This window comes from Vitis vinifera, chromosome 9 (genome assembly GCF_030704535.1).
Source record: "Vitis vinifera cultivar Pinot Noir 40024 chromosome 9, ASM3070453v1".
NCBI classification, from domain to species: Eukaryota; Viridiplantae; Streptophyta; class Magnoliopsida; order Vitales; family Vitaceae; genus Vitis; species Vitis vinifera.
Window position 1 is genome coordinate 8,034,258 of NC_081813.1, and position 72,089 is coordinate 8,106,346.

Sequence of the window (72,089 nt, forward strand, 5' to 3'; positions counted from 1 at the left end):
AGACCAAGTCTTCCCTATAATTTGTATCTATCACAATTTCTTTCCTAATGAATAGCCTTTTTGAATAGAATATAGACTTTAGCATGCATGGTGGGGCCTAGCTATCAAACTACTAGTCAAAACAACTCATGGGCAAGAATGATGTACCAACTAGATTAAGTATTCTCCATCTATTTGCATATCAAGAGTAATTTAGTAGTATCTTTCTTGTGTACCTCATTTCTAGACTTTCAATGGAGAGTTTTTTATCTTAAAATTTGACGTGGGTTTTCATACTAGTCTTGGTTCAGATATGTGAATGCAAAGGTTGCATCAAAGAAGAGAAGTAGGCTAAGTCATCTTACAAATTTTCAAGTTCAAATTAGATGCATCGAACATGTGCAACATATTTGATATAACTAATATTTTACCAAGCAACTAAATACTTTATATATATATATAAATTTATTGATGATCAATGAATACCTACATGTATGGTATTGACACAGTTTGATAAATCTTTTAAAATAGTATTAGAATAACTTTGCTAAAAAAAGTAAAAATAAAATAAAATAAAATATATATATATATATATATATAAATAAACAAAATAAAAAATTTAAAAAGAATATATATATTAGTGGTCCCACAACTCATTAGCTACTCATAAGCTTTATATCATTTTCTTAAAGTCAAGTCATTTACAATTATTTCTATATAGCCTTCTCCATTGCGACAACTGTACAATATATTAATTGATTGAAAAAATCATCATGTCTTTTTTGATAGGATAGTTTTTTTTTTATTCAAAGAACTTTCAAATTCTTTATGTCTAGTGGTCCTACAATTCCCTATTCATTGGTATTTCATATTACCAACCATTTTACAAATAAGTTAATTTCACTCGATAAATATACTTAACCACCAATGGTTTCCAATTTGTAGCATTCTTATAGATGTAGTTTGTTTTTAAATTTTATTTTTTAGAAGAATTGTAGGTAAAAATATTTTAGCTATATATGTTCAACAATTCTCTAAAAACAATTTATATAGATGGAATACGTTCATGGAAGTTCCAACTAATGAAATTTAAAACCAATGATGATTTAATGTATTTGTACTAAATCTTAGGGAGTGTGGACTAAAATTAGCCCTTTTACAAATATTTATAACTAGTATATTTGTAGTTGTGGTATTGGAAGTTGATCATTTTCTTAAAAGGTTTACCATTGAAGTTAGTTGAATATAAAGTTAGGTGAACTTTACCATTGTTAAATTGGTAAATGAAGACTCTTAGATTTGATACTAACATGTACATCATGACTTCATTGAATCTCTCACAAGGAAATTTTAGTTTAAAAGACTTCATCTTTTAAACATGTGGCACATATTAAAGTGAGACCAAGTCTTCCCTATAATTTGTATCTATCACAATTTCTTTCCTCATAAATAGACTTTTTGAATAGAATTAATATAGACTTTAGCATGCATGATGGGCCCTATCAAACTATTAGTCAAGATAATTTGTAGGTAAGAACAATGGACCAACTATATTAAATACTCTTCATCTATTTGCATATCAAGAGCAACTTAATATTGTCTTTCTTTTGTACTTCATGTTTGAACTTTCAATGGAGAGTTTGTCATCTAAATATTTGATGTGGGTTTTTATACTACTCTTGGTTCAAATATGTGGATGCAAAGGTTGCATCGAAGAAGAGAAGATGGGTTTGCTTGAATTCAAGGCTTTTCTTAAATTGAATAATGAGCATGCAGATTTTCTTCTCCCTTCATGGATAGATAACAACACTAGTGAATGTTGTAATTGGGAGCGGGTTATTTGCAATCCCACCACAGGTCGAGTTAAGAAGCTTTTCTTCAATGATATAACGCGACAACACTTGGAAGACAATTGGTACTATTACGAAAATGTCAAATTCTGGTTACTAAATGTCTCCTTATTCCTTCCTTTTGAAGAACTTCACCATCTAAACTTGTCTGCAAACTCATTTGATGGGTTTATTGAGAATGAAGGTATGTTACCTCTCACCTTTAAATTTTCTTTTCACTTATACTCCAAACATTCTAAAGGAACTACTAGCATATGTTCTTAAAAGTGTTCAGGTGGAGAACAAATGGTCACTAGTAACTATTGAATTTAATATAAGAACAATTACTAATTATTAAAATTTATAATGTAAATTAACATTTAAACAGAACAATAAAAAAATTATTATTTTAGAAAACTATAGATTACATTAGCCTTATATATATAAGCATACTTGTTATTTATGTCATCATTTCACACTCAACCCAATAAGTGGGATTCAACTAAGAGTGAGCAATTTCACAATTATTAATTAACAGGAACACTTAGGCTCCCATATCCTTATCATTTTTGCTGAATTGTCTTTCCTTATCTTCCATTCCTAAAAAGCTTGATTTCTATATTCCAAATTGATAGAGATTGGTTAAAGAAAGGTGATCACAAAATTTGACTATTGCTTTCAAATGAGGAATCACCATCTTCAAAATTTCACATTTACAAAAAAAATAAATAAAATAAATAAATAAATAAAACTAGCCTCGGGTAAGGTCCAAGCCTTATTGTTTTAAGCTGATGTCAGATTGGTTTAATAATGAACAGAGTAAATCCTAACCCATGACCATCTACGCATTTCCAAATTCCACCCATCCACAACCCATTAATATGACATTTTCAGGGACAAAATTTAATCAATTAAACCTATTAGATGGATTCTCCATACAATGTTAAAATGAATATAAAAACTTTAATTCAAAAAATAATTTCCTTTATTTAGTTAGGATTCAAATTATAGGGGCACAAAACATGAAAATTTTCATGTTTAAAATTCACAAAGATCACAAAAGCTCTTTGAAGCTCTATGGACTTTTTTATTTCTAACATTTAAACACAAAAATCACCAAATTTAATTAGAGATTTGGATGCATATTCTTATATTAAAGACATGTAAGCTTACATATTTAAATATGAAGATCTCAACTTGTAATTACATGCTTCTAATTAAAGTTATATTACTCTATTTTACAGGATTTAAAGGGTTATCAAGTTTAAAGAAATTGGAGATCTTGGACATAAGTGGTAATGAGTTTGACAAAAGTGCCTTAAAATCTTTGGGCACAATAACATCACTCAAGACATTGGCTATTTGCAGCATGGGACTGAATGGATCTTTTTCCATTCGAGGCATGTTATATGTCCACATTGTTTCTTTGAAATTAAGTAAAATATATTTCTAACTTTTAATGTTCCTTAGTTAATCTCTCTTTTGATTCATGTTTGTTGCAGACTTAGCTAGTTTGAGAAATTTGGAAGTGTTGGATCTAAGCTATAATCATTTGGAAAGCTTTCAACTATTGCAAGGTACTTCATTAACTTGCTAAAAAAACTTACGATATTTTGTTATTAAATTAAAGGTAAGATTAACAAACAATTTCTTCTCATTAGTTACTTTTCTTTGTAATATCATTAAATTTGATATAATGTAGTCTAAATCATCCTTTCAATTTATAAGTTTTAATTAAAACGCATCAAGCATGCACAAGATGTTTAATATAACTAATATTTTCATAAGTAATTGAATTTTTTTTATGAATTAATTAACTTGATTATCAATAAATGCTTACATGTATAAGATTAATATAGTTTCATAAGTATTTTAAAATTGTCTTACAACACACACACACACACACAAGGAAAATGAAAGGTATGTGATACCTTTATGCTATGTTTGGTTCTCAAAAAAAATTGAGGGAAAATGAAAGGAGAAAAAAATAGAGAGGAAAAGTAAAAGAAAAGAAAAGAAAAAAAGTGAAGAAAAATATAAAATTGATTAAAGTAAATACATTATTTTTATATGTTACTTTAACTTGTTTCACTTATTTTAATTCTTCAATGTAAAGATGAAAGATTTGAAAATGCATAAGTTTCTAATTATTTTTTTATTTTATTTTATAGTTTTTACAATACAACCAAACATAATAAAATCATTTTCTTTAATTTTTTTTCTTTTCTTAATACTTTTCACGAACCCTTAAGTTATGTTTGGTTTGCAGAAAATATGAGGAACAGAAAATAGAAAAGAAAATTAAAAGGAAAGAAAAAGTGAAGTAAAATAAAAATAAATTTAAATTTAATAAATTATTTTTATATGCTACTTTAAACTTATTTCACTTATTTTAAATTATTTAAACTCATTTCTAATAAATAATAATGGAAATTGTAGAGAAGTTTGTGTTATTCAAGCTTTGCAATGACTTTTCAAGGTGAAGGAAAATATTCTTGCTGAAATTGAAGAAGGAAATACCTTCTTAAATAGCCTATTGACCGAAAACACATTACCCTAACATATACACACACCTTTATTATTTATACAATCATTTAATACTTAATCCCGTTAGTGGGATTCTAGTGGTTGTTTCTATCTTGGTTTCCAATATTTCTGATTGATAGTGTTGGATTAATGAAATATCATAAATTTTGACCCCAATAAGGACCAATCCCTATTAAATGTAATTGGGTTGACCTAAGACTAAATGTTAGACCCAACTAATAAAAACCCATCTGTTTGTTGGAGTCTAAATAACCCAGCCTTAGGTAGGGCCCATGCCTTATTATTTTAAGATGTAGTCCAACTGGTTTGACACTGGATTGAGTAAAGCCCAACTTATGAGCATCTGTGCATTTCCATCCATCCACAACCTACTGGCATGGACAAACTTTGGTCAATTAAACCTATTATAAATGTATACAAAATTTTAAGTTCAAAAGATAATTTTTCTTATTTAGTTAGGATTCATATTAAAAAGGCACAAAGCACGAATTTTCATGTTTAAATTCACAAATATCACGAAAGCTCCTTCAAGCTCTATGGACCATTTTATTTGTAACATTATATTACTCTTAATTATCAAATTAACCAACAAATTCTTCTCATTAGTTATTTTTCTTTTGTAGTGTCATAAAATTTGATGTAAAGTAATATTGGTCATCATTTCAACTTTCATGTTCCAATTAGATGCATCAAGCATGTGCAACATATTTGATATAACTAATATTTTTATAAGTAATTGAATTTTTTTTTCTATAAATCAATTAACTTGATTATCAATGAATACTTTCATACATGATATTGATGTAGTTTCATAAATATTTTTAAATAGTCATAGAAGTCTTTTATCTGATTCACTAGAAAGAAAAATAAACTATTCTAATGAAAATACTTGATGATTTGAAGTGATTGCTTTTGATTTTATTTGATTGCTACCATTATTAATTGTTAGAAATTGGCAACAAATACCCATTTTGCATCACTTCTATATGCATCGAGGGAATGAATTATATTTCATAGAGCTAACAGGGCAAAACTCATACTTTTGGAATTATGGAAAAGGTTGCTAGAAAGCTAATTAACAATTTATATTATGATTAAGACTAGTTGGGTTAGAAATAATTCATATGGAGATTAAAAAAAACTATGTAATTTAGTTTAGTAGCTTGGGTGCTATTGTAATGATTAATGATCTGCAACTTGAACACATCTACTAGTGCTTTCTACTTGTATAGCTAAATTTATGTTACCACTTTGAACTACAGTACTTACATGAGAAGAAAGCTTTTCCTTAGTGATAATGCAAAAGAAATTAAGTATCAATTTTTGTTAAACTAACAAGTGATAGTTTAGATATGTTTTGAATACACTTCCTTTCTTCTATTTTTTTATTTTGAAAAAAAAAACTCTTTAATGAAATATAAGAAATCTTATATGTATAAAAAGTAAAGACTTAAACAAAAAAATTCTTCAAATTTTAAAAATTTCGAGAAGTATTTTTAAGAATTTGTATTTTTAGTATAATAATTCCTATATTTTGTATAAAAGCTTTTGTTCAAAAAAATAGAAGTGTATCCAAATTAAAAATTAATGGTTAAATTAAGAATGTTTCTCAGATCAAGGGATAATGAAAGTTGTAGAGAGTTTGCATTACTCAACCTTTGCAACTACTTTTTGAAGGTAAAAGAAAATACCTTCTTACATAACATACAATGGCAAGTTCTGGTTTGTAAGAAACTAATAAATGATTAAGAATATGAATAAGACTTCCTTAATAATAGATATGTAGAGAAGAATAGTGGATGATAGGAGGTGAAAATCTTGTAATAAAATATCAATATCGGTTATAAGATAATCAACATTTTCTTGTACCTATGTGATTAAGAATCTTGTAGCTCCCTTATTGAAATATAATATAAAAATATAAATAAACTATTTAGAAGTGCATGTAGTTTTCAACATGAGGAAGTTCAAAAGCAAGTTAATTATGATAATTTTCTATAGTCTATATTGAACACAAATTATTTTTTCTAAAGGTTCAATCGTTCTATGAAGGTTAAAAGTTTGAATTGTTTACATATGCAAATGTGAAATTTGAAATTTTATAATGTTTTATAATTTTCTTGTAGATTCAAAAAACTTGTCCATATTCAAAAAGCTCGAGACCTTGAACCTCAATCACAACAAGTTCAAAAACACTAGCCTACAACAATTGAATATATTTACATCCCTTAAAAATCTTTCTCTAAGACGGAACTATGATGGAGGATTTTTTCCGATCCAAGGTATGTGTAATTATTATTATTATTTTTAATGATAAAATATTAGAATTGTCAACATCTTTTATCTTTTTTCCCCTCAATGGTGTTGCAGAATTATGCACTCTAGAAAACTTGGTGATGTTGGACCTAAGTGGGAATTTCTTTATTGGCATGCAAGGTAAATACAAAGTGAAGTTTTGGTTATATATATATATCATGTAAGAACATAACTAAAATCAACATTCTTTGCCTATCAATTTGTGCATGACTATTATTTAGTTATTCTTCGTAACATAATTGAAAGAATGTTTAGGTGTATAACATTTAAGAATTTTACATGGCACAATGAAAAACATGGTAATCAATGTATGCAATAAAATTCTAATAGTTGAAAAAGAATTTTCTTGTAATTTTATGTTCGTGTATAGTAATCAAAGAGAAAATCATGAAAATGTATATTAGTTAGACTTTATATATCAATAGACAAAAAAGAAAGAAAAAAGATTAGTTCCTTAACTTATCCTAAAATTTTCTAGATAACAAGGAGTTTTTTTATTTTGGGCTATAAGATTTACAACCTGAAAAGTGAAGATGATTAATATTAGTAATATAATTTTGAAATATAAAAATTAATGAAATAATGTTCTCTATAACTATAACTGCAACTGCAACTATTAATAAAAGATAATAAAAGTACTTTAGACTTTGAATCCATGGTTAGGTTTGCAATTTTTTGATGATCAATAAAGCTACAACTTATGCTGCAAAAGGCTATACAAAATGTATTAGGAGCATTGCTAAGCTCATTTATCAATAAAAGAAATCCAGTAATACTTTGATTGGAAAAAACCTAGAATCATGTTTGATATATATAATAGGAGAAGAAACAAAATAACAATTCCATGGTATTAGTTAGTTTGATATCCCTTTTGTTATATGGAATAACTATTCCATTTTAAAATAATTATTTCATCTTATCGCTAGAACAAAAAATTTCAAGCAATTATATGCGCTTTTGGGTTTCTTAAGAATTTAAGCATTTATGGGTCACCCATATATACATATATATATATATATATATATATATATATGTAGGAAGAATAAAAAAAAATATTATACGGAGACAAGGGTAGACACCCATATATATATATATATATATATATATATATATATATGTAGGAAGAATATAAAAAAATATTATATGGAGACAAGGGTAGACACCCATAAATGTACATATAATTATTTAAATAAAAAATCAATAAGAAACAATATACAACAAAATAGAAAATTTTAATCTTCTTAAATTTTAAAAATAAAAACTAAATGAAAAAAAATTAAGAAGTAAAAATAATAATAAAAAGGTCAAGAATACAAATAGAGAAGTAAACAAAAAAAATACATAAATTAAAATTAAAATTTAAAAGAAAAAATACATAGATTAATATGAACACTAAATGAGGTTTTTTGAGATAGACTTAGTTAGACCTGAACCAGATGGATATTAAAAAAAATAAAAAAAAATTGAAAGAAATAAAAACTAATTAGATGCTAAATATTGGATTAAAATAACCAAATGAATAAAGAGTAATTATTAATTTTTAACATTTTTTATTCCCTAGAATTATTATTTTGTGTATTAAATGTATTCTGAGTGTAGTGGTATAAAAAATGTAGTTAAGAATACTATGAAGAATAATAATGGTGATGATAATGGTGACGACACTTAATACCTTTTATTGTACGTTTAGAAAAAATGAGGTTCTTGATCTTTATGGAGATTATCATTACTCATCCGCAAGCATGTTGATAGTTGAAACTACTCAATTATCAAAAATTGAATTTCTAACCTTCAATTTTTCTCTCTCAAATGTATATGTGGGTGAGAAAGCACTAGGAAGATTATAAGGTCTCACATGTATATGAGTCATAGGATAAAAAATATAGAGACAATACTAGCATTTATTTGATCTAGTGGCAAATAGAGAAATATAAAATAACCATAACCATAATGTTCTAACCTTATATATACCAGAACCATGTTTCCTTCATTCAATGTTGCAACTTTTTCTTTTCAAATTAGAATGTAACTTGTAGGATCCATTGCCCATCAAAATTTTGAATCGAATATTATAAGATATTTCACATTTCTACCTACTAAAGCATGAGCTTCAATGTTCTCATGCACTTTTGGCTACTAAGTTAAAGAACCCTTTGAGGATTAATGGAGTTTCTATGAGTAGCAAAGCATTATAATCAGAAAGTCTTATCAGTGATATGCAATTTGACCAAGAACTTATTCCCAACTATTTTATGAATTTTATGACTTTTCTTGGCTACTTGTAGGCAAGCTAAAGAAATTTTCTGGTTTGTTCAAGTCTAAAAAGTGGTTTCAAGTTTAGGGCCAAGCTTGGGCTGCACCTAGGTCCTTGGGCCTTGTTCAGCTCCACGTTTAAACCAACCTTGAGTCCATCTTTGTAATTTTTCTCCCAATTCATTGATTAATATTAGGATTTTATAGAGCCTATAAATTGACCAACTAAATAAAGTAGGTTCATAAACTTTTAGGTGAAAATTTTCTCTTTAATAAATGTTAATTCAAGAGTCTCCGTAATCTTTTTATATTCATATTAATTGGTATTTAAACCGACCTTACTATATTAAAGTCAAATACCAAATAGTGAACACTATATCTACTACTACCACTATGATGGTCACAAACATAGAATGCTCCATTTTTTAGAGTCAATTGATGCTTATAAACAACTTTGTTTGAAAATAAAACACATCGAGTGATTGCATCAAGAGATTGATGTAATAATTGCATACTTGATCTAGATAATGTTAATATGAGTTGACTAAATAAATGAGTATTTACTTATAAGGTAGCCCATAGAACATTATTTGTGGAAATATTCATGCACCTCTACATATGTTCATGATAACTTAGGTTGATAAATTTAAGAAGAACAAATTCATAACCTTGGGCATAGTTAGTAAGAAATTTCACCAATAGAGTTTGGTATCATGATTCTAATTGTTCAAATTGTTTTAAAGGAGTATTTTAAATTGCATGTTAATTTGCTTCTAATAAATGGAGAGAAACCAATTCAAGAAGAGAATTGTACTCAAGCTATGTATAGCATTCATGAAGATGTAGAAAATATTGATGAACTTACTTTTGAGCAAGTTGAAATCATAATTAAATAAAATAACAAACCCAAGGGTTAAGATTGTCAAGTAAAACTTTAATTAAAATTTATTGATTTTTTAAATGCCTATTAGAGGAGCAATAGAAGTTCTAGATAGAAAGTAAGAACTTTTCTAAGGAATCACTTGTTAGATTTTAAGTGATCAATAAATATAATGTCCAATTTAAAACTTTTATAAAAGCAATGGTTCTAAAGAATAACTTGATTTGAATTTAAAGTTATTATTGATATTTATTTATAATGGATGTAGTTAATCAATTGAACATAGTAAAAAACACATAATTTTTTCAAAATACCTTCTAATTGTTGGGTATATTTAAGTAGTTATTCATATCTCATTATCTTTTTACTCACATACTAATCTCCTTATTGAGTATTTACCAATTACAAGTAGGTTGAAAGTTACTTGAATTTAAGTCACTAATCAATGTTAACTTGATGACAAATAAGTCTCCCTTTGAAACTTGTTTTATAACATAGCGAAATGTAGTCGATCAATCATCAAAACAATGTTTAAGCATTGGGATTTAGTTGTTAATTTTTATTTTTTATTTTTTGTGCTTAAACAAAGACAAAAATTATAAAAACTCCTGAAAAGTACATATTAATTGAATTTAATTTATACATCAAACAAGAACAAACTAGTCTTGGATTTAAAATTCAATAGGTTTTGTAATTATAATTCCTAAAAATTTGTAAGACAACAAAATTATTGGACACTAGGCTATTGGGTGTGTATGACTAAGAGGTGAAGGAGGGTTCATCTTATACAAAGGATGATTTGATTAATTTTAAAGATTGAATAAACAATAATTGCATATTCAAGTAAAAATAACATTGCTAAAAAGGAAAATAAGTATTTTAGTCCTCAAACCTAAAATGGCTAAAAAATTTAATTAATACAATTACAACTTCACCTACAAAAAAAAAAAAAAAAAAATACCCAAAACTTTTCAATAGCACAACTAAGTCCATTTATCAAAAGCTCTATGAACAACAACAACTATCAAATCACATAAATCATGTTGTTTACAAAGTGCCCTTGATGTTTTAAAACATAAGATATTACATAAAAATCAACCAATAGTGTATGACATTATAAAAAACATATCCAAATCCATTGTCGAACTTAAACTAAATTCAACTTTATATACATAGTCGCAAGTGGGTCTTTTTGTCTTTCAATTTGGGTCAAATTCAGATGTTAGTTTTTTACACAACAAGGGATTATCAAGGTGATAATTCATGCATATAAATAGTATTACTTATATAAAAAAAATGGTAAATGCAATTTTTTTGTATTCACTCACCATTTGGCATATCAATAAGAAAAAAATATATACAATAGGTGCTATCAATAATATTATGCATCACTAGAAATTATAATTTTTCATTTGTTATCACTACTTGTGCACTTTGGAAAGCTTGCTAGGTACAACAAATTAGCTCAGTGAAGAAATTGATCAATTCCTTCATTTCTAAATAAATTTGCATATACACTAGAATAAAAACAACTTTTTAACTTAACAAGTTGACTGAGTCTCAGAACTTAGTAGGTTGAAGGCATAGACTTCCATCCAAGCTCATTTACTGGCACCACATGTTGGAAAAATAAAGAAAAATCAAAACACTTGAGTATAGTTGCAAACCAATCTAAATATAGAGTGAGATCTACCTTTCTTTGAAAGTTTAGAACAAATTTTTATTTTTATGATAAGACTATGCAGTACTTATCCCTCTCTAACAAGTCTATAATCAGTCCAAAGCATGGGATATTGCATATTTCTTGAACTCAATTAGCCTTTAATCCATGCATTTCAAGTAAATTTAAAACCTGGTGTACTTGTTCTTGATTCACATCCTTGTCACTATTATCATTACTTGTTCTTGAATATAGAACCTTATTGTCCATTAACAAGCGGGCCTATGTTCCTCCATGATTCAAGAGTATTATGTTTTGTTCATCATCAGTTGGTCTTGCTCTAAAGCTTCTTTTTTATGACTATCAATAACCAGACTTAGATACCAAAATTTATGCAAGAGAGCATGTACTTTATACAGTCAAGAACTTGTGAGTCTAGACTTTGTTATCTAGGTAAAAGAATAAATTGGTTTGTTAAAATAGCTAGCATTAGGTATCTATTCAATTCCTATCTTAGACAATAAAGATACAAATGATCAAATACATTCTTATTAAGAAACATTTGATACCAAAAGTGATGTAAGACAACACAGTTCCTCTATTCAATCAAGTTTAAGGCTTAGATGAACCTATGAATTTATATTAATTAATTGGGAAAGAGAATAAATAGGCTAAGTAGAAGTGATAGGATTGTAATAGCATTAAGTTAATGATCTTGTTTAGGTCTTCTACTAAATTAGAGAAGAAACAAACAAAAGTAATCAAACGTGTTAGTGATAATTATATCTACTTAACATTGAGACAATAGTTGTACTAATGGTAATTATATTATTTCTTGAGAGTTTAAACAATATATATTGAAAATATTTTTAAAGGTTTAGCAACTACCAAGGTTATAATCAACTACGAGCTTTTTATTTTTAAAAATATGAAATATTAATATCTTTACTTTCTTTGATCTTCTTGTAGGTTTTAAAAGTTTGTCTAAGCTGAAAAAGCTGGAAATCTTAAACCTTCGTGATAATCAGTTCAACAAGACCATTATAAAACAGTTGAGTGGACTCACATCCCTTAAAACACTAGTTGTAAGCTACAACTATATTGAGGGACTTTTTCCTTCCCAAGGTATTGCTTATTCTTTTAATATCCTTAGTAACCACTCTACCATGATTTTTTTTTTTTTCAATTTTATTTTCTTTCTTGAACCATACAGAATTATCTATTTTTGGAAACTTGATGACACTGGATTTAAGAGATAATAGACTCAATGGCTCCCTATCAATCCAAGGTAAATTCTAATCAGAATTATCATTATATTTAGGGCATATAATAAATTAATTAAATTATTTTATCTATTATCATTACTTGGTTATTTGGATTTTCTTGATATTGTTTAGCATTTTACATAGGAAAATGAAATGGAAAAATCAACCCATGCTTAGTGTTTAAGCACTGGGCTAGAAGTATATTTGTCTTCCCAATTTAATCAAAGAGAAAAGTCATAAATAACATAATTTAACTTATACCTTATATTGATTGAAGAGGTTAGACTACTTTTGGATTTAATGGTCAATATTTGTTGAAGATAGGGTTTCCTAAATTTGATAAAAAGAACTTCAATTTAAATTACCATAACTACATAAAGGTGTGACTAGCATAATTAAACTCTTTTATTAATAGATGTTCATAGACTAGTATTATAATCCCACATGCACAAATAATCAAATTTTGAAATTAGACTTCAAATAACTATGCAATATACGAAACTACAAAATGAATGGTAGGTCATAATTAATTAAATTCGTACTATATTCAATGTTGGTCAACACGTGTCAAGTAAAAGTTTTGGCCTAAGTGTAAGGGCTCACTTGCTCCAATATATATGTTATTCACTTTGGGTCAAGGCCTACTTTAAAATATCTATACATTTATGAGATATTTTAAAATGTAAAATGATAGGTTTTGATCATTTTTAAAGGTAGCAAACATTTTATTTTATTTGTATTTAAGAACAACGTCTTTTCTTATACAATGTTTATTTAATTTTCTTTTGATAGATTTTGCAAGCTTAAGCAATTTGGAGATATTGGATTTGAGTTATAATTCCTTCAATGGAATTGTTTCATCATCTATAAGATTAAAGTCTTCTCTCAAGTCTTTATCCTTGGCTGGAAATAGACTCAATGGTTCTTTACAATGTCAAGGTAGGAAACATTTAATTTTATTTGTATTTAAGAACAATGTCTTTTCTTATATAATGTTTTTTTAATTTTCTTTTGATAGATTTTGCAAGCTTAAGAAATTTGGAGATATTGGATTTGAGTTATAATTCCTTCAATGGAATTGTTTCATCATCTATAAGATTAAAGTCTTCTCTCAAGTCTTTATCCTTGGCTGAAAATAGACTCAATGGTTCTTTTCAATATCAAGGTACATATGTTATGCTTTCTTTGTTTCATAAAGATTAGACAAGATAAACATTGTGAAAAAAAGGTTGTCATAGTTAATGTAAAATGATAGGTTTTTGATCATTTTTAAAGGTGGCAAACATTTTATTTTATTTGTATTTAAGAACAATGTCTTTTCTTATACAATGTTATTTTAATTTTCTTTTGACAGATTTTGCAAGCTTAAACAATTTGGAGATATTGGATTTGAGTGGTAATTTCTTCAATGGAATTGTTTCATCATCTATAAGATTAAAGTCTTCTCTCAAGTCTTTATCCTTGGCTAGTAATAGACTCAATGGTTCTTTTCAATATCAAGGTACATATGTTATGATTTCTTTGTTTCATAAAGATTAGACAAGATAAACATTGTGAAAAAAAGGTTGTCATAGTTAATGTAAAATGATATGTTTTGATCATTTTTAAAGGTGGCAAACATTTTATTTTATTTGTATTTAAGAACAATGTCTTTTCTTATACAATGTTATTTTAATTTTCTTTTGACAGATTTTGCAAGCTTAAACAATTTGGAGATATTGGATTTGAGTGGTAATTTCTTCAATGGAATTTTTTCATCATCTATAAGATTTAAGTCTTCTCTCAAGTCTTTATCCTTGGCTGTAAATGGACTCAGTGGTTCTTTACAATATCAAGGTACATATGTTATGCTTTCTTCGTTTCATAGAGATTAGAGAGGATAAACATTGTAAAAAAAAAAAAGTTGTCATAGTTAATGCAAGCTAAAACTAAAAAACTTGCTTTTTCAATTATGTAAGCATGTTTTGTTCTTGATGAATCTTTACAACATTCAAAGTTACTAATATTTATAATTCATAGAGACCTCATTAACAACCACTAACAACTAATTGTAAGTAACTATGAAAAAAGTAAGGACAAAAATGAGGGAAAAGCAAGGAAAGTGACAAATTTTTTCATCCCCATAAAAAATGCTAAGGAAGAAAAAGGTGAAGAAAATTTAAAGAAAGTATATTTTTCAAAAATTAAATTTTCTTTCCCTTAAAGTTGGTATGGACAACCAAACAAGAAAATGATTTTGAAATTCTTTTTTGACTTTTTTCTTTCATTTTTTTTCCTACTCTATTTTCTTTCCCTCAAACTTTCTAGGTAGTAAACATTACCTAAGACAAATAGGGAAGAAAATATTTTATCATTTATTTATTTAGCATTTTTCTTACATTTTTTGTATTTTATCCAAATATAAGAAAACTATTTTTCTTTATTTTTTCTTTTCCTTGTTGCGTTTCAAGAATCAAGCATACTTTAAACTCTAATTAAGAGTTACATAGATTTACGAAGAAACGATGCAACTGGTAACAAAAAATTAAGGAAATTTAATTTTTGAGAGTAAGTATAATGAGATTGGTTTGTTTGATACAAAATTTGAATAAAAATTCTTTTAATGAAAATTCAAGGAAAGGAAAAAAAAAACAACTTTATCTCTAGACTATAATACTAAATCAATTAAAAAAAATCTCCTAACATCGTTTATGTTCATCTTTCTTTTTATGGATTTGAAAAACTCAATAATTTGGAGAAAACTGATTTAAGGAAGAATATTTTTTAGAGTAAAAGATTATTATTTAAGAATATCATAAATATTATAGTCATTGTTGAATATGATAAATGATAAATAAAAAATAAAAAATAAATAAAAAGTCGTTGGAAATTTAGATACTTTTATGGAAAGATAGACAAAGTGCTCTAGTTTATAATACTAATGCACTTTTCTAATTTGATATGAAAAAAGGTAAAACGATAGGTTTTGATCATTTTTAAAGGTAGTTTGTTTAAATCATTTTAATTTATTTTGATTTATGAACAATAACTTTTATTACACTAGTTATTTTGATTTTCTTTTGATAGATTTTGCAAGCTTAAGCAATTTGAAGGTATTGGATTTGAGTTATAATTCATTTAGTGGGATCGTTCCATCATCTATAAGATTGATGTCTTCTCTCAAGTCTTTATCTCTGGCTGGAAATGACCTCAATGGTTCCTTACCAAATCAAGGTACATATATTGAGATTACAGGTTTTTCTGTTTTCTTTTTTAATATCTTGTTTGTTCTTTATGCCAATGAAGTCATGCATGTCTATTAATTTTTGGTATTTAATGAAAAACTTTATTCTTAATTCATAAAGACCTCATCAACTGTGAGTAACAGCTAGTTGTAAGTTTGGGGGCATTGACAAGACGAGGAGATGATTGGTTACATGTCTTATTCTCTTTTGTAGGCTTTTTCCAATTGAATAAGCTTCAAGAGTTGGATCTTAATTACAACTTATTCCAAGGGATCCTTCCTCAATGTTTGAATAATTTGACATCTCTAAGGTTATTAGATCTCTCTTCCAACCTATTCTCCGAAAATCTTTCTTCCACTCTGTTACCTAATCTCACATCCCTGGAGTACATTGATCTCAGTTACAATCAATTTGAGGGTTCATTCTCTTTCAGCTCTTTTGCTAATCACTCCAAGCTTCAAGTGGTCATACTTGGAAGTTATAACAACAAATTTGAGGTAGTTGGAAGGGATAACAACAAATTTGAGGTAGAAACTAAATATCCAGTTGGTTGGGTTCCCCTGTTTCAGTTGAAACCTCACCGGTGACCTTCCTGGTTTTCTTCAATACCAATTTAGATTAACGGCAGTTGATCTCTCCCATAATAACTTGACAGGAAGTTTCCCCAATTGGCTGCTTGAAAACAATACGAGATTGGAATTTCTGCTCCTGAGGAATAACTCTTTAAAGGGTCAACTACTTCTCCTAGGACCTAATACCCTGATCAGTTCGTTGGATATCTCACACAATCAGTTGGATGGACAACTTCAAGAAAATGTGGCCCATATGATTCCAAATATTTGGAAGTATTCCCAATTCAATCTCTAGACTTCTAGAGCTAAGGATTCTTTTGCTAAGAGGAAACCTTTTAAGTGGTTTCATTCCATATCGACTTTGTCATTTGACTAAAATAAGCTTGATGGATCTTTCAAACAACAATTTTTCTGGGTTAATTCCTGGATGCTTTGGTCATATCGGATTTGGAGATTTCAAAACTGAGCACAATGTGTATATACCGATGTTGGATTCATATTCAGAAAGCAATCCTTCTATATATACGGGTTACTTAATAAAATATTTATTTTTCTCTAGTGAACTCCCTGATAAAGTAGATGAAGTTAAGTTTGTTACCAAGAATAGGTATAGCTCCCACATAGTAGATAAAAATATTTGTTCGGAATTTAGATATTTTTATAGAAAAGTAGACAAGTATTCTAATTTATAAAAACAATGCATTTCTTTAGTTTGGTATAAAAAAATGAAATGATAGGTATTGGTAATTTTTTTTAAAGTAGCAAACGTTTTATTTTATTTGTATTTAAGAAAGATGTCTTTTCTTATACTAGTTATTTTAATTTTCTTTTGACAGTTTTTGCAAGCTTAAGCAATTTGGAGATACTAGATTTGAGTTCTAATTCCTTAAGTGGGATTATTCCATCATCTATAAGATTGATGTCTCATCTCAAGTTTTTATCGCTGGTCGGAAATCACCTCAATGGTTCTTTACAAAATCAAGGTACATATGTTATGATTTGTTTGTTTCATATAGATTAGAGAAGATAAATATTGTAAAAAAAAAAAGTTGTAGTTAATGTAAGTTAGAAAAAAGTATCTTGCCTTATAAATTATATAAGCACGTGTTTGTTCTTAATGAATCTTTACAACATTTAGAGTTACCAATCTTTATAATTCATAAAGACCTCATAAACACTGAGTAACAACTAATTGTAAGTAATTGTGGAAAAGTAAGGAAAACAAATTGCTTCATTTGATACAAAATTCGAATAAAAATTCTTTTAATGAAAACTCAAGGAAAGGAAAAAACATTTTTATCTCTAGATTATAATACTAAATCATGTAAAAAATCTCGTAACATCATTTATATTCATATTTCTTTTTATAGATATGAAAAATTCAACAATTTGGAATAAACTTATTCAATGAAGAATAATTTTTAGATTTAAAGATTATTATTTAAGAAGATCGTAAATATTACCATCATTGTTGATGTCTAAGAAGATCATATTCAACAATTTTTTTAATATGTTGTTTTCTATGGTAATTAATTGATGTCTTGTAATTTTTAATATTTAATGAAAAACATTATTTTAATTCATCTAGAGCTCTTAATTCATGAAGACCTCATTAACGGTGAGTAATAGTTGGCTGTAAGTTTGGAGTCAAAGACATTTCAAGGAGATGATTAGTTACATGTCTTGTTCTCTTTTGTAGGTTTCTGCCAATTGAATAAGCTTCAAGAGTTAGATCTTTCTTACAACTTATTCCAAGGGACCCTTCCTCCATGTTTGAATAATTTGACATCTCTGAGGTTATTGGATCTCTCTTCCAACCATTTATCCGGAAATCTTTCTTCGCCTCTGTTACCTAATCTCACATCCCTGGAGTATATCGATCTCAGTTACAATCATTTTGAGGGTTCATTCTCTTTCAGCTCTTTTGCTAATCACTCCAAGCTTCAAGTGGTCATACTTGGAAGTGATAACAACAAATTTGAGGTAGAAACTGAATATCCAGTTGGTTGGGTTCCCCTGTTTCAATTGAAGGCTCTTTTCCTATCCAACTGCAAGCTCACCGGTGACATTCCTGATTTTCTTCAATACCAATTCAAATTAGAGGTGGTTGATCTATCCCATAATAACTTGACAGGAAGGTTCACCAATTGGTTGCTTGAAAACAACACGAGACTAGAATTTCTAGTCCTAAGGAATAACTCTTTAATGGGTCAACTACTTCCCCTGAGACCTAATACCCGTATCCTTTCATTGGATATCTCACACAATCAGTTGGATGGACGACTTCAAGAAAATGTGGGCCATATGATTCCAAATATTGTGTTTCTAAATTTATCCAACAATGGTTTTGAAGGTCTTCTCCCATCCTCAATAGCTGAAATGAGTTCCTTAAGGGTGTTGGATTTGTCTGCCAATAATTTCTCAGGAGAAGTACCAAAGCAGTTGCTTGCAACAAAAGATTTGGTGATTCTAAAATTATCATATAATAAATTTCATGGTGAAATATTTTCAAGGGACTTTAACATGACTGGGTTGGATATTTTGTATTTAGACAATAATCAGTTCATGGGAACTCTGTCAAATGTAATCTCCGGAAGCTCTCAGTTAATGGTGTTGGATGTGAGCAACAACTACATGTCAGGTGAAATTCCAAGCGGGATAGGTAACATGACAGAATTGAGAACATTGGTCATGGGCAACAATAATTTTAGAGGCAAATTACCACCTGAGATTTCTCAATTGCAACAGATGAAGTTTCTTGACGTTTCTCAAAATGCTCTTTCAGGATCTCTTCCTTCTTTGAAGAGCATGGAGTATTTAGAGCATCTACATTTGCAAGGGAACATGTTTACAGGATTAATACCGAGAGATTTTCTCAATTCCTCAGATCTATTGACTTTGGATATGCGAGATAACAGGTTATTTGGAAGTATTCCCAATTCAATCTCTGCACTTTTGGAGCTAAGGATTCTTTTGCTAAGAGGAAACCTTTTCAGTGGTTTCATTCCAAATCATCTTTGTCATTTAACTAAAATAAGCTTGATGGATCTTTCAAATAACTCTTTTTCAGGGCCAATTCCCAAATGCTTTGGCGATATCCGATTTGGGGAGATGAAAAAGGAGAATGACGTGTTTAGACAGTTCATTGATTTTGGGTATGGAGGGGATTCTCGTAATTTATATGTTGGATTCACGGTGAAAAAATGGGAGTTCGATAGTGATGTATATGATGAAAAAAATGAAGTTGAGTTTGTCACCAAGAACAGGCATGACTCCTACAGTGGTGACATCCTTAATTTCATGTTTGGATTGGACTTGTCATGTAATAACTTAACCGGTGAAATCCCTCACAAACTTGGAAAGCTAAGTTGGATTCATGCATTGAACTTGTCTCACAATCAATTGAAGGACTCCATTCCAAAGAGTTTCTCCAATCTTTCTCAAATAGAGAGCTTGGACCTTTCTTATAATAAATTAAGTGGAGAAATTCCTCTAGAGCTAGTTGAACTCAATTTTCTAGAGGTGTTCAGTGTGGCTTACAACAACATCTCTGGTAGAGTTCCAGATACAAAAGCACAATTTGGGACATTTGATGAAAGAAGCTATGAAGGTAATCCTTTTCTCTGTGGGACATTGTTAAAGAGAAAATGCAACACAAGTATCGAGCCACCATGCGCACCATCACAATCTTTTGAAAGTGAGGCAAAATGGTATGATATCAATCATGTTGTTTTCTTTGCAAGTTTTACTACTTCATATATCATGATCTTGTTAGGATTTGTTACCATCCTTTACATCAATCCTTATTGGCGTCATAGATGGTTCAATTTTATCGAGGAATGTATATATTCCTGTTATTATTTTGTTTTTGATAATCTTTCCAAGTTATCAGCATATTTGTATAATTAGATACTTTTAATTGGATGATGTTTGCATAATTAACTACTATTTGTTTCCACTAGATAGAAAGAAATGGGATGTATAATTGCTACAAGTTGAAACTTACATACTTTGCTCAAATTTTGACATCTTTTGATTTTATTTTCAAGTTCCGTTATTTTTTATGTATTGTTTAATTCAAGATTTAACCATATTTTGTTACTCTTATAAAAACAAATTCAAATTTTTAGGAAGTTTTAGCATTAAAATAATTTCATAGTCATATTTTAAAAAATAAAGAAGAAAGAAAATAATAAATAATTGGAAAAACAATTCAAGGGAGTATTAAATTATCATCTTAGAATTGTTTGGCATAGTATGGGAATTCAAAAATAATCTTTCAATTTGTTAGAAGCGTTTATTTATTTATTATAGCAATGATTGAAATATCAATCACAAAGCAATGTTTTCTTTTCTTTTGTAGGGCACTAACACTTTTTCTTTGATCGTAATAATTGATAAATATATTACACAATTATTTGTTTTTAAAAAGGGAGGGATGACAAATATAATAACATGTGAAATATTTCTAAATGATGGGAAATAAGCCAATCTAATTAGGGTGCAATATTATTCATTTTAATTTATATGAATTTACTTATTTTTATTTGTATCATATTTTGAACCATTTTATGAAATTAAGGGAGATTAAAACATCGAGTTTCTTATTTTAATTTATATTTTTAATAATAAAGCATGAAATATTTTTTTTTTTAAAATCATGAATTTCTTTAATTCCTTAGGAAACCAATATATAAAAAAATTGAATATATTATGATTTTATGTCCTAAATCTCTAAATTTGTTCATCACGTATTTATTTTTATATTAAATTTATTATTATTAATTATTTATTATATATTATTATTTTATGTTTAAAAATGTCCATAAATAATTAAAATTAATAAATAAAAAAAATGAAATATTAAAAAAATTAAATTAAAAAGATTTCATCAAACTAACATATTTAAAAAAAAAAAAAAGCAAAAAGAAGATGGGGATATTATAGATGAGGGGAAAAAGATAAAAAATAAATAAAAATTATGCGGTATGATAATTGCCTCGTGTTAAAGTTATTTTCTTTTAAAAATAATAATTGTAATGATGAACTCATTTGTCTTATTAAAGTAAACAAAAATGAAGAAAAAAAAAAAGTTGTAGTTGGCTAGAGGTGAGAGAGAGAGAGGAGGGTTTGAGTGTAAGTTTGAAATATTAATTATTTTCACTAAGTAGATATTTTGAAGGTTATTTTCCCCAAAACACATATTCTTTTAATAAAAAATCAAAATTTTAGATTATTTGTTCCTTTAAACTTTAGTTTGAATAAAATTAGTTTTAATTATTTTCTTTTTGGAATTATATTTAACACATTATTAAAAATATAAAAAAATATTATTAGGTTTTTATGTGCTGATTGGGTTTTTTAAATACCCAATATGCCCTCCAATCTACCACTTAAGCATCCGATATGGCTAAAAATAAATTAAAAAAAAAAAAAAGGAAAAAAAACAAAAGTGTATGATCCTCTTTCTCGAGTCTTCACATTTTCAGACACTGAACCCAAATCAAAATTAATCCTCCAAATTAATTTTCACCTCGAACCCAAACCCTAACTGCTGCCCCGTTTTCTCCTCAAACATAGCTATCCGAAAAACCCTAACCTCTGCCTCGTCTTCCTCTTATCCCGGAAACCTAAATCCCGTGACCCTAACCCCTTCTCTTTCCGAAAACCCTCCGGAATAGGAAGATTCATAATTCTTCAGAATTAATTTTCACCTCGAAGCCAGACCCTAACTGCCTCATCTTCCTCTCATTCATATCCTAAAAGTAGCTTCAACAGTCAGGCCTGTAGCCATGAAAGCCGTAATGATCGCCACTTCCGGTGATCCCCAAGTTCTCCAAGTGCAAGAAGTCGAAAACCCTAAAATTGGAGATGATGAAGTTCTAATTAGAGTGGACACCGCTACCATTAATCGAGCAGATACGCTTCAGGGAAAGGGCTTGCACCCTCCCTCAAAGGCGGCAGTCCCTACCCCGGCCTCGAATGTTCTGGAATCATCGAAGCTGTTGGAAGGGTCGTCGTTCGATGGAAGGTTGGCGATCAGGTATTTCAATTACTGAATATTTTTTCCTGTTCCTGTATTTTTCTCGGCTATCAAACACCAGGAACGCGTAAATAAGGAGGTTAGCTGATTGCGAAAACGGAAATTTTTTGTTCGTGTTTGTGTTAAGGAGTCTTTGTTGAGAATTTTGGGGAAATTTATGATAAGTTTGTGATTTTATGATTAATTTTGTGTATCAATAAATGTTAATTATTGAGCTTATTGGTTTTTCAAATTTATGGTTGTAAGAAAATTGGTCAGTGTAAGGTTATGGGTTCATTACCAATTTGCTTACTGAAAATTTTTCCAGATATTGTGGGCTGGTTTGGTAGCAGAAATAAGAACTGTGTTTTCTTTTCCAAAACGGAAATAGATGTAGAAAACATGTTTGGTAGCCTACTTTCAGAACTTGTTTCTGAAAATATTTCCTGAAAATATTTCCTGAAAATGAATTATTTCAGAACTTGTTTTTAAAAACTGCAAGCACTTTATCAATTTAAAAGGTTCTGAAATGGACATGTTCATGGTCTTCATTTTGTAAAATGAAAGCTTTTATGAAAAAACCATTTTCCATTCTACTAAGCAAACAGGCTTTATATTGTAACGGATCTATTGGCCATCTCCTTTGTCATGTTTTGTGAATCATGGCAACACTGGAATCCACTCCATTACTCTCTATTAGTGATTAGGAGAGAAAGCACCGATTTTAATGCTATACTTTATGTGATTTTGCTTCCTCCTGAGTACAAGTTCATAATATATATGGTACATGGTACATGTCTGTATGACAGTTTGTGGTATACAGATGTGTGCTCTTCTTTCTTGTGGTATACAGTTTGTGGTGGAGGGTATGCTGAAAAAGTGGCTGTTCCAGCTGGGCAAGTTCTTCTTGTCCCATCTGGTGTTTCTCTAAAGGATGCTGCCGGTATTCCTGAGGTTGCATATCCTGTTTGGTTTTAATGATGAGCCGACTGTCTGCAGGAGAAACATTCCAGGTGAATTTTCATTTTTTTTTATTTTCTGATGCCTGATATATTTACCAGTACATAACTTAGCTTAATGGGGTTGTGCATATTCTAATGGTTTAAAAAGTCCAATGCGCACAAATTTACACTGTTGGTGTTTAATGTGTGTGCATCAATATTGGATTAGGGAGGCAGAAGAGCCATGGTTTTTATTAAAACATTACATCATCATATTCTTATTTAGATACATCGCGTCTCACGATTTCATTGCATCCAAGGCCATGTTGTTTTTGATTGCATGGTTTGTCATGATAATTTCTCAACCCTTCTCTGGAAAATTATGTTGGATGGCTGATATTAATTACCCCAAAAGAAGAAATTTTATGTTGAAGTAAGATGAGTACCACAAAGAGTTACTTTTGGTTGTTCCTATCATCAAATAGGTGATTGATGCACAATCCAAATGGCAAACACTTTTTCCCCCTTTATCCAGATGGAATTTTTATGCATGGATGAATTGTGAAATGAGGACTGATAATATTTCAGGTTCATGGGGGTTCAATTGGAATTGGTACGTTTGCTATTCAAATAGCGAAATACCGAGGAGCAAGGGTATTTGTTACAGCAGGTTTGCCATCACTATTCTACCTCATCTCATGGCACCAATTCCTTGTCTTCACATGTTTTCGACCATTTTTTACAACTGAAAACGAGGAAAAATTAGCTGTTTGTAAGGATCTTTGAGCAGATGTGTGCATCAATTACAAGACAGAAGACTTTGTTGCTTGGGTGGAGGAAACAGGAGGGAAAGGTATATTCTATTGTATCCTAACAATAATTTCAGTTGAAGATGGAATTGCTTTTAATTTTTTAGTGCACCAAATCCACTAGTCTGGTATGTTTGAAAAGATAAGTAGTCATCTTCCACTTGATTCCGATTGTGAAGATCTAACTCCAAAAATGTTGAATGACAGGTATTGATGTTATACTGGATAATATTGGACGGGCCTACTTTGAGGGAGACATCGATAGTTTAAATGTTGATGGAAGGCTTTTTATTATTGGTTTTTAAGGGTGGAACAGTTGCAGAAGTAAATCTTTCAGGTTTACTTGCAAGGTGCCTTACAGTGCAAGGTACCACTTTCTCTATAGAAGATTTTTCTGTAGTTTTGGAGTTGATTCAATTTGATTAATCTCATCCAAGTTCAGAACTGAGGTGGATTCTGGCAAGCCAAGGAAAAACCAAATTACCATAAATTCTTTTTTTTCTGGATTGTTTTACTTCTTGGAAATCCTGTTTCTTGATCTGGTCAGGTATATGGAAATTCCAAGGAAAATATGTTTTACATTTTCCATAATTGGAAACACTCAGGAATTTAATATTTTCCTCTGAAATAGCAATGGTTTTCTAATTACGACATTTGTTTTTCTTGTATCATCCCAAAATATTTTTTAGGTGTTTGTTCTCTCTTGACACAGCTTTTAATTGGGTCTGTCTTGCTTTTTGATAGATCTCTTGACAAGTTGCTTGTATATCATACTTTCTTTATTGTTTTCGGATCATGAACCTTGCTTCTGTCAGCCCTGTTATCACTACCCAAACTAGTAAATTTATGCACAAAACTCCATGTGTCAGTAACAGTGGTTATTTGATTGTATTAAATAATTTGTAAATACATTGGATAAGTTTGTACTAAATGGCAATTGTTTCTGCAGTGGCTGGTTTGCAAAACAGAAGTCTGGAAAAGAAATCTGTAATTGTGAGTGAGGTGGAGAAGAATGTTTGGCCTACAATCACAGGCGTACAAGTATTTTCCATTGACGGAAGCAGTAGAGGATCACCAGCTCATGGAAAGCAGCAAGCATATTGGGAAGATACCACATATTCCATTATGTTATGGTTATGAATGATCTTATGCCTCAGAGGGGGATGACATGATTTTAAAACTCTTAATGAGCATCTACTATCTGATACAATGTGTGATGCGCGCAGGCCTAGATGGTCAATGCTTAGTTTCTTATGTAGCCCTGTCATTTGAGAATAAAAACCAGCCTTCCCGTCCAAACATTTAGACTACTGGAATCTAAAGCCTCAAGATGGTTGACAATGAATTTTCATGTGGAAACAGATCATAACTCTCCAACCTCCACAGACGAGCTTACCTTCCTTATCTGAAGTTTGAACAAAACTGTATAAAACTGTTAGGTAGGTAGAACTGTCTAAGAAACCAGAGCTTGGCTAGTTGATCACCTTATTTACAGAGCTTGGATGTGAGAGAAACCAGCGCCCCTAAAGGTCAGGACAAGATCCATTCCACCAAAGTTGAGCCTTGCATGTAGTCACCTGGTATTTTCTTTTATTGGAGTCTTCCCCTCTACCCTGGCACTGGGATTGAAAGCGAATGAAAAACGTGCACAGATTGAAGGTGTGCTGCTTGAGTTGATTGTGGTTTGAGCATGAAAATTTGAAGATCCAGAACAGCAAATGAGGAATGCCTATCAATTTGAAACCAGCATGGGTGGATGAATGGAGAGGTTCTTCACTGAATTTGTCCATGAAGCTTTTTAGCACTCTAGGGCAAGGGTCTCCAAGACTAGCTGTTGATTGCACATCCCTCCTGCGCAATACGAAGAACAGAGTGAAATGCAAATGCAGGAAAGGGTGTTTCTTAGCTGTTCAACAACTGACAATACATTGGCATGACAATTCCCTGGATCGATGCCCTCTTGGAGTTCCAAAGCTTGTTCACAGGTCAATTGAACTTGAGGGTTTTGGGACATGTACTCCAAGTTTGGTTGCCAAGAATCTCCAGGTGGAGGATCAGCTTCTGACACGTGTGCACACACCTCTTGGCCAGTTTGTGTTATTGCAATTTTAATAAATTGCAAAAAAAAATTATTGCCAACAATTTTTTCTTTTTTTCTTTTTTCTTTTTAAACAAACTGCAAAAATCCTTTTTTTTTTTTATAAAAAAAAAAAAAAAAAAAATTTCTCCAACAAAGTGATTTTTTTTTTTTTGTGGCATGACTCGGTTTGACCACTAACTCGGTGAACTGGTCTACCGGCTCAAGTTTGGATCCCTTAATTTTGTGGCAAATTGGGCCTCAAGCCCAACAACCTAACTTCCACGCGGGCTATCTATAATAGGTTAATATTGCAAACCAAAATAATAATAGACATGATTCTTTTCAAAAATTTTATAATGTAATATTTTTTAAAATTATAAAATAATAGGTTATATAAATTTTAATATATAGGTAAAATTAATTAAATTTTAACAAATATCTTCACATTTAGACATTACATATCTTTTATTTAATAAAATGTTAAAATATTAATATATCTAAATATAATATTAAAAATGAAAAATAAAATAGTAATAATTTTTATTTTTTTTATATATTTAAATTTATATAATTATTATTTATTTTAAAAACATACAAATTGTATATTTATAATATTATTAGTTCAACTGTGATTCAACCATCGCTCCGATTATTCAATTGTGAATTAATAAATTTTTTAATTCAATGATAGGTTTGATCATAAAAATATTATGTTTTTTTTATGAAAAGTACTCAAGAAATATCATTAATCACTAAGATCACGTGGTTGGGTTAGGTGTATCCGAAACATAGGTATTACTCTCTTCCTTAGTTAGGGCTTAGCTTTTGAAAATGTAGATAGGTAAAGTGGATGGAAAGTCTATAACTACGTAGAGATTGAGCTTGGAGGCCAATCTAGCAAATGTGGAGATTAGAAATAGTTTACCATCTAGATAGTCAAGCATAGCAATTTACCAAACCCTTACCAACCATCCATACTAACCAATTGTGGTTAAATGTTTACAAAAATGTACATTAAATCAAAGAGAAAAAAGATTAAAAACGAACAAGAGAGAAGAAGTACGTCACCTAATTTTGGTAATAAATGAAATTAAAATAAATTCATAAATTTTTTAAATTAAAATGAATTTGAACTTTAGAGATTTGTGTAGATATCTTATTAAAAAACCAAAAAGTTTGTTGCATATATAATTTCAACAATGCATAAATAATTACAACATACGCAATACAATAATATTACACAATTATATTTTCAAATATAATATAAGATCATTAAAGTGATAAATTGTAGTTGTATAAAATATTTATACAAGTAAAGAAGAAATTATGAGATTAAAATGCTTGTTGGATTCTAAGTAAAAAAGAAATGAGATATAGAAATTGTCCCATCAGACATATAAAATTTCATATACATAATTTTCCCTTCAAGAAAATTTAGGGTCAAATTGAAAAAATTTCATTCATAGATTTTGGTAAAACCTCTATCTAGTCCCCCAAGTCTTGTATACAAAAGGAAATAACATTGGTATGAGGGGTTTGAATGCTTAATTTTAGATTGAAAATGGTTGAGATAATTTTTGATCGACTTCACATGTGTTTTTGATAAACTTGGAACATTCAAACTTGTATTTGAAGAATCTTCAAATCTTCAATTTGCTCTTAAATAATGTTGAAACCTTTGAAATTTGAATAGAAGAATCTTTAAGCATTTGAATTTTGGTTTAAAGAATTTTGAAATTTGAGATTGAAGAATCTTCAAATTTGGGCCTGAAGATCGAAGGCTAAGCTTGAAGAGTTCTTGAAGCTTGAGTGGTATCTCTGATTTTGTATTGTATTTTATAAAAACTTTTAAATATATTATATTTATAGGTTTGAAGAGACATTGAGATTTTGTATACATGTTTGGAGTTTTAAACCTTGAAATATTACTCTTTTATGAAATTAACATTTATAAAATTTGGAAGAACATAATTAGATAATATTTTAAGTTATTTTTAATGAAAATTGATAATTACCTTTTAATTATCAAATTCACTATTTCTATTTATTTTTGTAATATATATTAATTACTAAAATCATTTATTTCCTTTATTTAGTTTGAAAGCAATTATATATCTTTTGTTTGTGTAGAGCTCATGTGACACGACAAATTTTATTTTGTAACTTGCTCTGAATGAATGGCCATTATAAACTTCATTTTATCCTCATCTGATTTTGACGTGGGAATAGGAGAGATGAGGATTTGACATTTGGACCTAAGCCTCAGAGGGTTTTAACTCCACTCAACTACTTTATGCCTTGTATTTAATATTGCAAACCAAAATAATAACAGACATGATCCTTTTCAAAAATTTTATAATAATAGAAGTGTAAATAATATAAGTAAAAATAATGTAATATTTTTTAAAATGATAAAATAATTGGTTATATAAATTTTAATATATAGGTAAAATTAATTAAAATATTTAAACATTACATATCTTTTATTTAATAAAATGTTAAAATATTAATATATTTAAAATTGTATAATTATTTTTTATTTTAATACTATATAAATTGTATATTTATAATATTACTGGTTCAACTATAATTCAATCACCGGTCCAACCATTGAACCATGAATTAGTAAATTTTTTTATTCAATGATAGGTTTGATTCTAAAAACATTATGTTTTATATAAAAAGTATTTAAGAAATATCATTAATGGATTATCACTGGTTGGGTTAGGTGTATCTGAAACATAGGTATTACTCTCTTTTTTAATCGGGGCTTAGCTTTGGAAAATACAAACAGGTAAAATGGATGGAAAGTCTCTCATATTAAGTTGATTAATTAAGTCAAAACGTTGTTACAACCATGGAAGAAAATATCGGTAATCACGGATATATCGATACTTCGATTTTACGGATATATCGGATATATCGGAGATATATCGGATATATCGGAGATATATCGGCGGATATTCTGGAAAAAAATATCGGTAGACTTAAAATTGTTAAAAACTCATGGAAATGCAAGAAAAACCTCATAATAATATAATTAGAAGTATAATTGACATTTTAAAGTTGTTTTATTGAAAAATTTGATATATATATATGATATAATTTACGATATTTGATGTAATTACATCATGTCGATCTATAAGAAATGTTAATTTTGTAATTGTTCTCATTATAAAGTCACATAAAATATTTCATTTTATTAAATATCAATAATTTGTACACATTAAATTCATTAAATAAACATATTTCATATTCAAAATATACTATTTCATGTTAATTAAATTAATTAAATAATTTAGCTAAGTTAACTAGTTTAATTTAATTCTAAATGTGAAAATAAATCACAAATAATCATCTAAAATAAACATATCAATTTATAATTAAATAATCAAATTAACCTAAGTTAATTCAATAAAAATATAAAAATTAATTACAATTGAATGTAAAAATAATATTAAATCATCCATATTGCAAACATACTAATTAAACAATATAAAATAAATAATGATATATATATATATATATATATATATATATATATATATATATATATATATATATATAATTTTTTAATATTTAATTAATTATTAATGATATTAAAAACATTATGAAGAAAATTATATAATTTTTATATTTTTGGTAATTAATTAAAAGACTTTGCATTTAATTATAAAATAATTATAATTAATTTGCTATTTAAAATATTCTTATATTTTCTTTATATAATGAATTTAAGTATATATATAATTGTTGCATATTATATATCAAGGGCAACTTAGCTCAGGTGGTAAGCGGATGAACCCCAAACCTTTTGATTTGGGGTTCAAATCCTCTCAGCAGCAAGAAAATAGAGGCACTGTAGCGCGTTGACGGGCACTGTATTGCCGAAATATCGTGACATTTTCTACTACTTCTTTGACTGCTTTATGTGAATTGGAGTAATTACTTGCTCATTGTGAAATGTTTTCCAATAGACTATCATTTAATGGATAACTATGGAAGAGGAGTTTGGTTGAAAGAAAAAGATCAATAAAGTCAAAATAAATTATTAAAACTATTTTTTTTGATGGATTATATCAATCTAGATAATGTCAAAGATATTACCAATTTGATATCACCAATTGATAACACAATTAAAAAATAATATGAATTTGAACATATTTCAATTCATTGTAATCATATCCATGACCTAATTTTACACATCCTTAAATCATGGTTGAGTTATGAAACAAATCTATACCATCAATAGAAAATAAATAAATAAATAAATACAAAAAAATATATAGATAGTCAAGCATAGCAATTTACCAAACCCTTAGCCACCATCCATACTAACCAGTTGTTGTTAAATGTTTACAAAAATATACATTAAATCAAAGAGTAAAAAGATTAAAAACAAACAAGAGAGAAGAAATACATCACCTAATTTTTGTAATAAATGAAATTATAATAAATTCATAATTTTTTTAAATTAAAATAGAAATTCAAATACATGTAACTATTGTTTTTGTCTTGTAAATCATCCAATTTTTCAATGAATTTAAACTCCACAGATTTGTGTAGATATCTTATTAAAAAAAGCAAAAAGTTTTCACTAAAATCATAAAATTTAGATTAGAAATGATTTACTATATTAGTTCAAAATTCATCTCCACAAAAATTGAAATAAATTAATTATCTTCAATTCAAATAAAATTTCTCCAATTAAATTTCCAAATATGTGCCTTAATACCTATAATGTAATTTGTAATTTTAATTAAAAAATAAATAAAAATAAGGATTTGATCTTTTTCTTACCATTTGATGAAAATTATAAAATATATTAAAATTACAAGTGATCAGACATTTGAAATTTGCATCATTTCTACCATTGCAAACACCACCAACTCCATATTTCCCATTTTTCTACCTGCTGCCAATTCACTCATCTCTCTAGGAAGATTTTTGAGGTTATCGTCATGCTTGAGATAATCCAGAAAGTTGATTTGGAAAATTTCTTTTGTAAAATTCCCCATTATCATGCCCTAAACCAAGACATATCATGATTGGATGGCCCCTTCACCAATTTCACAATATCCAATAGCATATCATCTACTTCCATTTTGTCAATGGGAATTACCATTTTGCATGGGAAGCACCAACGAAGATGGGGGTTTTCAAATTGGATCACTAGCAAGGAAACCCACCGCAACAATCTGAATTATTGAGCACAACATCGGCTTTAGAGAACCCCTCCTGAAGGCGAAATCGTCATCTTGGCTAAACGTAGTCATAGTTGGGTTGTGAGAAATGGAGATGAATCACAGAAGGCTTTCAGTTTGACAGCAACGAAAAGGTAAATGTACTCTAGAGAAGTTTTGACCTTGGGAGAAGTGCTTTTGAATCCAAGTCAAGGTCTGTTCTGGATCCCTTTTTGACTCTTTCTATTAAAGGAAGATAATCTGCCTAGGATTTGGATGCAAGCCTGCAAGGCCATGTTTAGGAGACTTATGCAAAATATTTATCCATAGCTCCCCGCTTGAAACATCTACATAAAGCGTCTTCCAAGTGTGAACCATCGTCTTGGGTCCTTGAGATGAACCCAACTATTTAGCAAATTCTAGAGCTCTCATTCCAAATCCATCAGTTTTCCTAGATGATTGGCCAGTGGAGATCCATGGATATAACATATGAAATGTGCACAATAAAAGTAACCAAACGGTTGGTTGGTTTGGCTGAATCCCACAATCGCAAAGACTTATCATACGAAACTGTTACCAACTGAGTTGAATTTGGCATAAAAAGGATATTCGTTACTACAAACTAGCGTTCTTTCGTGGTGCTCTCTTTTTGTAGGCTATCCATGTTCCAAAGAAAAACCCTCGTCATGTCTGGCATTGGGTACTGATTAGAGTGTGGGATGTTCATTCTCCATTATCACCAAACATATGCAGGATATATATATATATATCCTGCATATGTTTGGTGATAATTCAAAATATGCCTTCATTTTATGGAACATACCCGAATCCATTTTGTTTGTGTTGAAGAGGTGTAGATCTTCTAAGGCTATGAAGGGCACCACATTTTCTAAGAATTCTCTCTGACGATGGGAAGTCAGAGAGAACAGGTTCTGTTTTTATTTTGAAAACGTTGTTATCCTTAAAGAACAAACACTATTCTTTGGATTTATACCCTCCTACCTTAGGGATCATACCGTTTGGCTATTGGGCCTCACGAGTCTTAGGCCCATCATCTAAGACCCGTGATGGCATTGGGCTCTACACATAAGGTGGCCCATACTCTAGAACGAATAGAAATCATATGTATATATATGGATAGCTAAATCCTGAACAATGGTTAATATGATGTCGGTCCACATTTTTTCTATCAATCTCCCACTTGGACCACATATATTACAAAACAATGTTCATGATAGTACTTTATTGAGCTCATATTTGCTATCCTATCCTAATATCCTTAAACAATCCGGTCTACTAGTTATGCTAACATAGGATCAAAGTGGCCTTCATTAATCATAATTATAACTAGACCCATCAATGCTCACAACATTAACAAAATTAGTAACATGGATCAAGTATGGATGTGTAGCATGGAAATTACATAAAATGTGATCTTTATTATGTCTATTTCCAATTGGTCCTACTTTATGACTAAAAAATAGTCAAATTCCACTTTCAACACTTGATGCTAAACTGCTTCTGAAAGTCATCATTTCAATTCAGAGAATTCAAATACAATAGTCTTTAAAATCAAGGTTTGTACAGATAACACAACATAATATCATATCAAGAAAATAAACACAAAATCTAAATACTAACTCCCACTATACTAGAACATCATCAATATGTACAACACCCATATGTGTGACATGCTCATGATATACTTTGGGTGGCAAACCCTTAGTGAGCGGATCCGCAATCATGGAGTTTGTGCTTGTGTGTTCAATCGATACTTGAAGACTCTGAACTCTTTCTTTCACAACCAAGAACTTGATGTCAATGTGTTTGGACTTTGACAAACTTCGGTTGTTCTTAGAATTACAATTCTGTGGCTTTATTATCATAATTTATTCTTAATGGTTTCTCAATCTCATCAATGATTCACAACTGAGTGACGAAATTCCGCAGCCATATCCCATGGTTTGATGCTTTGTAGTAGGCTATGAATTCTGCCTCCATGGTGAAAGAAGCAATAAGTATTTGTTTAACACTTTTCCATGAAACTGTTCATCCAACCAACATGAAAATGTAGCCTGAAGTGGATCTCCTGCTGTCAAGACACCCCGCAAAAATGGAGTCCGAATATCCCATGATCTCTAAATGACTAGATCTACGGTATGTGAGCATATAATCTTTAGTTCTTTGTAAATAACGCATAACCTATTTTGCCTTTTTCCAATGATCCATACCTAGGTTACTCGAATATTTGCCTAACATTCCAATAATGTACGCAATATCCGGACGTGTACAAACTTGTGCATACATGAGACTTCCTATTGCTGAGGCATAGGGAAACCTCTTCATATCCTTCTTTTTAAGTTCATTTTTCGGACATTGGTGCAAACTAAATTTATCGCCTTTTGCTACAAGCATGTCTCCTGGTGCACAATTGCTCATGCCAAATCTACTCAACACCTTATCGATGTAGGCCTTTTGTGATAATCCAAGTAAAACGATCCCTATAGATCTGTATACCCAACAAAAAAGATGCATTACCAAGATCCTTCATGTCAAATTTACTAGACAAAAATCGTTTGGTTTCATGCAAAAGTCCCACATCACTACTTGCAAGTAGAATATCATCAACATATAGCACCAAGATACTGAATTTGCTCCCACTGAACTTGAGATATATGCATTGATCAATGGTGTTTTCCTTAAAACCAAATGAAGTAATCATCTGATCAAACTTTTGGTACCATTGTTAAGATGCTTGCCTTAAACCATATATGGACCTTTTTAATCTGCATGCAAGTTGCTTTGAATCATTAGACTCAAAGTTCTCCAGTTGCATCATGAATATTGTTTCATCAATGTTACCATTAAGAAACGCAGTTTTAACGTCCATTTGATGCAGCTCTAAATCATAATGAGCCACAAGTGTCATGATGATTCTAAATGAGTCATTTGATGAAACCGGTGAAAAGGTCTTGTAGACCCTCAATTTTGTCCATTTAGCACATGTCTTTAAATTCACATCCAGTGCTCCACGGTAGTTCCTTGGTGGCCCATTACTACTCATATGGCTTACCTTTTTTTAAGTCACCTCGGAGACTTTGGTTGAGGGATTATCTGACCCCTTATTGTGATCCTTGGCAATCCTAATTTAGATTGGGCTTGAATTAGATACACTTAGCCCATTTAGGCACCTTAGGCCCACTTAGGCATCTTAGGCCCGTTTAGATACACTTGGCCCACTTAGGCTCACTTAGACCCACTTAGGTCATCTTTTAAATATTTTTTTTACATATTTGCATGATTGCATTTTTTTGTATGACTTGCACGGTTGCATGGCTCATGGGGCCTAATTTTTGTTAATTTGTTTGTTTTATTTTTAGTTTTAGTTTTATCATTATCAATCACTCGTTTATTTATTTATTTATTTTATTTGTTATCTCATTCTTTATATTATTTTCCTTAATTTATTTATTTATTATTGTTTTATTGTTTTCTAATTTGTTTGCTTATTTAGTTATTCATTCAATTATATAATTTCAAAAATTTCATGTTTTTGCAAGGAAACTTACCATTGGAGACTAAGGAAAGCGGGACTCTCCTTGGAAAGTTTTGGAGGGGAATTTGAAGTTGGGAAGATTGCTTTTGAATTAGAAGATTTAGAAAAAGGGAAAAAGGAAGAAGAGAAGAAGAATGGAAATAGGGGAATTTTCTTTTTTTTTGGAAACAAATTTAGGTCTTGAGGGATGATATATATATGTGAGAAAAGAAAGAGAAAGGGGGAGTGAACAAGCACGCATTGGAGGATTGGGAGAAATTCTGGGAAAAGGTGGAGAGACGTATTGGAGGCATTGGAGGAAACCATTTAAGAGGAGAAGAAGAAAGAAGCACAGAAAAACCAGTGGAGATTTTCTGAGGATAGAAACCAGTGCAGATTTTTTTTTTTTCGTCAAAAGGAAGCATTCCCAGGTATGTCTACTGTAGATTCCTTCTTCATTCCCATTATCCTTTTGTTATGTACTAATCTTTGCCGGGTTTTGAGTCTTGCTTGGATGCTAGGGGGGCAGAATGACGGAGGTCACATGTTTGTCTACATTGATACTTGCTTCTATAGATGTTATTGATTTATCCCTTAGGAGTTCTCTAATTTTGATTTAGTGTTGCTAGGTTCCATTTATTATTATTTCCTGTGCATTACATGAGAACTGTGGTTGTATTCGTTTGTTGGAATCTGCTCGTACTTATCCCATCATTCCAAACCCATTGAACCTAACATGAAATGGGTTTTCATTTAATGGATCACTTATTTGTTCATCCATTTTTTTTTATCAAACTCTATTTTGGCGGGGTTGTTTTTCTACAGTTGAGCATGCTTCAAATTGCTCTGTTTTGCTTCCCGGGTGTGTCTTCCTATATTTATGAATGAATAAGGTATAGATTTGTGGGCTTATGAGCTGTAAAGGTGATTTCAGTGGGGTTGAGATTCTGGGTCCACAAGAAAAAAATAGAATAGCAGAAGAGAAAAATCTGTAAGAGAGTTGGGAAGTCCAGAGTAGTGCAAATCCTCTTGGGCGTCTTTGGTTCAGAAATATCAGAAAAGTTAGAAGGATGAGAAAAACAAGAAAGATTGTTTGCCTTTGAACTTTTGATTGCTTAAAGATGTTTGACAATGACCACTGTAAACAACCTGCTACTTTAATGGTTGTGATATTTGAATGTCAGTATGAAGATGTGATTGGGGTGAAAGTGCTGAAATCAGAGCTCAGGAGAAGATCATTGACTATTGAGTCTGATATGGAATACAATTGAAATGCCAACATTGAGATATTTGGAAGAAGGGGTCTTGCTCCAGGAGTTAGACTTGGTGGGGTGGTTGGTGACTCACTTACCAGAGTTGTAGGAATGCAAGCAGATGCACTTTTGTTTGCAGAGGCCAGAAAATAGGGTTTTGATTCTTTGGAAAGAGAAGATGACAAATATTTGGAAAGATTTAAATTGTTTCAGTTGGAAGCTACTGAATTTTACCAAGTCTTGATCAAGAAAATAAGAAGATGTAGTGGGCGTCCAGAGGAGCCATTGTTTTAATGAAAGTCAGAGTTCTATAGTTCTATTCTACCAATAAAAGTGCATGATTTTTGTTTGTCTTAAGGATCTTGCTAGGTGCAGAGAGCTCTATAACAAACCTGATGTTCAGAGTCGCAATTGGTCAATTGCTGCTACCTGTTATAGAGAAGTAACAATAATTTGGCACTGGTGCAACTGAAAGAAGAGTACATGAGGAAATTCCCTTTCTGGAATGATCCATATGTTCTAGTGAGCTTGCTTTCTGCTAGCCGACTGCGTGGAGATGTTGTAATTGGGGAGTGTTTGGCTAAATGGCTTCTAAAACTTCAGCTTGTGACTACTTCTCCTTATGTATTATTATCAAACTTGTATGCTTCAGATAGGAAGTGGGCAGATTTAAAGAACCTGTCATCAGCGGATAACAACTTCTCTGACTCAACTTTAGACTCAATTTCGGGGTTAGAATCAATCAAGTCTTTAGATTTAAGTCGCAACCCCTTTTCTGGTGATATGGCAGCATCATCGACAAAACTGACTAATTTGGTATCCCTTAATTTATCGTTAAATGAGTTCGAAAGTAAAATTCCAAAAGGTCTCGAGCTGTTTTCAAAACTTGAAATTCTTGACTCGCATAGGAATATGCTCAGTGGACTTCCAGACGAGGAATTCTTGTAATTTTCAGGTGCCATTCGTGTTGACTTTAGTGGGTGCTAGCAGAGTACTATCTATGTTATTCATTATAGCAGATTCTTAACATCCACATTTATTTAGGAATAGATGCTTCAGTTTGGATGATAAACAGATTACAGATTTAAGGCATTCTATTGATAAGATTCTAAGTGACAAGTCTTCTTGGAATGAAGATCTCTTTGTTGCTACAGTCAAATTGCTTACTTCTGCTGCAGTTGATCAGCCTGTTTTTTCTTGTCACCATAATTTCAGCCAAAGACAATCTAGGTTTGATGCAGCCAATAAATGAAGCTTCTTTTGGAATATTGGGGTCTGTCAAAGCAAGTTTGGTAGATGCACTCTTGCAAGTTATTGAAAGATTTCAATGATCTTATCAAATAGCAATCCCCGTTTACTACTGAATGTGCTTGACTTACTGAAAACATTGTGGCAAGGGGCTGCTCAATATGCAGATATTTTGGAATGGCTGAAAAACTCTGAAAAGTTCTGAAAACTATTTTTGTAACTCTATTTCTCTAATTGTTAGAATGAAAGCTCCCCTGCCTGAGAATCTAACCAAAATGGAGGCTCTAAGCTTGGCATACAAATACCAGTGTCAAACAGCTGTATTGGAAATAATGGCAGAAGTCTTGTTCCTGTGGAAGAAGTTACTGCATGCTGAATTTCTTGAAATGCTTGCAAATCTGCACAGTTCACCAATTGAGCCTAGGAATTCTGATATATCTTCAGGAATGGATGACGAGTCCAATAATAGTGAGATGCTCGCAGCTACTAACATCCACCCTGGACAAGATTCATGGAGAAAATTGGAAGTTGAATACAAGGAATTGCCGCAAGTGCACAATGGTACATTGCAGCAGAGCATCTCTGTCGATGCAAAACTAATCAAAGAGGATGTAATTAGCTTAGTAGATAAGGAAAGAAGGCAAGCTCTACAGACACCACAAGTGGTTATGAACATGCTCGATGCGACTATGCCTGGTACTCTAATGGAAGAACATAAGAAGAAGGTCCTGGCTGCCGCAGGACAAGGAGAAACAGTTATGTAAACTTTGTGTGATGTTGTCCCAGGGGATATTTGTGGAAAGCTTTCTACTGTTGTTTCTAGAATTTTGGCATACTCAAGGCGTAAATTTAAACTTTGAGGGTCTTCTGATGATTGACCAGACTCCTAATGTTTCGTCAGGATTGAAATCTAAGATCCAAAAAGAAATTGGAATAACATCAAGTGAAGAAGGTGGGACCGAAAGCTAGGATACAGTTGAAGATTACAAAGGTATAGTTCTTGGAGGTTCCGAAGCCGCCAAACACTCCTTGGAGAAATTAGGGAAAATATCAGATGGAAGTTCTTGCTCCGGTGTAGAGAATTCTTGTAATCATTCACAGAGAATCGGTGGTCAAATTATAAGTGACTCGGATGAAGAAGTGGACATTGATGAATAAGGAGGTGGAAATGAGTTATTTGATTTTGCTGCACTGGCTGCTCTCACGAAAATAGTAGCAAGTGCAAGTTCCGATAGTGGTAGTATCACAATAACCTCTCCAAAGGGATCCAAGCTTCTCTCTGATTGCCCCCCCTGCTGGATTGGGATCTACAAACCAGTCTCTAAGACCTGCTCCCCAACAAAACCTGTCCAATCTTTTTACCCATTTTCCAATCTTGCAGGGAGGCAAACTGGTGAAGAATTTAATCTTGATATTGCAGAGAGAGTTGTTTGTGATCTTAACACTACTGAAGCGTTTCCAAGTGTGTTAGATCTAAAATGCAGCCTGAAGTTCTCTGGCCAACTAAACTCGAGCCACTTGATCGCCAGATTGTCGAAGAACAAATCCAGTTCAGTTCTTTCCTTTTACTGGTTTTCTGGCTCATCCCTACCTCATGAATACACCCAGTTAGGCAGTGTTATTAAAGTACCAAGGGACCTTATTGATCCCTACATCCTGGTTAGCATCCTTGCTTACGGGCAATCCTGAACATGGTGCGCAGCTGTACTGATAATCCGTCATCTGATAAGTCTTGGAGATGTTCCCTGCTGCTATTGCATTCAGAAAACTCAGATTGCATAAGGAAGCTTGCTGAAAGTATCTCATAAATGCTACAACAAAGGACAACTAAAAGGCAATTTCCCAAGACTTAATGCCTCATTTCTGAAACCTGCAAGGGGAGATGAAGTATTATCCAAAGAACCTAAATGACGATATGGAGCTTCATTAAAATCTGTCCAGAGAATTCAAACAGATCAATGAAGAGCTGTCTCTAAAGTCATTCATGAAATCGAAAGGACAAAGCCGCGTCAAAAGCTGTTGCTGCTCGCGGTCTTGGACGCAATGCAAAGATTGGTTCTGGGAGGGGTCTCAGTGTTGTAGCTATGGCAACATCTGCGCAAAGAAAGGAAATGACAAATTCGAACATGAAATGGAAGTAGGGATCTTCGCCAAGGTTCATACTGAGAGAATGGTTTCATCTTCAAGATTTGGAATCCCATCAAGACCTCTTGCCAAATGTTCTCCTCATGTTTGTTTTCGTTTGCTATTATAGTTACCTACGGTGTCGGATTTCATTCGAATTTTTCAGACAAGTCTCCGCATTCAGCCCATGGAAATGACAACCAGAATTCCAAAACAACAGCGATCAGACCAGTTCCCAGATTCCAATTGTTGGATATGTTGGTCAGCCATATGGAGCCCCGTCACTACCAATCTCCCCTCTCTAATATCTGTAGCTGAATTAGCATCACCAGCTTCATACGATTGGCATCTGGTCTACCTCTTTCATTATACTTTCCTCAGAATTTGTTTTCCAGACAGCAATGGCAGGTTCCAATTTGGAACCCAATAGCTAAATAGAACCCACCTGGTAGTAAAGGTCAGCAAGCAGGGCTTCAAAACAGAGAAAATCGGAAGTGAGGAGACCAAAATCTTGTGCAATAAGTAAAGAACACTTCAAATGCCATATCCTTTTTCATTAGATGCAGAAGGAGGACTCTCTCTGGGTAGGAATTGTAATGATATGGAAAGGATGGGAAGTCATGATACAAAGCTGTTTTATCGTTTTAGCTTGGGAATTGACAACTTCATCTTCAAACGGTGGAATTCCATGAATAAGGAGCTTTAAGACATGCCAACAAATTGCCAAGGAATAGTCAACTTCTTCACCCAACAGTGAAACTAAAAGTGGAAAGAGCAGAGTAGCATTGTTTTTTTTGGACCTTTTATGATCATCATGCAGAAAAAAAACAGCTCAGTAGCTGAAGTTGAGTATATTGGCAAACCTGAGAATGCACTTCCAACCGATGGAACTGAACAGCAGCATAAGAAATCTGATTTGGAGTTAAGACCTACTACCACATTACAAGCTCTAGTTGATGATTCAAATTGTGATCTCGAGAAACTAAAGTTGAATCCAAACGACATTGCTGATGAAATCATGTATCAAACCCTATGAGCTTTGACTCTGAAATGAATATGGACAGTTCGTTTCCAGTCACGCCAGCAGTATACGGAGATCTCTTCACACAACCACCAGCAACGTAGTCACAGCCAAACCCCCAAACCCCCAAACCCCATTCTCCATGACCGATCTGGTGCACACTACTCTTTTCCTTTCACACCCCTCTTGCTTTCCTCGTGATTTTATGTGTCTTGAATTGTGTTTTCAAAAATTGTTTTCATCCAAATAAATCTAATTTTAGATAATCATCTTTAGACCTTCTCTAGGCATTGAAATCTAAATTTCAACACCCTTTTGCTGCCATTTTCCTTCCGGCATGCGTCTTCACTATTTTATTTGATTTTCAACTAATTTTCTTGATTTTCAACAAGCATGAACAAACTTCATGATTCCAAACAATGGAATTCATTGAATTGACTCATGCAAAATCAACTAGGGCTTTGGTGGGGGCCCGACATTCATAACACTCACTTCAATACTGTTTACTTGATATGTTGATTTTTGATTCTTCTTGATGAAATACTTGAATTCACTTAATATTTATTGTTGAGATGCTCTCGTTTCCCATAGAGGAGTACTAGCTTGCTATCCAGGTACGCTCTCTTCTCATCTATTTTTTTAGAACTCTATGGACTTGTATGTCATTGATGACCATATCCATATTTGATGTGATTCTTGAATCTCTTGATATATGCCTGATTTGCTTGAATAAAACAAATGTTGTGTGATGTATCTCCAAACTAATCTCTTATGTTTTATGATAGCGCTTGGGAAGCCGTCCAGGTACGCATTTTTAACTCTTCTTAATTGTGATCTGATCTTGTTTGATATGTTATGTTTTTGGAATCACCTAGCCTACTTAGGTATCCATGATCAACCATTTAATTGCCACGCTTCCCTTAACTTAGTCAGTAGAGACCTCTTTAGGGCTTAGAGGGGTGCTACCTCCTAGAGGTACCTTTCCAATAAGTAACCTGATCCCCGGACCTAAACTTGGGTTTCTCAAAGACATGCTTTTTCCAAAACTAGAGAGTCACTTTTTAGGGTTTTTCTTTCTTGTTTTATTTTCCCTTTAAAATAAAAATAAAATAGGTGGCGACTCCAACTTTTTTTCCAAAAATAATAAAAAGCGAGTCTCGCCGATCGAGTGGGGGCGCACGTGAAAAATGCGGGTCCACAAATTGGCGACTCCGCTGGTGATTTTGAGGATCAAGCTTGAACACTAGTTAAGGAAAATGTGGCGTTTAATTGGTCGATTAGTGGGTACCTCTTTTTTTTAGGCAAGGTGATTCGATTTGCTTGCTTGTTTGGTTTGCTATCTTAACATGTTTGATTGCCTTGGATGATCACTTGATTGTTTTGCTCACTTTAGCATGATTCACTATCACATATGTTAGATAGGACTTTGTTTGTTTGATATTTATTTGCTTCGCATGACTGTTTGAATGATCACTTGATTGTTTTGCTCACTTTAGCATGATTCACTCTCACATATGATAGATAGGACTTTGATTGTTTGATATTTATCTGCTTCACATGACTGCTTGTTGCATGACAACCCTTTCTCTTGCATGTTCGTATGATTGCTTGTCTTCATTCACTATTTCACTTTAGATCTTAGGTTTTTTTCGGATGCACCCACATCCTTCATTGTGCACTTTAGATTATCCTTGAGTGTTGAGAGATGGGAGAGCCTTCACCATTAAGAAACCCCCTGAGAACGCGAGGAAGTGCATGTGTAGAGGTGATGACCACCTTGCATGGAAGCACCCCATCTCTTTGGAGGCATGCAGAGGGTTGCGTACCGCCGGAGGGTACGATCGCTTCTGCTAGGGATCCTTTGACCCACCCATTTTACCCTATAGAACCACCTCAACCTTGTAGGTTAGCCTAGACCCAATTAAGATCTCATTCCTACACGTGGGTGCATCTGTGGACCTTCAGAACTGCCTTGGTCACAATTGGATTCGGTTATCCCTTCCTTAGTCTCCTTTTGGTGTAATCAGAGGAGGGTATCAGATTGAGTACATTTGGGCTATTCTCTTGCACACTTATCAGCTGATTCATACAGAGTCACTTTCGTATCGCAACTTATCCAGTGTTTCCATACTTGTAGGAGAGTTTACCGTGACCAGTCTGGATTCACCTTCGTGGATTAGAGTTAGAGGCAGATTGACCAGAGCATCAGATCAGTCAGACCGGAAATCAGATCAGGGGGATATGGATTCTCAGATAGTTATCGTTGACCAGTTTGCTGCAGCCATGGCTTCGATCCAAGAGGCTATAGCTAGCCTTGGCCAGAGGATAGATGGGCAGCAGGCCCGACAGGTCCCAGTTCAGGAGGATATCCAGTTTGATACCACAGTACCACCGCCACCTCCGCACAGTCAGCCAGCACCACAGACTATACCTTTTACTCTGCATAGTCAGACTGAGGTTGCACCACCTCCTGCCATAGTGCCTACTCCGATCTCAGAGGACCCACATGCTCGTATGGATAAACTTGAGCAGAAGTTGAGACAGATGAGGACTTCAGAGGGAACTATTACTTGGGAGGATTTTGATGGAGCACCAGTGGCCAGTCTACCGGCCAAGTTCAGGATGCCTGAGATTGAGAGATACATAGGCATAGGATGCCCTCACATCCATTTGAGACTCTATAGTACTGTTATGAGGGCCCATGGACTGGATGATGCCCAGATGGTTATGCTCTTCCCTATGTCATTGAGTGGAGCTGCACAGCGTTGGTTCGCTTCATTGGAGGTATCACGCCGTAGGACTTGGGATGACTTAGCCCAGGAGTTTTTGAGACAGTTTGCATTTAACACTATCATTGATGTTTCGAGGAGAGAGTTGGAGGCTTTGAGACAGAGGCCGGAGGAGTCAATCACTTCATTTATCTCCCGCTGGAGGGAGAAGATTTCACAGATTATAGACCGTCATTCAGAGAGAGATCAGATTAGCATGATCATGAGGAGCTTGCAGCCTAGATTTGCGAGACGCTTGATGGGATTTCCCCATACGGATTTCGGATCTTTGGTACAGGCTTTGTATGGTATAGAGGAGGGCATTGCTAGAGGATTATGGTCTGAGTCTTCCCCTACTGATTCTAAGGGGAAGAGGCCTTTAGGAGGACAGAGATCAGGAGATGTTGGTGCTATCAGTTCAGTAGGGATGAGACCTTCTAGACGCTATCAGACAGTTGGGCAGACTCCTGGGTACTACTATCCACCTTCACCTCATGCGCATTACAGACTACCTACTCCTTCCAGACCTATGACTCCTACTTATCTGCATCCGGACTTACAGCCTGTTTTTGCTGCACACGTCGCAGAGAGGTCTCCTGCCCCATATACTCGACCCCGAGCTCCACAGACCACTACTTATGTGCAGAGGCCACCACGTCAGTTTGCTCAGTTGGATATGCCTTTGAGTCGAGCTTTTCAGAAGCTCACAGATGGTGGATTACTAATTCCATTAGCATCCAGGACTTTACCCCAACCCATACCACCTCGCTTCAGGATGGACTTACATTGTTCCTACTATCAGGGACCAGGGCATGACACGGACCATTGCACTGCTTTGAGACATGCTATTCAGGATTTGATAGATCAGGGTTTGGTCAACTTGGGGCAGCCAAGTGTGACCACCAACCCTCTTCCTACTCATTCCACACGCGCAGTGCATCCATCTTCAGGAGATATTCATCACATGGACCTTATAGAGGGTTGACAGTATACACATGTTGAGTTGGGATGATGGATTACCCGAGCCTATTGTTCTACATGACAGTTATGAGGTCGATGGGGTTTCAGTGGTCCCTCAAACTCCTGCACCATTTAGTTTGATCCCGGACGAGGCACCATTCCAGTTGACTCATCTTACACCTTTAGTTATCGGATGTCAGGATGCTTTTGTCCCATTCACTTTATGGCCTGAGGATGATGATTCAGTAGGGAGAGAGATACAGATTGTGACTCGTAGTGGGAGGATAGCTCAGCCACCACCACCAGCAGTCAGACCATTTGAGGGTACAGCCTCTCATGAGGAGGTTAGGAGAGAGGATGATGAGGTTTTGAGACAGCTACAGAGCACTCAGGCTCGCATTTCCATCTGGAGTTTATTAGCATCATCCAGTACTCATAGAGATGCTTTGATTCGAGCCTTGAGTCAGATCAGAGTAGAGACTACCACCACTCCAAAGGGATTGATTCATATGATGACGGCTAGCAGGGCCACTTGCATTGTATTTTCAGATGATGACTTGCCACCTGATGGTTTAGACCACGTGCACCCTCTATACATCACAGTTGGATGTTCAGGCCGTAGAGTCCCGTCTGTCCTACTGGACAACGGCTCAGCCCTGAATGTTTGCCCTTTAGCCACTGCTATAGCCCTTGGTTTCGCGCCTTCAGATTTTGGTCCTTCTACTCAGACAGTCAGGGCGTATGATAGCACCAAAAGGGAGGTTATGGGTACCTTGATGATTGATTTGCAGATTGGTCCAACCATATTTTCCACTTTGTTCCAGGTTTTGAGGATTCCTACATCCTTTAACCTACTACTAGGCCGACCATGGATTCATGTACCTGGAGCTATTCCTTCTTCCCTTCATCAGAAGGTGAAGTTTATTCATGATGGGCAGGTCATCACAGTTCGCTCTACCAGGGATATATTTGCCGCTTCTGAGCCAGTACTTCAGATCAGTCACAGTGAGGACGACCTACTTCTGACTGGGTTTACTTTTGATGAGATATAGACTCTCAAGATTGAGGATTTTTGTAGAGACTTTGTGGCTATGTCATTTGATCAGCACAGTAGCACAGTGGTCCTTGATATGATGAGGGGTATGACCTTTCTACCTGGCATGGGGTTAGGACGACGTCAGCAGGGACCGAGCGAGTTCATAGCTGGCATGGACCATGATACGACATTTGGACTTGGATTCATCCCTACTGAGGCCGATTACCGTCACATGGCGCGGCTACGCAAGAAGAAGGTGAGAGCCCGTTTATCCCGCACACCATTTGATTATCCTATTCAACCCTATAGGATGAGTTTGGCTGACCACTTTGTCAGAGGATCAGAGACTCGACCTCGTCTAGAGGGGATTGATAGTGTGGTTCATACAGATAGAGAGACTGACCTTCAACATCTATTTCACCAGCTACAGTTGAGTGATGGGGCTCCCGACTCTTTTTTCCCTTTGACGATTACTCCCACATCTCCAGATCGAGCTAGCATGTTGTCTCTATGCTTTCCAGAGGAAATCACTGGTGATGGGGTGATTGTTGATCCTACTGAGGTGATTGATGGAGTTGTTCCCCATGATGAGTACCGTGATGAGATGGACATGATGACCGTGAGCCAGATTACTGGCATTGTTCAGCTTCAGCCTGTTTCAGCATTTGATATGTTTGGGGTGTCTACCATTGAGGTTTTTGAGGGGACTCAGACTCTTCCTGTTCCAGAGCTTCTAGAGGATGATAGTTGTTTGTTTGAGGGCATTATTAGCCCAGTTGAGGGAGCGTCCGACCTTGTGGACCCACCTCTTTCTTTTGATGTTTTATCGGGATTTGTCTCCCGCTCTAACGATGTTTCTGTTGCTTCATTTATGGATTTGAGCATTTTTTAGTATTCGCCTGTCTCTTGTGATAGTATCTTTATATCTGCACCCCACCTACCCACTTCACAGATATTTGATATAGATGATGAGATTGCACAGCCCAGTTCGGATAGGGACTCTTTGGATCATGACTCTGGTCCCATAGATGAGAGAGTTTCACCTGCTGTAGGGGACATTGAGATTGTTGATTTTGGCACAGAGGATCAGCCTAGAGAGCTGAAGATTGGTTCACCCCTATCTACAGATGAGAGAGATAGACTCATCCATTTACTTAGGTCATACTTGGATGTCTTTGCATGGTCTTATGAGGACATGCCAGGTGTTGATCCCTCTATAGTCCAACACCATTTACCTACCCTACCACATGCTAGACCAGTTAAGCAGAAATTGAGACGGTTGCATCCACGTTGGAGTCTACAGGTAAAAGAGGAGATTCAGAAACAACTCAGTGTTGGATTCATATCAGTAGTTGAGTATCCAGAGTGGTTGGCTAATGTCGTCCCTGTTCCTAAAAAGGATGGCAAAGTTAGGGTTTGTGTTGACTTCAGAGATCTCAATAAAGCCAGCCCTAAAGATGACTTTCCCCTTCCACACATTGATTTGTTGGTTGATGGCACCGCAGGCCATTCGATGTTGTCTTTCATGGATGGGTTTTCAGGGTATAATCAGATTTTGATGGCTCCAGAGGATATGGAGAAGACAACCTTTATTACTGAGTGGGGTACCTACTGTTACAGAGTTATGCCATTTGGGTTGAAGAATGCAGGAGCCACTTATCAGAGAGCCGCTACCACTTTGTTTCATGACATGATGCATAGGGATGTCGAGGTTTACGTGGATGATATGATTGTGAAATCCCGAGGTAGAGCAGATCACCTAGATGCTTTAGAGAGATTCTTTAAGAGGATCCGGAAGTTTAGATTGAGGTTGAATCCTAAGAAGTGCACCTTTGGAGTGACTTCTGGGAAATTATTGGGGCATATGGTCAGTGAGCGAGGCATAGAGGTCGACCCAGATAAAATCAAAGCCATATTTGACATGCCTGCACCAAAGACTGAGAAAGAGATTAGAGGTTTTTTGGGCAGATTACAGTACATTAGTCGGTTCATAGCCAGATTGACAGACATATGTGAGCCTATCTTTCGTCTTTTGAGGAAGAACCAACCAACAATTTGGAATGACGACTGTCAGTTTGCATTTGAGAAGATCAAGGAGTATTTGCTTTCTCCTCCTGTTTTAGTGCCTCCTACGCCAGGACGTCCACTTCTTCTATATTTGTCAGTTTCAGACATGGCCTTGGGATGTATGTTAGCTCAGATTAATGACTCAGGGAAGGAACGGGCTATTTACTACTTGAGTAAGAGGATGCTGGAGTATGAAGTGAAATATGTTATGATTGAGTGCCTATGCTTAGCACTAGTTTGGGCTACCAGGAGGTTGAGGCATTACATGACAGAGTACTCAGTACATTTGATATCCCGCCTGGACTCGTTGAGATACTTGTTTGATAGACCTGCATTGACTGGTAGATTGATGAGATGGCTTGTACTTTTGACAGAGTTCGATATTCAGTATGTTTCTCAGAAGTCTATTAAGGGAAGTACTGTCGCTGATCACTTAGCCTCACTACCGACATATGAGGATAGACCAATTGATGATGATTTTCCAGATGAGGAGTTTGTTGCTATAACCAGCTTATCAGAATGGTGCATGTACTTCGATGGTGCAGCCAATCAGTCAGGGTATGGGATAGGTGTTCTATTGGTATCCCCTCAGGGTGATCATATTCCGAGGTCCGTTCGTTTGGCATTCTCTAATTGACATCCTACCACGAATAACATAGTTGAGTATGAGGCTTGTATCCTTGGTTTAGAGACTGCATTGGAGCTTGACATTAGACAGATAGAGGTATTTGGTGACTCCAATCTGATACTCAGGAAGATTCAGGGGGATTGGAATACTAGGGACGTGAAGCTTAGACCATATCATGCATATTTAGAGTTATTGGTTGTGAGATTTGACGACTTGAGATATGTTCATCTGCCTAGAGCGCAGAACCGATTTGCTGACGCCTTAGCTACTTTAGCTTTCTCCATGGACATTCCGATTGATGTAGTCATATGTCCATTATTGATTGAGTTGAGGCTTGTACTCGCCTATTGTTGTTTGATTGGAGAGACAGAGGTCCAGGATGACCTACCTTGGTATCATGAAATTTATCAGTTTCTTAGATCTGGCACATACCCTGAGGTAGCCACTGCCAAGGATCGGAGAGCACTAAGGAATTTGGCCACTAGATTTGTGATTTGTGGAGATACCTTGTACAGACGATCAGCTGATGGTATGCTTCTATTGTGTTTAGATCGAGCCTCTGCAGATCGAGTGATGAGAGAGGTTCATTCAGGAGTTTATGGTCCGCATATGGGAGGACACATGCTAGCCCTTAAGATTATGAGGACGGACTATTTCTGGTTGACTATGGAGACAGATTGTTGTCAGTTTGTCCAGAAATGCCCAGAGTGTCAGATTCATGGTGATCTCATTCATGTACCGCCATCAGAGTTACACGCTTTGACCTCGCCATGGCCATTTTCAGTATGGGGTATTGATATTATTTAGAAGGTTTCACCAAAATCTTCCAGTGGTCATGAGTTCATCCTAGTTGCCATAGATTATTTCACCAAGTGGGTGGAAGCCGCATCATATGCGAGGTTGACATCTGCTAGGGTTGCCAGTTTTATCAGATCACACATCATTTGCCGCTATGGGGTTCCTCATGAGTTGATTTCCGACAGAGGGGTGCACTTCCGAGCTGAGGTAGATACTTTGTTGCAGAAGTATGCCATCCGACATCATAGATCTTCAGCATATAGGCCACAGACCAACGGGGCAGTAGAGGCTGCAAACAAGAATATTAAGAGGATTTTGAGGAAAATGGTTGAGACTTCTCGAGATTGGTCAGAGAAGCTTCCTTTTGCGTTGTGGGCATATCGTACATCTTTTCGTACTTCTACAGGAGCTACGCCTTACTCTCTAGTGTATGGTATGGAGGCTGTTTTGCGAGTCGAGACAGAGATGGGTTCATTGAGAGTAGCCATTGAGCAGCAGATTTCTGAGACAGAGTGGGCTCAGGCTCGATTTGATCAGCTTAACCTTTTAGATGAGAGGAGATTGAGAGCGGCAGATCATGTTCAGGCCTATCAGAGAAAGATGGCTCGTGCCTTCAAGAAACGGGTTAAGCCTAGACCATTGCAAAAAGGGGACTTAGTTTTGAGGATTCTCAGAGGTTTGATTGGAGACCCTAGAGGAAAGTTTAGACCTAGTTGGAGTGGGCCTTATGTTATCCGAGAGTTGACTCTAGAAGGGGCTGCATGGTTGACAGACTTAGATGGAAACCAATTTTCAGAGCCTACCAACGTGGATCAGCTAAAGAAGTATTATGTTTGAGACCGTGGTCGCAGGATGGGTGGCCATCATTTCGGTTAGCCTCATACTTTATCACCTCTATATATTAGACCGTTGCTAGCCCATTGAGCTTCGCATGGTATGTTATAGCCTTATTTCTTTCTTATAGCTTTGATTACCATTTCTACACCCGGGTTGGGGCCCTTTGATGTATATGCATGTTTTGCTAGGAAAGTCTCATGAGCTTTAGACTTATAGGTCTATCTTCTCATTTTGTTACCATCCTCTTATCACCCTATTTGTTCTATTTTATTATCATCATATATTCATTCTCTTTCTTGTCTCTATCATTATTTGCTTCATCTTATCTATTCTCTTCCTTGGGTTGATGATTCTTCACGTCTTAGTGCAAAGAGGGCAGTCATAGCACTTCATTCATCCCATCATTTGGCAATGATTCGGAGATTTTAGTTTGAGAGGTTGTCTCATGGGTTAGGGTTCATGTATTCATCAATGATTTGAGAGAGTTTATTCATTTTATTGTATATTTCCCATTGGAGTTTGACTTATTGATGATCAGAGCATGCGCAAAAAAAAAAAAAAAAAAAAAAAAGCGCAATGACATGTTTGTGTATGGTATCTTGCTCCATTGGGTACTTATATCACCTTTTGAGGTATGTTTACTGGGTATATTTGACATTGTGGGTTCTTGTGAGATGTTTATATGAGTTTTCACTCCTTGAGCCACTCTTGTTATGCATTTGGAGTGTTGGGGGTTCATGTGAGAGTTCTATGGTATCCTATGCTTCTTGGTCATGGTTGATACATATTAGGTATGAGAGATGAATGACCTTTTACTAGGGTCTCCAGATCATTGTCTTATCCACCATTCCATCATTGGTGATATGACTTTCCTTTATTGTACTAACATGGGTTGATCATCACTCGTTCCACTTTCTCATTGCTTTCTTTTGTATCCCATTACCGCTTTCCAGATCTTTGTTCCACCTTTTATTCATTCCCTACATATTGATACCCATTACTGATTTGATACTTTTTTTTCACATCATTCACATATTTCATTGATGGTTTGACCATTCATCATTTCTCTCATTTCGTTATCGACATTCCCTTTGGTTACTTCTAAGTCCATGACTCATGAGATTTTTCTATGCATTACATCTTGTACACGAGGGTACGGGTTTGATCATTGGGTATTTGAGCCTAGTTTCCCTTCATTTCTTTCACCCTATCACCTTGGCCTACGTTACGTCCCGTGTCTTAAGACCACCCTGAGGCCACGAGATCAGACGTTATCTTTGATAGTCTTCACTTGGACAGGCTTTTGTAGATTGATTGAAGTATGGTCGTTGCTATGTTCTCTTTTATGGAAGATACTTTTGGAAGCATTTGGTTTCTCTCTCGCTTGGCATATTGATGTTTGATGGATTTTTTTGGGTTTGGAGACAGTTCATTGAGGATATTGGATTCATCCTTTGGTTGTGCATTAGATGTCCATATTGGGGAATATTCCCCTTTCATTTGGTTGAGATGAGCCCCTAGTGGAGCACTTTCTTTGAGTCTGGGTATTTTCACCGATCAGAGATTCCTAGTGAGGTATGTTGAGGCTATATCAGTTTTAGTGGAGCATCGTTGAGCCCCTAGTGGTTCCATTCGCGGAGTACTTCTGAGATAGACTAGGGGATTATTATTGAGTTGGAGGCAGTTTTCAGTGCAGTGTATAGATCAGGCATACTGGGGCATATTTCCCCATTTTGAGGTTACCAGATCCCTATCAGATTCAGTCAGGGATTCATCAGAGACATGTTTCTACTTTTGAGATTACCACATTCCTCATCATTTTGGCTATTCATTTGAGATTAGATTTAGAGTGTCTCCCTTGAGGCATTGGTCGATACTTCACTCCGACTTCTTAGCAGATTATTGTTGAGCTGAGGATAGTTGATTGATGATGTTGGATTCATCCTTTGGTTGTGCATCATCTATTCACACTGGGGCATATGCCCCCCTTCCTCCGAGATTCTTATCTGTTATTGTATACGGTACGAGGATGGATGATCATTGTTAGTTTGTTTACCTCACGACTTCGACATTAGATTATCCACACTGGGGCATATTCCCCTCTCCTTGATGAGATTGTGTTTGGACAGCGGTACGAGGATGGATGATCATTGTTAGTTTGTTTGCCTCACGACTTCAACATCCGATATCCATACTGGGGCATATTCCCCTCTCCATTATGAGATTTATTTGAGCAGTGATATGAGGATGGATGATTGGTGTCGGTTGTTTAGCTTATGACTTTGACATCAGGTCTCATACTGGGGCATATTTCCCTACTTTTTGAGTATCCTTGAGATTGAGACAGTGACCAGCTTGGTTTTAGATTGAGTACTAGCCTAGAGCTTCCGACGATCGACTGTATCAGGGCCTCCCTACATGGATTTGTTGAGATAGAGATGGATCGTATCAGGTTTCACCCGAGGAGCGTGGGTGGATCCTTTAGCCAGATGCTCATGAGACAGATTTGTTTTCGTCATTGTTACCTTGTCGATTGGGTTATTTGAACAAGCATCATTTTGTGCACTTTGAGATTTGCTTTTAGATGAGCCACGATATACACGCTTTGAGATTTACCTTTTGACATTCGTCGGTAGAGCAATTTTTCAGACACAGAGGCCTCTTTCAGTTTTGACTTTTCAGAGGTTTGTCATGGTGTATTGGTTTTTGACTCATTGATTCTAGCAGATGATTGGTTTACTGGTTGTTTCAGCAGTGTGAGCACCTTGGATACTAGGGCATATTTCCCTTCTTGGTTTCAGTAGTCCGACCCTTGACATTTTGAGTATATGGCTTTGAGCCAATTTATTTCATGTCCACTTTCAAGTTGGTCTTCTCTATTATTCCCTTCTAGGCCCTGAGCCTTATAGCCCTAAGTTATTCATTCCTTCTAGACCTCGAGTCTTACAGCCCTGAGCATTCTTTTTCCTTTAGGCCCTAAGCCTTGTGGCCCTGAGCTATCATTTCCCATAGACCTAGAGTCTTTCCAGCTCTTAGCTGAGCTTTCATCACTTGGTCGCCCATGAGTGGTTTGACATGGAGTTTGCGTATCGCATTCTCCTTCTAGCCGATCAGTCATAGAGCCCAAAGCTCATAGCCCTGAGCTATTCATCGACCCAGAGTCATTTTCCATCTTGACCCAGAGTCATTCATAGCACCCCGAGCCCTGAGCTCACGACCCGGAGTCATTTGCATCATTCATATCCCTGAGATGTTTCGTTTTCATCATTCTAGCCACTTGTGAGTGGTCTCGACCCGACATCTTGAGTCGGAAAGTATCTTGATCGGCTATCTATTAGAGCCTGGAGCTCTCGACCCAGAGTCACTTTCCATTTCGACCTAGAGTCATTATTTCCTATTTTAGAGCCCGGAGCTCTCGACCCAGAGTCATTTTCCATTTTGACCCAGAGTCATTCCTATCTATTTAGAGCCCGGATCTCTCGACCCAGAGTCATTTTCCATTTTGACCCAGAGTCATTCCTATCTATTTAGAGCTCGGAGCTCTCGACCTAGAGTCATTTCCCATTTTGACCCAGAGTCATTCCTTTCCACTTAGAGCCCGGAGCTCTCGACCCGGAGTCACTTTCCATTTTGACCTAGAGTCATTATTTTCCATTTTGACCCAGAGTCATTTTCCATTTTGACTTAGAGTCATTCTTTCCTATTTAGAGCCTAGAGCTCTCGACTCAGAGTCATTTTCCATTTCGACCTAGAGCCATTCTTTCCAATTAGAGCCCTGAGCTCATGACCCGGAGTTTTTTATCCTATTTCAGATCCAGAGTCGTTCATCTTGTCCCTGACCCAGATTCATTCATCCCATCCATGACTTTGAGTCATCATTTTCACCTCTTTCCATCTTTGTGCTACTCGTCACATACTGTTCTCTCTTTATTGTCATTCCCCCCACATAGAGTTGTCCCATCCATGTCATTGAGACCCCATCTTTTGATCTTACCTCTTCATGTGCTAGGACAAAATCTCTGGTCCTTCTTTAATTCTTCGGTATAGTTCACTTCATTCTGCTCATTACTCGTGTTTCTACTCACATTCTCTACACTCGTGATCTATACCAAAGAGGGGCATATTTGTAGACCCTTAATTTTGTCCATTTAGCACATGTCTTTAAATTCACATCCAGTGCTCCACGGTAGTTCCTTGGTGGCCCATTACTACTCATAAGGCTTACCTTTTTCTGAGTCACCTCAGAGACTTTGGTTGAGGGATTATCTGACCCCTTATTGTGATCCTTGGCAATCCTAATTTAGATTGGGCTTGAATTAGATACACTTAGCCCATTTAGGCACCTTAGGCCCACTTAGGCATCTTAGGCCCGTTTAGATACACTTGGCCCACTTAGGCTCACTTAGACCCACTTAGGTCATCTTTTAAATATTTTTTTTACATATTTGCATGATTGCATTTTTTTGTATGACTTGCATGGTTGCATGGCTCATGGGGCCTAATTTTTGTTAATTTGTTTGTTTTATTTTTAGTTTTAGTTTTATCATTATCAATCACTCGTTTATTTATTTATTTATTTTATTTGTTATCTCATTCTTTATATTATTTTCCTTAATTTATTTATTTATTATTGTTTTATTGTTTTCTAATTTGTTTGCTTATTTAGTTATTCATTCAATTATATAATTTCAAAAATTTCATGTTTTTGCAAGGAAACTTACCATTGGAGACTAAGGAAAGCGGGACTCTCCTTGGAAAGTTTTGGAGGGGAATTTGAAGTTGGGAAGATTGCTTTTGAATTGGAAGATTTAGAAAAAGGGAAAAAGGAAGAAGAGAAGAAGAATGGAAATAGGGGAATTTTCTTTTTTTTTGGAAACAAATTTAGGTCTTGAGGGATGATATATATATGTGAGAAAAGAAAGAGAAAGGGGGAGTGAACAAGCACGCATTGGAGGATTGGGAGAAATTCTGGGAAAAGGTGGAGAGACGTATTGGAGGCATTGGAGGAAACCATTTAAGAGGAGAAGAAGAAAGAAGCACAGAAAAACCAGTGGAGATTTTCTGAGGATAGAAACCAGTGCAGATTTTTTTTTTTTCGTCAAAAGGAAGCATTCCCAGGTATGTCTACTGTAGATTCCTTCTTCATTCCCATTATCCTTTTCTTATGTACTAATCTTTGTCGGGTTTTGAGTCTTGCTTGGATGCTAGGGGGGCAGAATGACAGAGGTCACATGTTTGTCTACATTGATACTTGCTTCTATAGATGTTATTGATTTATCCCTTAGGAGTTCTCTAATTTTGATTTAGTGCTGCTAGGTTCCATTTATTATTATTTCATGTGCATTACATGAGAACTGTGGTTGTATTCGTTTGTTGGAATCTGCTCGTACTTATCCCATCATTCCAAACCCATTGAACCTAACATGAAATGGGTTTTCATTTAATGGATCACTTATTTGTTCATCCATTTTTTTTATCAAACTCTATTTTGGCGGGGTTGTTTTTCTACAGTTGAGCATGCTTCAAATTGCTCTGTTTTGCTTCCCGGGTGTGTCTTCCTATATTTATGAATGAATAAGGTATAGATTTGTGGGCTTATGAGTTGTAAAGGTGATTTCAGTGGGGTTGAGATTCTGGGTCCACAAGAAAAAAATAGAATAGCAGAAGAGAAAAATCTGTAAGAGAGTTGGGAAGTCCAGAGTAGTGCAAATCCTCTTGGGCGTCTTTGGTTCAGAAATATCAGAAAAGCTAGAAGGATGAGAAAAACAAGAAAGATTGTTTGCCTTTGAACTTTTGATTGCTTAAAGATGTTTGACAATGACCACTGTAAACAACCTGCTACTTTAATGGTTGTGATATTTGAATGTCAGTATGAAGATGTGATTGGGGTGAAAGTGCTGAAATCAGAGCTCAGGAGAAGATCATTGACTGTTGAGTCTGATATGGAATACAATTGAAATGCCAACATTGAGATATTTGGAAGAAGGGGTCTTGCTCCAGGAGTTAGACTTGGTGGGGTGGTTGGTGACTCACTTACCAGAGTTGTAGGAATGCAAGCAGATGCACTTTTGTTTGCAGAGGCCAGAAAACAGGGTTTTGATTCTTTGGAAAGAGAAGATGACAAATATTTGGAAAGATTTAAATTGTTTCAGTTGGAAGCTACTGAATTTTACCAAGTCTTGATCAAGAAAATAAGAAGATGTAGTGGGCGTCCAGAGGAGCCATTGTTTTAATGAAAGTCAGAGTTCTATAGTTCTATTCTACCAATAAAAGTGCATGATTTTTGTTTGTCTTAAGGATCTTGCTAGGTGCAGAGAGCTCTATAACAAACCTGATGTTCAGAGTCGCAATTGGTCAATTGCTGCTACCTGTTATAGAGAAGTAACAATAATTTGGCACTGGTGCAACTGAAAGAAGAGTACATGAGGAAATTCCCTTTCTGGAATGATCCATATGTTCTAGTGAGCTTGCTTTCTGCTAGCCGACTGCGTGGAGATGTTGTAATTGGGGAGTGTTTGGCTAAATGGCTTCTAAAACTTCAGCTTGTGACTACTTCTCCTTATGTATTATTATCAAACTTGTATGCTTCAGATAGGAAGTGGGCAGATTTAAAGAACCTGTCATCAGCGGACAACAACTTCTCTGACTCAACTTTAGACTCAATTTCGGGGTTAGAATCAATCAAGTCTTTAGATTTCAGTCGCAACCCCTTTTCTGGTGATATGGCAGCATCATCGACAAAACTGACTAATTTGGTATCCCTTAATTTATCGTTAAATGAGTTCGAAAGTAAAATTCCAAAAGGTCTCGAGCTGTTTTCAAAACTTGAAATTCTTGACTCGCATAGGAATATGCTCAGTGGACTTCCAGACAAGGAATTCTTGTAATTTTCAGGTGCCATTCGTGTTGACTTTAGTGGGTGCTAGCAGAGTACTATCTATGTTATTCATTATAGCAGATTCTTAACATCCACATTTATTTGGGAATAGATGCTTCAGTTTGGATGATAAACAGATTACAGATTTAAGGCATTCTATTGATAAGATTCTAAGTGACAAGTCTTCTTGGAATGAAGATCTCTTTGTTGCTACAGTCAAATTGCTTACTTCTGCTGCAGTTGATCAGCCTGTTTTTTCTTGTCACCATAATTTCAGCCAAAGACAATCTAGGTTTGATGCAGCCAATAAATGAAGCTTCTTTTGGAATATTGGGGTCTGTCAAAGCAAGTTTGGTAGATGCACTCTTGCAAGTTATTGAAAGATTTCAATGATCTTATCAAATAGCAATCCCCGTTTACTACTGAATGTGCTTGACTTACTGAAAACATTGTGGCAAGGGGTTGCTCAATATGCAGATATTTTGGAATGGCTGAAAAACTCTGAAAAGTTCTGAAAACTATTTTTGTAACTCTATTTCTCAAATTGTTAGAATGAAAGCTCCCCTGCCTGAGAATCTAACCAAAATGGAGGCTCTAATCTTGGCATACAAATACCAGTGTCAAACAGCTGTATTGGAAATAATGGCAGAAATCTTGTTCCTGTGGAAGAAGTTACTGCATGCTGAATTTCTTGAAATGCTTGCAAATCTGCACAGTTCACCAATTGAGCCTAGGAATTCTGATATATCTTCAGGAATGGATGACGAGTCCAATAATAGTGAGATGCTCGCAGCTACTAACATCCACCCTGGACAAGATTCATGGAGAAAATTGGAAGTTGAAGACAAGGAATTGCCGCAAGTGCACAATGGTACATTGCAGCAGAGCATCTCTGTCGATGCAAAACTAATCAAAGAGGATGTAATTAGCTTAGTAGATAAGGAAAGAAGGCAAGCTCTACAGACACCACAAGTGGTTATGAACATGCTCGATGCGACTATGCCTGGTACTCTAATGGAAGAACTTAAGAAGAAGGTCCTGGCTGCCGTAGGACAAGGAGAAACAGTTATGTAAACTTTGTGAGATGCTGTCCCAGGAAATATTTGTGGAAAGCTTTCTACTGCTGTTTCTAGAATTTTGGCATACTCAAGGTGTAAATTTAAACTTTGAGGGTCTTCTGAGGATTGACCAAACTCCTAATGTTTCGTCAGGATTGAAATCTAAGATCCAAAAAGAAATTGGAATAACATCAAGTGAAGAAGGTGGGACCGAAAGCTAGGATACAGTTGAAGATTACAAAGGTATAGTTCTTGGAGGTTCCGAAGCCGCCAAACACTCCTTGGAGAAATTAGGGAAAATATCAGATGGAAGTTCTTGCTCTGGTGTAGAGAATTCTTGTAATCATTCACAGAGAATTGGTGGTCAAATTATAAGTGACTCGGATGAAGAAGTGGACATTGATGAATAAGGAGGTGGAAATGAGTTATTTGATTTTGCTGCACTGGCTGCTCTCACGAAAATAGTAGCAAGTGCAAGTTCCGATAGTGGCAGTATCACAATAACCTCTCCAAAGGGATCCAAGCTTCTCTCTGATTGACCCCCCCTGTTGGATTGGGATCTACAAACCAGCCTCTAAGACCTGCTCCCCAACAAAACCTGTCCAATCTTTTTACCCATTTTCCAATCTTGCAGGGAGGCAAACTGGTGAAGAATTTAATCTTGATATTGCAGAGAGAGTTGTTTGTGATCTTAACACTACTGAAGCGTTTCCAAGTGTGTTGGATCTAAAATGCAGCCTGAAGTTCTCTGGCCAACTAAACTCGAGCCACTTGATCGCCAGATTGTCGAAGAACAAATCCAGTTCAGTTCTTTCCTTTTACTGGTTTTTTGGCTCATCCCTACCTCATGAATACACCCAGTTAGGCAGGGTTATTAAAGTACCAAGGGACCTTATTGATCCCTACATCCTGGTTAGCATCCTTGCTTATAGGCAATCCTGAACATGGTGCGCAGCTGTACTGATAATCCGTCATCTGATAAGTCTTGGAGATGTTCCCTGCTGCTATTGCATTCAGAAAACTCATATTGCATAAGGAAGCTTGCTGAAAGTATCTCATAAATGCTACAACAAAGGACAACTAGAAGGCAATTTCCCAAGACTTAATGCCTCATTTCTGAAACCTGCAAGTGGAGATGAAGTACTATCCAAAGAACCTAAATGACGATATGGAGCTTCATTAAAATCTGTCCAGAGAATTCAAACAGATCAATGAAGAGTTGTCTCTAAAGTCATTCATGAAATCGAAAGGACAAAGCCGCGTCAAAAGCTGCTACTGCTCGCGGTCTTGGACGCAATGCAAAGATTGGTTCTGGGAGGGGTCTCAGTGCTGTAGCTATGGCAACATCTGCACAAAGAAAGGAAAGGACAAATTCGGACATGAAATGGAAGTAGGGATCTTCGCCAAGGTTCATACTGAGAGAATGGTTTCATCTTTAAGATTTGGAATCCCATCAAAACCTCTTACCAAATGTTCTCCTCATGTTTGTTTTCGTTTGCTATTATAGTTACCTACGGTGTCGGATTTCATTCGAATTTTTCAGACAAGTCTCCGCATTCAGCCCATGGAAATGACAACCAGAATTCCAAAACAACAGCGATCAGACCAGTTCCCAGATTCCAATTGTTGGATATGTTGGTCAGCCATATGGAGCCCCGTCACTGCCAATCTCCTCTCTCTAATATCTGTAGTTGAATTAGCATCACCAGCTTCATACGATTGGCATCTGGTCTACCTCTTTCATTATACTTTCCTCAGAATTTGTTTTCCAAACAGCAATGGTAGGTTCCAATTTGGAACCCAATAGCTAAATAGAACCCACCTGGTAGTAAAGGTCAGCAAGCAGGGCTTCAAAACAGAGAAAATCGGAAGTGAGGAGACCAAAATCTTGTGCAATAAGTAAAGAACACTTCGAATGCCATATCCTTTTTCATTAGATTCAGAAGGAGGACTCTCTCTGGGTAGGAATTGTAATGATATGGAAAGGATGGGAAGTCATGATACAAAGCTGTTTTATCGTTTTAGCTTGGGAATTGACAGCTTCATCTTCAAACGGTGGAATTCCATGAATAAGGAGCTTTAAGACATGCCAACAAATTGCCAAGGAATAGTCAACTTCTTCACCCAACAGTGAAACTAAAAGTGGAAAGAGCAGAGTAGCATTGTTTTTTTTGGACCTTTTATGATCATCATGCAGAAAAAAACAGCTCAGTAGCTGAAGTTGAGTATATTGGCAAACCTGAGAATGCACTTCCAACCGATGGAACTGAACAGCAGCATAAGAAATCTGATTTGGAGTTAAGACCTACTACCACATTACAAGCTCTAGTTGATGATTCAAATTGTGATCTCGAGAAACTAAAGTTGAATCCAGACGACATTGCTGATGAAATCATGTATCAAACCCTATGAGCTTTGACTCTGAAATGAATATGGACAGTTCGTTTCCAGTCACGCCAGCAGTATACAGAGATCTCTTCACACAACCACCAGCAACGCAGTCACAGCCAAACCCCCAAACCCCATTCTCCATGACCGGTCTAGTGCACACTACTCTTTTCCTTTCACACCCCTTTTGCTTTCCTCGTGATTTTATGTGTCTTGAATTGTGTTTTCAAAAATCGTTTTCATCCAAATAAATCTGATTTTAGATAATCATCTTTAGATATTCTCTAGGCATTGAAATCTAAATTTCAACACCCTTTTGCTGCCATTTTCCTTCCGGCATGCGTCTTCACTATTTTATTTGATTTTCAACTAATTTTCTTGATTTTCAACAAGCATGAACAAACTTCATGATTCCAAACAATGGAATTCATTGAATCAACTCATGCAAAATCAACTAGGGCTTTGGTGGGGGCCCAACATTCATAACACTCACTTCAATACTGTTTACTTGATATGTTGATTTTTTATTCTTCTTGATGAAATACTTGAATTCATTTAATATTTATTGTTGAGATGCTCTCGTTTCCCATAGAGGAGTACTAGCTTGCTATCCAGGTACGCTCTCTTCTCATCTATTTTTTTAGAACTCTATGGACTTGTATGTCATTGATGACCATATCCATATTTGACGTGATTCTTGAATGTCTTGATATATGCCTGATTTGCTTGAATAAAACAAATGTTGTGTGATGTATCTCCAAACTAATCTCTTATGTTTTATGATAGCGCTTGGGAAGCCATCCAGGTATGCATTTTTAACTTTTCTTAATTGTGATCTGATCTTGTTTGATATGTTATGTTTTTGGAATCACCTAGCCTACTTAGGTATCCATGATCAACCATTTAATTGCCACGCTTCCCTTAACTTAGTCAGTAAAGACCTCTTTAGGGCTTAGAGGGGTGCTACCTCCTAGAGGTACCTTCCCAATAAGTAACCTGATCCCCGGACCTAAACTCGGGTTTCTCAAAGACATGCTTTTTCCAAAACTAGGGAGTCACTTTTTAGGGTTTTTCTTTCTTGTTTTATTTTCCCTTTAAAATAAAAATAAAATAAGTGGCGACTCCAACTTTTTTTCCAAAAATCAATTTTTCACAAAAATAATAAAAAGCGAGTCTCGCCGATCGAGTGGGGGCGCACGTGAAAAATGCGGGTCCACAGGTCTCCTTATAATCAATGCCTTCCTTTTGAGTGAAACCTTTTGCGATTAGGCGTGCCTTATACCTAACAATGTTGCCTTTTGAATCCCACTTGATCTTAAAAATCCATTTACAACCAATCGGTTTTACACCTTCAGGCAACTTTACTAGGTCCTAAACACCATTGTCTTTCATTGATTTCATCTCATCCTTCATGGCTTCTATCAACTTTTCAGAGTCAGAACTTTGTTTGACTTGACTAATTGAAATTGGATCGTCTTCCAAACCCATGTCAAACTCATGTTCCTGGAGATGTACAACATAATCATCTGAAATTGTACTTCTCCTTTCTCTAGTGGATCCCCTCAGTGGCACTTGTACTTGAGGTTCTTGAGGTTGTTGAGTTACCTCTTCATGAACTTGAATCGGTTCCATAACTTGAGCAGGAGGAATCTCAGGTGTGTTTTGAATCTCTGTTATTGACTGTACATTTTGGATAGTGTCATCAAACATAATATGACCATGTCCAGTCGTAATAATAGGAATACTAACAGATTCCTCTTCAAATACCACCTTTTTTAACTGTTCTCTCCCACTTAACTCAACATCCTCAATAAATTTAGCATTGCCCATTTCAAAAAATGATCTAGTTGAGGGGTCATAAAACTTGAAACCTCTCGACCTTTCAGAATATCTTACAAAGTAGCAACTCACTGTTCTGGAGTCTAATTTCTTTTTATTTGGTTTGTAAGGCCTAGCTTCAACTGGACAACCCCAGACATGCAAGTGCCTAATACTAGGTTTCTTGCTAGTTCATAACTCATATGAGGTTTTGGCTACTGCTTTGCTTGAGACTCCATTCAAAATATAAATTGTTGTTTTGATGGCTTCGCCCCAAAGTGATTCTGGTAAGGTGGAATGACTGATCATACTTCTTACCATATCCTTAAGAGTACAGTTTCGCATATTTGCTACACCATTTTGGCTTGGAGTTCCCAGCATGGTGTATTGAGGAATAATACCACACTTCATCAAATATTTGGCGAATGACCCTAGACGTTGTTCACTGGATCCGTCATATCTACCATAATATTCACCTCCACGGTCAGATCTGACGGCCTTTATTTTCTTGCTTAGTTGGTTCTCAACTTTAGCTTTGAAATTCTTGAACACATCTAATGATTGAGACTTCTCATGAATCAAATAAAGATAGCCATAGCGTGAGTAATTTTCAATGAAAGTGATAAAATATTGTTGTCCATTCCAAGAAGGAGTAGGAAATGGACCATAAATGTATGTATGTATCAATTCCAAGACGTCACTGCACTTGTTAGCATCATTTTTTCTCATATTTGTTTGTTTACCCTTAATACACTCTATATAGACTTGAAATTCTGAGAAATTAAGTGGATCAAGAATTCATTCTAACACAAGCCTTTGATTTGAAATATGACCCAAACGCCTGTGCCATAACATCGATGAATTCTCATTTGTTAATTTTTGTTTAATGTCATAATTACTTAAATGCAAGGTTTCATTTCCATTAGTGGTCTTTATGTTTAATTTGTATAATTTGTCTGTTAGACTACCTATACCAATAACATTTGAATTTAGATAAAGACTAACCATTCCATTTCTAAATGAACAATAATATCCAAATTTTTCCAGACATGAAACAAAAATTAAATTCCGTCTAAACGATGGTACTATAAAAGTCTCTTCCAAATCCAAAGTACATCCAGAGTCTAACTGTAATATAAAAAGACCAATAGTCTTGATTGCAACCTTGTTGCCATTTCCCACATAGATGTATCTTTCACCATCAGTTGGCATTCGGCTCCTTAGGCAACCCTACATCGTGACACTTATGTGAGTAGTTGCACCCGTATCTATCCACCAAGTGTCAGTAGGCACTACGACTAAATTAATTTATGAACAAACAAAGTTGAGAAGTGTACCTTTCTTTTCACGCCAAGCAGCGTATTTGGTACATGTCTTTTTCATATGACCAACTTTCTTGCAAAATAAACAAGTCATCTTCTTATCTTGTTTCTTCTGCACCTTTTGCTTTGATGTCCCAAAAATTGCAGTTTGTTTTTCTTTATTGTCCCTCTTTCTTTTCTTGTTGGTACCAAATGCCTGAGATGTGGAAGCCAAGTGAGCACTTTCTATCTTTTCTTGTTTCAATCTCTTATCCTTTTGTGCACATTGAGCAATAAGCTCATTCAAAGTCCATTTTTTCTTTTGTATGTTGTAACTGATTTTGAATGGACTGAATTGTGTAGGTAAAGAGATCAAGACCAAGTGTACGAGTATGTCTTCCGAAAACTCTAACTTTAGTGCCTTTAGTCTAGTCACAAGATTAGACATTTCCATAATACACTTCCTTATATTCTCTTTCCCTTTGTACCGCATAGAGACAAGCTTACTAAGAATAGTGCTTGTCTTAACCTTTTCTTTTGCAGCGAATCGGCTTGCTATCTGGTCTAAGAATGCCTTGGCTCGAGTTTTCTCAGGTATTACACCCTTTATAGCTTTTGGAATTGAGTGCTTTGTTATCATTAACTCATGCGATTGGATCGCTCTCATTTTTCCATAGTAGACCTTTGCTCAGCAGTGCTGGCACTAGTAAGATCTGAAGAGCAATCCTCTCTTAATGCATAGTCTAAATCCATGCACCCGAGCACAATTATAGCGTGCTCTGTCCATTTCTTGAAGTTTGTGCCATTAAGCGCAGGAATGTTATTAACATTTGCAGATATAGAATATGTTGAATTCATAATAATAAAGCTCACAATCAGTCACATAAACATCATACATACATGAAAAACATCATACAAGATACCTAGCACAAACATTAATATTCTGTCTTTGGACAATAAATATTAACTTGTAATTGGTATCCTTATACAAAATTAATTCATAAATATTTATCGACAATAAAACCAAAAACAGTATGCCTATCTTTAGACTAACATATCGAATGCAAGATAAACTTTATATGTCACATATTTATGATTACTTTATTTATTATTATATTAAAATAATCTTCTTTTGAGCCGATTATTTTAAATAATAATAATAACATGTTTAGATATTATAAAATAAATAAATTATATAATATAAGTTACTTTGGCAACTAACATACATAATTCATTTATTTTAAAATATTAAACACAAACATAACAAGAAATAATAAATTCAATTAAAATTATTTATTTATTTATGCATAAACCCATGTATATATATGTATATATTAATTGAAGCATAAAAAACCATCTACATGTGTATATATATCAATTGAAGCATATATACAAGCTTTAGTCTAATGGTTTAAGCAAAAAATAGGCCATGGTAAAGGGTTTAAGCCAACCCACCCCTTTAGTTTGGTTTTTGTTTTTGTTTTTTTTTTAATTTCTTTTGGGCTATTGACCATGCATTCTCTCATGGCCCAACGACCACTTGTGTTCACTTACAAGCCAAGCCCCTTCCATATATATATATATATATATATATATATATATATATATATATATATATATATATATATATATATATATGTTTTTTTTTATTTTATAAATTTTGTCCATTGCAGCCCAAAGTGACCATCCCTTGAAATGGCATCATCAACGGTGCCAGAGTTGTCCTCGAATGACGCCTACAGTGAAACGCCGCTGCCATCATCGGAACGGTGATTTCCCATCGCCAAACGACGGTGTCACTACCGGAATGATGCTGTAACGGCATCGCTGGGAAGCAGCCTAACCTGTGGCGTGACGTCGTGACAAGCAGTGCCGCCAGCGGTGAAACGCTGTCGCCATCATCGGAACGGTGATTTTCCATCTCCAAACGACGGCGCCACCACCGGAACAACGCTGTAACGACGTCACTAGGAAGTAGCCCCACCCGCGGCACCAAAATGGTGCTTGGATGGCGTTTGGAAAGCTTGGAACAACACTCAAATCAGGGCTTCTCACTGGCAAATGACGTTTGAACGGCGTCTGGAAATAATGCCTGTAGCGCCTAAAAATTGTGCTCTTTTGAACACCTGAAACAACGTCGAAATGACGTCTAACGACGTCTGGAATTGCACTGTTGTCTAGAATGATGCCATGATGGTGTCTCACTCGCCTTAAATGGCACCAACCACTGTGACTTGCAGCCCCAAAAATGGCGCTTGAACAGTGCCTGAAGTGTGCTTGGAACGACGCAGCAAACGATGCCTAAAATGGTGCATTTTGTATGCCTGAAAACGGCACAGGAATGAAGCCTAAACTACGTCCATTTTGAACGCCTAAACGGCATCCTAACGGCGCCTGGAACGGTGCCTGAATGACGCCTGGAATTGGCCCAGATTTATTTTCTGTTGTTTCCTTCCTCTTGTATATTTTGTTTGTGTTTTAAAAAAAAAGTGTTCTGGTGAAAATGGGAAATGCAACCAGGCTCTGATACCATTTTGTGAGACGTTCATTCTCCATTATCATCGAACACATGCAGGATATATTTTATATATCTATCAATTCATTCAAAATATGCCTTCATTTTATGGAACATACTCGAATCCATTTTGTTTGTGTTGAAGAGGTACAGATCTTCTAAGGCTATGGGGAGGGGAGGGGAGGGGAGGGGGGTACCACCTTTTCTGAGAATTCTCTATGACGATGGGAAGCCGGAGAGAACAAGTTCTATTTTTATTTTGAAAACGTTGTTATCCTTAAAAAACAAACACTATTATTTGGATTTATACTCTCCTACCTTAGGGACCATACCCTTTGGCTATTGGGCCTCACGAGTCTTAGGTCCATCATCTAAGGCTCATGATGGCACTAGGCTTTACACATAAGGTGACCCATACTCTGAAACGAATAGAAATCATATGTGTATATATATATATATATATATATATATATATATATATATATATATATATATATATATATATGAATATTTAAATCCTGAACAATGGTTAATATGATGTCGGTTCACATTTATTATATCATAGAGACTTCCTATCTGAAGAAAATCGACAGCAGATAGCTTTGCCATTCTTAGTCCGTATACAACCAACCTTAGCAAGGGTTGAACCCTTTTATGCTTAGTTGTGCCATACAGATCCTTACCATTTGATAATGTCATCTAGTGAACCAATACCTCCAAATGAGAGACCATTGCCTCGGTAACTAGGGCTCATGACTGAGAATTGTGTGAACCCTTTTGCTTGGGATGGAGCTTGACTGATGAACAAAATATTCATAGGCCTCTTCCCATAACTGGCACCTTGTGTTTGCAACATAATTGAACATGTATTGAAGTGAGTTTTTTTGCATCTTTTTGTAAGAAAATTCTAAACAACATAGACTACTTAGTGTGCCCAGCTCCTCGGGGAATCAAGGTTCATTCTTGTAGGGCCAATTTTATCACAGTCGAACTAGATAACATGGAGAGTATGTTGCAATGCTTCAATGGGGTATTTCTTAGGAAAATCCACTTGAAGCTGGTACAATTCGTTGGCGTACTGAGTTCTTGGAGCTTTATTGACTTCAATCACCCATCTCTGTAGATTATCAGTGACTTTATGCTCGGATCCTGTAGGAAGATTGACCTGACATTCCACTAGCTCTTTCTGGAAGGTAATCTTGTTTAACACCGTATGAGAAGAGGCAGGGGAACTGGTCATTGTTTCTTTGAGAAGATCAATGGCCGAGGATGGGTTTGGACCAGAATTGCTATATGGGTTTTCTTTGGGTGAACCAATTAGCGGAGTGGGTGGCTATATAGCAACTGAAGGGTGGTCATACTAGCTGACATTCCACTAGCTCTTTCTAGAAGGTAATCTTGTTTAACACCTTATGAGAAGAGGCAAGGGAACTGGTCATTTTTCTTCGAGAAGATCAATGGCCGAGGATGGGTTTGGACCAGAATTGCTATATGGGTTTTCTTTGGGTGAACCAATTAGTAGAGTGGGTGGCTATATAGCAACTGAAGGGTGGTCATACTAACGAGGAGCTATTATTTCATGCAAGTGGACAGGAAATGAGTAGCTTCTTCAAGGATATATGATTATTCATCTTTAGCTTACGTTGAATATCTCCTAACAAATTTCTGCTTTGAAGCTCCCTTAGTTTCACTACAGCTAACTTGGCTAACTTGGTTTCATCATGTTTCCTACAACCTCTAAGCAAAGCACGCCAGATCACCGGATTAGGTTCTATTCGCATTTTGTCCATAAACTCCTTTGCCTATTGACAATAGACTGCCCCTCAAAATTTGATGAGATAACATCAATGCTGACATGTTGGCCATCGCCATAAGCATCTTTATAGAGATTGATTCTATGTTTACATATTTCTCTCTCCTCAAGTGAGTTCAACTTTTCTGTAACATCCTTCTCCTTCTCAACTAACAGTCTTAGTTGAACATCCAACCTATGTTCCCAAAGTGCCAACATCTCATATCTGATGACAAGCCAACAACCTTGTCCTTGCTAAGACCCAAATAAGTATCTAGAACCATCAGCATCAACCCTTTCATAGGCCTTTGTATTTGAAGGTCGGATTAGGATTGCTTTGAATGCATTGGCATTGCAATACACAATTGTTTCTTCTCCAATAAAAACACCACAAAGAGGTGAGAGGACTGGTATTAGCAAAGAAGTGTTGTTATCTATATTGTTCTGAGCCCAAGTACCCTCAACAAAATCCTCATCCTCATCTGTACTTTTCCATTACATCCTTAGGCGTTTCAATGTGATCCACATGGCTTACAGGAATCCAGAAATACCGGTCTGTATAAAAGTTGTTCTTAAGGGGCTCTCCTAGAAAACATCCCAATCAAGATGATCAACCTAGCTTAGATGCTCAACACCCCAAACTTACCATAAATAGAGGAATAAAAAGCAAGGATAGGAGCCAGAGTAAAAACTGAGGGAAGAGCAAATAGGAAATCAAGCAAAACATGAATGTATAGAGCCTCATTTCAGGTGACATCTTTGGGCTAATAATAGGTGGAATTAGCAAAGTAGATAAGCATGATTGTTATAAATATCAAGTTCAAGGATGAAGCCGTGCATCAGCTACTTATAGGGGGAGTCAAGGAAACCAAGATAAGATCAAAGAGAGCATGTATGCAAATAAACAGATTCGACAAAATAGACCAAACAGATCATGAATATCCTCCTACAAAAAACTACTACACGTGGCAAAAAGTGATGAAACAAAAAGAGTCGGGTCCGCATATACATATCCTATTCTATCCTATTCCTTCAAATCCAAAGCAACCTATATTTTCAATGGGATTTGTTGTGATGAATTTTACTGGATTGTAACATGTAAATATGTTAAAAGAGGCTTGGGACATTCCTATATAGTAACGCATAAAGGTACTTCCATTGTGAAGTTATCAAAATTGCAAATTTAAATTACAAAATTTGAAAACATAGAGATGAAAGATGATGAAACCTTCTTTGAAATTTTATATTGAACTCATTAATATTATTAATTTTCATTTCAGTCTAGGGGATAGAATTCTTTACTCTAAAGTGGTCACAAAAATATTAAAATTCCTTGTCGAGAGATTTAGACCTAAAGTGATCAATATAGAAGAAAGTAAAAATCTTCTAAGTGTAGGTAAACTTGTGACTCTACCATTTCATAAAAAATCCTCAATTTTATAAATTATATAGATTTCTTCATTTGATACAAAATTTGAATAAAGATTTTTCAAATGACAACACAAGGAAAGGGAAAAAAAATTCTCTCCAAATCATATTATTTAATCACTTAAATTATTTAAAAATAAAAATGCTTACTGCTAACATTATTTAGTTTCATCTTTCTTTTGATGGAGGTTAAAATTCATAATTTTGAGGAAAAAGATGAGGATTCTCATTTTTTTTCCATGTATGAATGGGATTCTCATTGTGTATATGTGGGTTACTAAATGGCAAATTTGCGGGCCACCAGAGTCTGCAATATGAGTGAAAAAATGAAATTGAGTTTGTCACCAAGAATAGACATGGTTCCTACAAAGGTGGCATCTTTAATTTCATGTTTGGATTGGACTTGTCATGTAACAACTTAACAAGTGAAATCCCTCATGAACTTGGAATGTTAAGTTTGATTCATGCATTGAACTTGTCTCGTAATCAACTAAAAGGCTCCATTTCAAAGAGTTTTTGCAATCTTTCTCAAATAGAGAGCTTAGACCTTTTTAATAATAAACTAATATAATAAAAAATATTTAGGTAGATCACATTTAAATATAGCTAATATAATAAAAAATTAGTATTATTAGAAAGACATGATCAATTAAATTTTTTTTCTTATCTATGACACGACTTTATTTTTTTACATAGTCAATATAATTTATTACAACTTATATGTCATTAAATTATACACGTTTATATTAAATATAATATAATATCATTAATGGAATAATTATGCAAGTAATATAAATTGTATATAATATAAAAAATTTAAACTCCATCAAACTAATGGAATCTATTATAATAAGTAGACTAGACACCATGTTGGCCCGAGTTGGAAGCCTGGGCCAGATTTTAAAGGCTGGGCTTTGAGTTGCCCGTGGGCGTGAGCCAAGGTCTTCTCTTGGTATCATCATTTTGAAGAAATAAATTGCTGATACAGAGAAAAAAACTATACTAAATAGAAAAATAAATAAAAGCATTGACTAAAATGAAGGTCAAGGTCCTTGAAAAATAATCTTTAAATTGTTGCATATATAATTTCAATAATGCATAAATAATTGCAATATATATGATATGATAAAGAATTTGGAATTAAAAGAAGATTGATCTATTTTAAATGTGGTTGGAATATTTCTAAATTTGTGATGGGAAGTTAGACAGCCAATTAGGGATCCATATTATTTATTTTCAATGATATGAATTTATTTATTTTTATTAATATTCTTAATGCAACAATATAAAATATGTCAATTTTCTAAAATTTAAAAAGTAATTGTAAAAGAAATTTTTTAATTATTTTTCTGAAATTGAGTTTATTATAACATTTTTCTTTACTTAAATTTCTTTTTTATTTTTATTTTTTTAAAAAATAAGATATGAAAAAAAAAGATCAATATTAGTAAAAGTAAAACCCAATATATAAAAAAAAATGAATAAATGTTTATGAAATAAAATTTAAAAGTGAGAAGGTAATAAATTTTTTCTCTTTTAATTCCCATTCAATTCATTACAAAAAATATTTTTGGTTTTTATGCTAAAATTTATTGTCTATTAAAAAATTCTAGTATATCTAGCTATCATAGAAGAGCTATAAAATTTTATTGTTTAAGAGAATATGTGTTGCTACTTTAAAAGATTTATATGCAAAAGGGATTGATATTTTTTTCCTTTGGATATGTTTAGTTCCCGGAAAATGTGAGGGAAGAAAAATAGAGAAGAAAAGTATAACAAAATAAAAAGTGAAGGAAAATGAAAAATAGATTTAAAGTTAATAAATTATTTTCATTGGTTTTTTCAAACTTATTTTACTTATTTTATTCTATTAAATAAAGATTAACTAATTTTAATTATATTTGGTTTGATTTTTATTATTTTTCAAAGCAAAACCAAATATGAAAAAAAAAAACATTTTTTTTTGTTATTTTTTTTTTCTTTATTACTTTTCTGGACTCAAACATAGCTTTTAGATTTGGAGCATGGAAAGATAAGAGTATTGAATAAAGGTTCTATATATGCTCATGCCCATGCCCATGATACCATTGAAAAAAATGGAGAGAGGGTGAAACCTTTACTAGATGATAAATTATTCTCTTCAATGGAAATCAAATATAATTATTTTTATCTTGTATTAATTGAATGTTATACTCCATAAACTCAAAATTAAAATAAATAAATAATTTAAAAACTAGGACAATCCCATTTTTTTTTCAATTTCTTAAAAAGAAATTAAATTATATTTATTTATATCTATTTTCATCCCTACCCAACAAAATAATAATAAAAAAAAAAAACAAGGTGGGACATGTATGAGAAATTCTCACACTAACTCTCCCTAGTTTATTTTTTATTTTTTTTAAAAAATCAATTTCTTTTAAAAAAATTAAACTACATAAAAAATAAACAAATTTTACAAAATTTTTTTTAAGAAAAGTAAATTTCTTATTTTATATATGTTAAAAATAAATATAATCTTTTATTTTTTATATATATAATCGGGAGTGGGACAAAGAAATAATCCCCTTCGATTCCAATCCAAAATTTTAAAATATAAAATAAAAATCTTAAACTCATCCCTAATCCATTTATTTTTAATCCTAAACTTGTCTTATTAAGAATAAGACAAAGTGAGCACATGAAAACACTTCTTTTATCATCATCTCTACAAGTTCTAATGTTTAGATTGCAATCCATATCAAAGATTTATAAAGAAAGAACAACGATGAATTTCATAAACATTTGAAAGCATATACAAAGTTTTAAATAATATTGCTTGAGGTGCAAATATTATTTGGCGCACATGTTGAGGGACTTCAACTGGTGTAGTCTAGGTTTTTTACACTAGTAAGTAATCTTGAATATCTAGAGTAACTTGATCAAAATCTCTTTAATTTTATTTTCTTTGATGGTTGTATGATGAATTAGAATGCTTATATAACAGGATTAAAAATTTTAAGAAAAAAAACCAAGAAGAAAGAAAGAAGCACCGATCTTCCAAATATTGCTTCCACTTTAATATCTAGAAGGCTCTA

The 72,089-nt window shown here is 34.3% G+C and overlaps 2 protein-coding genes and 1 pseudogene across 5 annotated transcripts; all 3 read left to right on the top strand.

Annotated features, from left to right (window-relative positions):
* The first annotated feature begins 1,559 nt into the window (after positions 1 to 1,559).
* Positions 1,560 to 20,568, top strand: LOC100265456 (receptor like protein 21-like). Of its 4 annotated transcripts, none has more exons than XM_010656525.3 (14): positions 1,560 to 2,013; positions 3,053 to 3,208; positions 3,311 to 3,385; positions 6,482 to 6,637; positions 6,726 to 6,791; positions 12,434 to 12,589; positions 12,678 to 12,752; positions 13,522 to 13,668; positions 13,748 to 13,894; positions 14,084 to 14,230; positions 14,419 to 14,565; positions 15,796 to 15,963; positions 17,362 to 17,508; positions 18,225 to 20,568. In XM_010656525.3, the coding sequence occupies exons 1-14, from the start codon at positions 1,596 to 1,598 to the stop codon at positions 20,432 to 20,434; spliced, it is 4,215 nt and encodes a 1,404-aa protein (XP_010654827.1). In that variant the 5' UTR covers positions 1,560 to 1,595; the 3' UTR covers positions 20,435 to 20,568. The 4 variants fall into 4 exon arrangements, with proteins under 4 accessions (XP_010654827.1, XP_019077720.1, XP_010654829.1 ...); XM_019222175.2 differs by having other exon boundaries at positions 15,796 to 15,942; XM_010656527.3 differs by lacking the exon at positions 15,796 to 15,963.
* A 1,330-nt stretch (positions 20,569 to 21,898) lies between these two features.
* On the top strand, positions 21,899 to 25,596 carry LOC109121560 (uncharacterized; annotated as a pseudogene).
* Positions 22,318 to 23,525, top strand: LOC132252614 (uncharacterized). The gene is made up of 2 exons (XM_059739557.1): positions 22,318 to 22,568; positions 23,357 to 23,525. Exons 1-2 carry the CDS (start codon positions 22,318 to 22,320, stop codon positions 23,523 to 23,525), a joined length of 420 nt encoding a protein of 139 aa, XP_059595540.1.
* Positions 25,597 to 72,089: the final 46,493 nt, after the last annotated feature.

Excerpts from the sequence above, each read along its gene's own strand:
- LOC100265456 (XM_010656525.3), top strand. The coding sequence starts at position 1,596 with ATGTTTGAACTTTCAATGGAGAGTTTGTCATCTAAATATTTGATGTGG. Across the intron at positions 13,669-13,747 it reads TGGTTCTTTACAATGTCAAG|ATTTTGCAAGCTTAAGAAAT; the intron begins GTAGGAAACATT and ends TTCTTTTGATAG. Across the intron at positions 14,566-15,795 it reads TGGTTCTTTACAATATCAAG|ATTTTGCAAGCTTAAGCAAT; the intron begins GTACATATGTTA and ends TTCTTTTGATAG.
- LOC132252614 (XM_059739557.1), top strand. The coding sequence starts at position 22,318 with ATGAAAGCCGTAATGATCGCCACTTCCGGTGATCCCCAAGTTCTCCAA. Across the intron at positions 22,569-23,356 it reads GATGGAAGGTTGGCGATCAG|TTTGTGGTATACAGATGTGT; the intron begins GTATTTCAATTA and ends TCTGTATGACAG.